The sequence below is a fragment of the Ischnura elegans genome, chromosome 10 (assembly GCF_921293095.1).
Source record: "Ischnura elegans chromosome 10, ioIscEleg1.1, whole genome shotgun sequence".
NCBI classification, from domain to species: domain Eukaryota; kingdom Metazoa; phylum Arthropoda; class Insecta; order Odonata; family Coenagrionidae; genus Ischnura; species Ischnura elegans.
The window spans coordinates 13,738,645-13,810,733 of record NC_060255.1 but is presented as its reverse complement, the minus strand read 5'-3'; positions in this window follow the sequence as shown (position 1 = coordinate 13,810,733).

The window sequence follows — 72,089 nt, the reverse complement described above, 5'->3', positions numbered from 1 at the left end:
CTTTTTTCCGTGATCTTATGTTTTCCATTAGCTGAGCAACACGTCCAAGTTTTGTAGTTTCCCATTTGTTATTTGTGGATATTATTACTTCACTTGGCAAAATGCAGTGAAACCCATCCTAGCAGACACCTCTCACTAACGGCCTTCTCGCACTATGCGAAATTTTGAATTCCCCCGCAGATAGATATTTTTTATACTGCGATGGAGCTTCTAATTAGGGGACACGGACACCCTTTTGGGCATATTTTTCTCCTCAAATACAGACACCATTAGCACGGGTTCTCTAACTGGATACACTTTGTATGACAGATACGCGAAGTGCGTGTACAATTTTAGAAACTTAAATTTGTGGAAGGAAGTACCCATTACTGTTTACCAATTTAAATTTTTCGGAGTTGGTATTAGGCTTACCTATGTGTAAATATTTATCGCACCTGCCTTTTATTCAAAATTAATGACTCTTGCGTGGATTGACCAGTGTGGAGAAATGAAGTTTTCTTCTGGTTATTTATAACTGAAGAACATATCTCGCTTGAGGACGTATTTCCCAACAACGTCGCTGTCCGTAAGTGACAGGTTTCACTGTACGTACGAAGTGAAGTTAGTCGACAAATCGGATGCTGGCTTTTTCAGAAATTTCCTGTGAGCCACATCCACGGTGCTTTGGTAGATACTTCGATACTTTTTTCATGCTTTAACTAAACTGGATGAGGCTTGAAGCAGCCCCCTTCTCATTAGTCCAATTCTCTCCCTGACGTTGAGAGTATGGTGGGTTAAATAGGTGCATTTCTGCATTTACATAAATAGGCGAATTGCATTACAGGGATTTGGAACTTAAATATTAATATAAGTTTTGATAATAAATCAGTCCAAGATGAAGCAGATTGATTACTACTCTACTGCCCGCAAGAATTTAAAAAAATAATACCACATATGTCATGTTGAGACTTGCTAAAGACTGGCTCATCTCGCAAGAAAAAGTTGAAAATTTATTTTGATGTTATTTACATAAAACTTAATGTATCATGTACTGCGTTATTATGTTTTGGCATACATTTTGTTAATTGATGGTGGCTCAATTCAGGTTCTACGACCTTCGAGAACACCTAAAGCTCCTTCTCTTTTTTCATTGTATTAAGATGTAAAAAAACAAAGGTAGGAGTAATAAATTATTATTATTATTATTAGGTTGAACTTAAATTTTTTTATAAAAGCAACTTAGCAGTCCAAGATACGGCAATATTCTGGAAAATAACATTAAAAATATTGGATATTAGAGTGCATATGAAGTGTATTATATGGGGGCACTGACATATGTGTGTAGGTGTAAGTAATACGGTAGAAAAGATCTCTAAAATAAAGTAAGAAATACTTCTCATCGGATATATGCCATACCCATACGTCCTTGAAATATCATTTATTGAGCCAGGCTGCAGCTAGTGACAGTGCATTTAGAATTTCAGCTGTTACCTGATCTTGACGGGCGTTGAGTGGATGAAAGATGGAGGATCGTAGAAGGCAATCATAGGAAGGGGTTTAATGCAAAGCCTTCCATTGTCTTAGTGTTGTTTGAACTTTGCAGTTGAGGAGATCGTAGGAGTGACATGTTAAAGGGTATGTGGGAGTGTGAATGACCATATGGTGAATTCTTCTATTTATATCCGTGGCCTTCTATTGGTTGGTGGTTCAAGAACAGGCGTACCGTTAACAGTGGATTTATCACGCGTTACGGTGTAGTAGAACGAAATTAAAACTTCCGTACTTAGATAGTAGTTGGATGATACGAAGGCTGATTACACGTGACTGTAAAATGAAAACATTTTTTGGAACAGTAAATCGTTAACGCCTGTCAAAATCGGGTAAAAGCTGAAATTCGCACTGTCACTTGCTGCTGCTTATCTATCTAAATTATATCTCAAGAACGTATCAGTATGGTATCTATCCGATGAGAAGAATTTTTTTCCTTTCCTCTGGAGATCCTTTCTACCGCATTGCCTACTCCTACTTAAATCTGTTTTTGCCTCCATATACAACACTTCATATGCACTCCAGCCAAATACCATGGAGGCGGCTTACAGGAATTATCTGTAAAAGACTCCAAACCTGAGTTTGTGGATCAGTTTGTTGTAGATAGATCTTATGTAAAATGGTAAAATGATAAAAATAATTAGAAGTTGGGGAATATCACTGACGGATTCGTTAAATGAAAAGGCAAAAAAAAGAAGAGAAAATGATATTTAGTTTGATGCTACCTTGTTTGGAAAATGTGGCCTCAGCGGAAAATCTATACTAAGATTCCTGTGATCGTGAAATTGAAGTTTCCGCGTTTGTCAATATCTCGCTTTAAGTTAACTTCCTTGTACGTACAGTCCATTCCACTCGCGTTAACGTGAGTACTCTAATGAGTTTGCATGCAGTATTTATGGACTCCGTGAGAACAATTTTCATGCTTTTAGAGTGTGAGTCGCAAGTGGCATACCATTAGGGATGAAAAGTTAGTCGAACTGTATGGTTTCCGTAACGACGCGAATAGATCATCGTATCATATTTGGTGTCTGAACCGACATTACTCATCCGCTAATATTAATTCATAGCACTTACTGTGACATATTAATATAAATAAATGATATTGAATCAAAATTGACTCTGCTGTTAAGCTTCTGCGTTGGAGCAAATAGACATTTTATGCATCCATCGATAATCATGCATAAATGGCTGCATGCATACGGATTGTGAGCATTATCTATACTATCATTCTTTCCAAAGATTTTAGGGGCTTTAAGGCGAGCCTTATATTTACGGAAGCGGATGCCTTTCGAAGGGGTCCAGGGGGGTGTTTCAGAGTCTCCCTTTCCGAGCGGATCGGGAGACTTGACGCGGATTCTACGTCACTTACTATCGGACAGGCAATCCGTGCGTTTCAGACTGGCTTCCTATCGACTCAAGGCCGGCTTTCCTATCGGATAGAAGTCGAGTGGGCTAGAGGTGCCGGAAACTCATTCCGGTGGCGAGTGGAGATATGTTATATTGCTGTTTTTTGTTAAGTATTTGGCTATAATAAAATCATACCACTTTATTTCATGAGTGCTAATATATGTGAATATTTTGATAGAGTAATATAAGTGCAAGTGACTTTAATTCTCGTGTAAATTAGGCGATAAATAGGCAGACTGTATCACTGACGGTACAAGTTCGTTTGCGTTGTTATTTGGACGAGTAATTTGGCAAAAAGAACGTGAAACAAGTTGGAATGCATGGCGTAATGACTTACAAATATGCAGGTAGCATAATGCATTGAATACGTGTCCGTGGGTTAAGAAGTATAACAATTTGTATAGTTTGAAATGATTGTGTGTATGACTTGGCATCGTAGTCACATCGAAATTAGACGTGGTTATGTACCTAATTCAGTTGATTCCATGGTACATGGTTTCAGTACATTCCATGTACATTCTAAATATTCATTTTAATACGAAATATTAGTTCAAGCATAACGGGAATAGCCACGATAACAACTATACCGAAGCTCCCTCATGCCATCCTTTTATTTATAGCTTACAAATTTCAGCCTTCCATCAACAATTGACGGTGGCGCAGCGGGTTAAGGCAGTATGCGGTGATGTAAAGATTATGGGTTCGATTCCCTTTTGCAGCGAATATTTTTTTCTTTGTGGATTTATCGCTCACTGAAATATAATTTAGAAGATGTATTTCAAGGTGCATCAATAGCAACAATTTGTCATTTTCGTACCAAATAAAATGGTGTTATAGAAATAACCGAGAACGTGCAAAACAGATAACAAACTAACAAAATTATTTTGCGTCATTTTAGCGTACATCACTCGAGCCATTACTATTAATGGACACTATTCAACCTAATGTAATCACTGTATTTTCTTCCAGCGTAGCTCCACTTTCACGGAAAATTTGTAAGACGTTTACGGCATATCATGAAGGCCATAACATCATTTATGATGATCAATATTCATATTTAATTGAGATACTGAATGAAAATATGACAATTTGGTTAAACGCGTAGTTTTCCGCGGCGTTGTCTAGATGATGTCTCCATGTTCCTGGGTTTCACCGCGTGGATTTTCTTTGTGACGACAGAAACTGTCGTCACAAAGAAAATCCACGCGGTGAAACCCAGGAACATGGAGACATCAATTTGGTTAAACAATTGAGTAAGTAAACCATATGTTGTTGGAAAAAATTATGGATTTCGTGACTGCCTGTAGTTTAGTTCTTAAAAACAATCAACTATGCTCTCACGAGAATGACAGAACAAACTCGTTCCAAATTTTCCTTCATTCCCGTAATTTGCTCAAAACGACAGGGTATTACGTTAAAAAAAAACTACATACGAACAATTCTAAAATTATTTTACCCGGCAACAGCGTCAATAGGGTAGTTTCCTTCATCAAAGAAAACGAAAGGCATTGATTGCGATTCGTTACCCACCATTAGTGTACTCATAATACACAAATTATTTGTTTTTGAAATACCGGTTTAGACGAATGGCAAGGGTCAAATTTTATCCTCATTTGAAAAAGGCCAGATTGGCGCCCATGCGATTCCACTCCACGTGACGTCACAGGGACCTAGTTTCTACACGAGAGGATAGGAGTTATACATCGTCTGAGGTTACCAATGCATGCATGAGGCACAGAGCTCAGGGAAACATGTCTTAATAATCACCTCCTAAAACTGGCTAAGGTCGGAAAGTTTTCTTCGTTTGATAAGGTATTAATAAACTTTTTTAAGCCAAGCGCTACCTTTCAGCAAGGTACTAAGCTACCCGCTGGCAGCCTGCGACGTATCAGCGCTAAGCCTCGCCTCAAGGTCACCTCACCGGGCGGGAGGGGGAACCAGAAATACGACGTACGGAGATATTTCCCGGCATTCATACTAGAGCGTCGCGTTTTCGCGCGCTTGAAAATTTTCACTTTTCATTTAATCGCGAAAAATAGATATTGTCATTTAAAAATCTAAAAGCGTGAAATACGTACTCCAGGAGTAATAATCTTTCGATTAAGGCAATAAAAAAATAATAGGAAACCACCCTATTATGTGACAATGTATCAATTAGCACTTATTTATGCCCGTATATACCTTTCGCCTCCCTTGTGAAGCATCAAATCTTGCGGGAGGTTATTTTCGCTGCTCACTTGTCACTTGAAAATTGTGACGCTTTCTCGTTTCCCGGAGGAGGATGACTGTTGACGTCATACCAAAAGCGGAACGCTTTCCGATAGTATGTGTGAAACGCACGGAAGACGAGCGTAGGATAGGTTCCCGATCGACTCGGAATGAATCCGTTTCCGACGCCGCCAATCCTACGAGACTCTGAAACACCCCCCTGAACAGTTCACAGAATTCGAAGATTGTAATTGGTTCTGAAAAAGTATGTATTTCCTAAAGTCCTTGTCAACCATTCAATTTCTCTCCTTTGACATTTGCTTCGGTCCCACGTGGTCGCTGCATCCTATGCTCTTACTCGCTTAGCTCGCTGGGGGGGCTCTGCCCCCCCTAGGCCCCCCCGAAAAAGGCCTACGGCCTGTTATGCTCGTTGTGGGAGGTCTTACACTTTTTGTTTGCTACTTGTTACTTAAGGATCGTTTACTTTAAAGCTGGCTAGCTTAGGTATAAGCGATATTTCCACTTTCACGTAAAACGAGCGCATGGTACGTAGGCTACAACATGAATGTAAATATTTATAAAGAGAAAAGTTTTTCTGAGGGGCTATAAAAGTAAAATAAATTTCTACGAGTTTCTTTAACTTATTCAATTCAAATACAAAAAACGTTGAGACCACGTTCCACTGCAACACCCAATGCATACGTAGTATCATAGCATAACGACTTTACGAATTACAATGAAAAACACGTTTATTAATTATTTTCCACAAAACTCAACCAAATTCTTATATCATATACGAATAAGATGTAACAGCTGTTCCCCGCTTCGTAAGCGAATTACGTAGGGACTGAATATCAATATCTAGAAACAAATGCGCCTTAGCATGAATTGGGGCTAGTATGACGAATTTTATCGAAATATTATTGATCCTGATCGCGAATGATTTCACTTCAGAAATACCTCTATTTAAAGTTTTAATGAATCGGGATACACAAATATCTCAGCTTTAATATCCAACGCAATGCGCAATAAATCTGGTGAGTAACGGATCACAGCCTTTGGTGTACAAGACATTGTGAATGTCAAGATTTCGATAATTTTCACAGTTGAATAACTTAGTCACTCAAGGAAACGTGATTTTCGCAAGACAAATAATTGAATAAGAAATACCTTTATTTGCATTTATCTTCCATATTGTATTATTCACTGCCTATTCACTCCTGCAGCTCACGGATAACATTGTACATTAAAAAGGAAATTAACGGAAAAAAGAACGTGAACAAAAATAAAAAGTTATCACCATCACAAAACACGATAATAAAATCATTTTTACCAACCTATATTATGTAAGACTTGTTTAAAAGTCTTTCTACTACAATCGTGTATCGCCAACAAGATACGAACTATAGTCAACAGCACTAATCATATTTCTAATATGGCATTTAGAGCACTTGTTAACTTTGAAATTAATAACCACCACACTCTCGATGTAATATACCAAAAACAACAACTAATTTCTTGCCTTACATTTCTCCGCTTTTGATTTGAATGCGCTTTGATTTAAACAGATGTTTGTTCTTGCGGAAAGAAGACGCAAAGAAATAGACACTTCAATTATTACTTTCTTAATTTCCTGCCTTATATTTATCAGTTTTTCGTTTCATTTCCTTTATCTTCTTTCCCAATTTAGCTCCTCTTGTTTGCATAAACAAATATGTTGCTATGATTGTGACTGCCGCGCCGCCATTGGAATTTGGTGGCCATTTTTTGAACTAATCCCTATACTCACTTTTAATTGAATAGACGGATAAATAATTGTAAATTTAGTGTTTTCATAATTTTTCCTGGGGTTTCAGACAATTTTAGAGGGGGTCTTCATTAGACTTTTTGCCGTATCTCGTCTCGTTCACCCCAAACATTTGTATACGTGAATGAATGAATGAATGAGTGGTCGTTAAGGGGCTTCATGTTATATAGATTAATCTCTTCCAAATACTTCTTCCTCGGTCGTCCTCTTTACTTTCTTTCAGAATGGTCGTCTTATTTAATTAGTTCAGGAATGTTTGTTATACTTTTCACATTCTGCGTAAATTTCATCTTACTCCTCTCCATCTCCGTCGTATCTTCTTGCGTTTTCTCCTATACCTCCAGGTCTTATTTTCTCTCCATGCAGCTTGCAACTGTCATCTTGCTTCATATCTTCATTTAAGGGTATCGGGTTGGTGTGGTGGCTCCCCACCCCTTGTGTTCGGGTTCAAATCCCGGCGGTGAAAGAGAATTTTCAGTGACTGACCGATCCATGCTTGAGTGTTGTGTGGCGCGAGCCACAGTTTCGAGCGCAATACTTCGTCCGTCGCATGGGACGTTAAGCTGTGGTCCCCTTGGCGCCTTTCGTTAAGAGCAAGCTATTGCCGACGCCGGGTTTCTCTCCACCCTTCCCTCATGGCACAAATGACCTCAGCTGTCGGTCCCCTACTCCTAATACCAAACCATTATTTCAGCAGCCTCTAGTTACTTATTTATAATTTCACTAAATTCAAACTTCATTTCCTACATCGCAGTATAGGTACTCCTTACAAAAGTTACTACAGCGGAAGGAAAGGATCATAGTGGCAAATTTCCCATGCATTCAAATGTTTCATCATCCTAAGGGTTTCTTTGCATATTTTTTGCAATTTTTTTGCTTCCCTCGCCGTTTATTTTATAGAGGTCGTTGTCTGTGAATATTATTATTAAAGTATTCTACCGATTAAGATAGGTTTCCATGGAGTGCTTAAGAAGAATTCCGGGAGCCTCCCCTTCCATCATGCACTTCTCTTTTCAATTCACCATACTTAATATCTACTCCCTTTCATTCTATCTAAAAATACTATTCTTTTCCTTACTCTCCCTCGTTTGCCTAACATTCTTCCCTCTAACACCTTTTTCAGCATCCCCTCCCCGTTAGGTATTCGCTCCATCCATATCTTCTGTCTCCTCCGTATCTCATCTAAAAGCTGCCTCTCCTCGCCAACCATATCCAGCACTTCGTCGTTCCTCCTCCTCTCCGTCCATTTCACCCTCTCCATTCTTCTCCGTACCCACATCTCGAATTCCTCCAATATCTCTCGTCGTCTTTCCTCAATGTCCACGTTTCCGCACCGTAGAGCGCTACACTCCAGATCAAACTCTTCACTAACCTTTTCTTTAAACTCTTACATAACGATCCTCTCGGAAGCTCCTTCCTGTTCATAAACGCCTCCTTTGCTAATGGAATTCTCTTCTTAATGTCCTTAATACTGTATCCGTTTTCATGTAACGTACTGCCTAAATAGTTGAACTGCTCAACCTGCTCCAGTTTAGCGGCGCCAAAATGATACTCTCCGTCCACCATCCTCTTGATCAACCGTCACTGTGATTTCTTGCTCCATGGTTCAACCATTTTGTGCGATGCGTTCTGTGCTAATCACCGCCATGCGCGCTTCATGCCTACTCTTCCGGCGCAAGTAGCGTGTCGCATTGAATTCAAACAGCTCCCTCCCTCTTTCTCTTTCTCGCCTTCCTTCGCGAGGGGAAGTGATAACGCAAGAGTTGAGCGGCCGAGAACGTCTCTCGTCTCACTCCTCGCTAATTGGGCGATGCCGTTAATTTCGCACGGAGAACTCCCCGCCAAGTGTCGACCATTTAGTTCTGAACTCATTTCGACCCTGCCACGGAGTTGCACATGGGCGTCGACAGCCAGTCATTGCGAAAAAAAATCGCCTCCTCGGATACGGTCGTCGCTAATAGACTTTGTTTGCCATCTTATCGCCGGTCGTGGGTGTCGCTCTTGCTCGCGTTTCCAGCAACCCCTCCCCCCCAGCAGATGGCGCTAACATCCTTGACAGCCGTCCCCGCTATGTTAGTTCCGCCCCCTCGCGGTTGTGTTAGTTCCCAGACAGCAGGGGGGGGGGGGGGGCGGAGGAGAGGCAAAAAGTCCCTTCCAACCGGCGCTGGTGCTCGAGGATCGCATGCCGAAGTGGAAGAAGTCCCCCCTGTGATCTCTCGAATGCCTTCAGCTAATCGTCATAAATGTAGTGTCATTAATGAGGAATGAGTTCATGGAATCTGAGTCTAGATATCACCATGTGAGCATGTTTGATTAGGGAGATAGGGTCTAGTTTTTAAGTCAAACAAAAATAATCTAAATAAACTTCATTGAGTATCTCACTCAGGAACTTCGCTTGATAATTACTAACCTTGCTTCCACTAGGTATTAGAGCCTCGTTGTAGGATTAAACGCCATGGAATACAGCAACAATATGTTTTGTTAAAAATATTGAAAGCTCATGTCATTCAATTTCAGTATTACTCAGTTTTTATGTCGCGTTTAGTATTTGCATACAAATTTTGTTCTTAGTAACGAGTTCATGAAATTCATCTTTTCTTGTTGGCAGTACAATTCTTGGATAATCATCTCCACGAAATCAATTCCCTCTTGGCGGGAAAACAATGGAGTGCTCTGCGTTCAAAGTTATTACTAATCCTCCTTCTCCTAAGTAGGGCATTCAGTTTGTCAATCCATTCAATATATTGAAAGCACTTCTTATAATGTCGGTGCCTTTATTTTCGTTCATAAATCCGTACTGAAACCAATCTTTTCAACTTACCATTTGTAAGTGTGATGCATTGAAGAATATTTCCTCAGAATCAATTCTTTCTTAAAGCGCCTTCATTCATTGCGCCGAAGGTGATGTCCAACCTTCCTTCAATCTTTTATCTTGTCAATCCATTAATTATTCAGAAAGTACCTTTTTACTGCTTACCAGACCTTCGTTTAGAAAACCTTACTTAAACCTGTGTTAGCAAAAGCCATTATTCAATGTAATTCGTGGAAAAAAACATTTCCTCAAAATAATATCCTTCTGTATGCTGATTTTTTAACGTACGTTAATTTCCTCCTGATTAACGTTGACATTCAATACATTCAAAGTGACGTTTAACCATCCTTTTTTGACTTGTAAATTCATTCATTTTATTATAAGGAGTGAAAATTTTCTAGCTTTCGCGGTCAATATATATTACTTGCTAATGCTTTTGAAGGTTGCTCGCTTCTTGATGTTAAAATATAACCGACGTGTCTTCTCCATTGGCGAAGTTATCTTCGGCAGTGATAATAACAACAAGAAACGGATAGCCCTTAAAAAGTAGCGAGCGAGTACTTCCCTACCTTTAGGGAAAATACTCTCATTCAGAATACTTTTCTGAAACCTATGTTATCCCAACGAGCCATTTTCGAATGTGTTACTTTGAAAAAAAATGTATCGAGTGATAGAAAAGGATATCGTGCTGCCCACTTATTTTATTTACCAGCTCGCAACTCGTATTTCGATTGCCTGAAAATCATCGTCAGGCACTGGCAAATTCCTATTTCAGACAGAAATATATATCTTCGTAAGTGGTTGGGGGAAGGACCATAAGGAAGAGGGTGGGGTGGGAGAAAGAGGTAGGGGAAATCGGTTGGAGGAGATACAGAAACGAAGTTCAGAAGAATACATCATACAGACCACCAAAATCCCTGACTTGCGTCATGTCACAAGGTAAAATAGGTTTTGGGGAAGAAAGTTGGGTTACATATCAGTTAGGGGATTACATCTAATATAGGGGAGTGATTGAAAAAACTCATTTTCGTTCAATAAGTCAAATTTCTTCCTTTTCTTGTTCACTATTTCCCACTCTTCGGCCTGAATCTAATCTTTGTCCTATTCTTGAAACCGAATTATTTTCCCCTCAAAATTTGATGCATGTTTTTTCTTCTATTAGGTGAATGGCATAGTAAGACTTAGGGTCACGCTTCTCTGCGTTTCCTCAAAATCATTGCCAAAAAAGTCGTCTCCTCAAAATCAATTTCTCCTTGATGTATCAACGTTGACATTCAATGCGTCCGAGGCGATGCTTAACCTTGGACACCCCCGCGAAATCTATACATCTGCTCGTTTAAATTTAGAAAGGCGCCCAACGTGAAAGAAAGCGGGAACACGAGCTGATCTTTCCCGCTCCACCCCCCTCGTCCCCCCCTCGAGCTCGCTGGCGGTGGGAGTTATTCAACGCGGAGAAGGTCGTTACTCGCTCTAAGGTGGCAGCGGCGAGAAAACCCTCAGCGCAGCGCGGAGGGGGACGAAAAAATATACGTGTGTGTGTGTGGAGGCTTTGATTATCTTTTCTCCCGTTTCAAGCGCAGCTGTTCGCCTTCCCACAGGCAATGGTGTCGGCACTCTGAAATCTCGGGAGGGCGAGCGGCCAATCCCCCGCGTCAAACTCCCGACTGATAATTTTTTCCTCTAATATTTTAAGGTCGGGTTCAGGGTGCTTGCCCCCGATCGATTGAGCAGCTCTTATTTCGTGTCGTAGGCGTAGCGATATTTTTCTTTATTCCCCCTGATATTTTTCTCCCTTCATCCATTCATCATAGCCAAGGATAGCCGAGTGAAAGTTACCGCGATGTGGTTACTTAATAGGAAATTTTCTCTCGTAAGAATTATTATTGAAGTATTCTACCGATTGAGGTAGATTTCCATAGAATATTTAATATGTAATTATTCTGGCAGCCTCCCCTCAATTAATACACTTCCCTCTTAATTCTCAAAAAACTAACCTGAAAATTTCCAAGCTGATATCAAAAGTATCACACGTGTTATACGTTACCAAAAAGTAACAAAATACCACAGGTGTATAATATGCGTAAGGAAAAACACTACTCGATCTAACTAGGCGTGAGTAATCTTTGAGTAATGAACACTGAATTTAATTATAATGACTATTTCCTTTCATTCTAACTTTGATTTCAATACTCTTCCCCTCCGAAGACCTACAGCTGTTCTTCAACTGTTTTCATCATTCCCTCCCCCAGTAGTAGGCGTTGCAACCAAACACTGTGCCTCCATCGTGCATCTAGAAATATTCCTCTCTCCGCCCAACATAACCACCGCTTCTTCGTTGAGTTCGTCGTTTGTTGAAGATGGAACTTCTATTACGTGAGGTGGATGTGCCCGGTTGATCCGCAAAAAAAGTGCACGGAAATCTGCCTTTATTGATGGAAAACTTGTAGTATTATTGTTATAAATATCACGAGCCAAATTAATGCAGAATTTTATATCAAGCGCGTACCAAGGATCAAAACTAGGGGTTGCCATGTTTGTTAAAGTTGTAGGTAAGATTTAAGCATGGAAAAGGTGAATAAGGGGATCGGGTTGGTGTGGTGGCTAGAGTGTTGGCTTCCCACCCGGCGGGCTCGGGTTCAAATCCCGGCAGTGGCAGAGAATTTTCAGAGACTGCCCGATCCCTGCTTGAATGCTGTGTGGAAGACATTTCAAGCGCAACACTCCGTCCGTCGGATGGGACGTTAAGCCGTGGTCTCCTTGGCGCCTTTCGTTAAGAGCAGGCTAACGCCGACGCCGGGTTTCTCTCCACCCTTTCTTCCACACCCTTCCCTCTTGGCGCAAATGACTTAAGCTGTCGGTCGCCTCCTTCAAATACCATACCATAGGTGAATAAAATCAACATTTTAAGGAAACTTTAACAGCTCTTTATTAGTTTTTAAAATTATTTGCGTGAAAAATATTATTTTCCTTAAAGACATTTGCGATTTTTGCTTCTAGGGGATGGGGGAGCAGCTGCCCCCTCCAGCCCCTCGCTAGATACGCCCATGATTTTTATATTATTTGATTTTTTTAATTCCTCACATCAACGCAGCCTTCACTATGTTACATAGCGTGCCTATTGTATATTTTTTTCCAGAAAGCTGAGCACTTTCCTCACCATTCTCATACGACGCCTCACTCCCATCAGTCGCGTAATCTCCCGTCATTTGTTCCATCTTAGCTCTTTTTCTCGCGGTCTGTCAAAGTTCTTATTTTTCTGCTTTTAAGCCTTTCGCGCGTTTTCGTAATTATTTTTCTCCCTCTCACCGTCTTCCCACAAACCCCTTCTCTCAGCGTGTCCTGAACTTCGCACCGACGACACTGCCTCCTTGTTCTTACCCCGCCCATCACCGCTGTTGTTTCCTTTTTATTCCCTTCTGTGAAGCGAGAGAGAATGGGACGCCACGCCTTATTACGGAGACTTTTTTTTTCACTACTGTCACGCCACACTATCCTCCCTGTTTTCTACCTTTTGGGTCTCGGGATGAGTACCTCGTTATCTTCTTTTTCTCCCGCCAGGTGGCTTCTCCTCCTTCTTCCCCGCGCGCGCGAAACGTGGGCGTTTGTTTCGAGCGCAAATCTGATAGGTTTTGTTTTTTTTGTTGTTGTTGTTGTACCCGACATCTCGGGCGTGTTGTTCGAAGGTCGTTTTTGTTCGTCATTCTTCCTCGTGTTGTCTTTTCCCCGACCCTCTTAAATTTCTTGCCGTCTCCGAATCAATACTCCTGCAGTTCCACCGTCGACTCAAGTTCGAAAGAATCGTACGGCACACAGATAAGCGCTACTTTAGTCAGTTTTCGAGACTTCAGTTTGACCTCTGTGTGGTATATTTATATTATAATACCTATAGGTGGGCATATATTGAAAATCCTATTAATACCGTCACCCTTTCAATTCCCTCTTTGGACTTACATTTTCATTTCACAATTTGACATATCCCCTTTCATTATACACGGTTATCGTAAAAAGAATGGTGCGGTTTTGAAGGTAGGTTAAGTTAAAACAGAGTTACTTGCAGCCTATGATTTTTATTTCTAATGCCAACGCCGGATTTCTCTCTTGTCGAGCGACTAATGGCTCATTATATGTATTAACCATGTAAAATATCGTTTAGGACGACAAAATCGAAAAAAGCATAATCTGTAAGTAACTCTGTTTTCGTTTAAACCATGTTCAATTCCCAACCATTCGTTTATGAAAACCCTGTATTGATAAATCCCATTCTTTTTCTTTCTGAATTACTTACATTTAAAATCACAAACAATTTTTTTTCAACATGATCAATTCCTACACTAGCCCTTCTTTCGGAATTTTTTAACTAACGTAATTAAAATATTATATTACGATGCCATAAATGTGATAAATAAACGAGCACTGTATTGCGGAGAATGGATACAGTTAAATAGAAGGAATATAGAATGAAAAATCAATTGCTGAGCATTGCGTACGAGAATGGGAAACTTTTATTAAATTTACAATTAAAATACATAGACTGCATAAATTGTGCTGACGCAGTTGGTTGCTGATAAATCCACTTGTTTTCGACTTGTTCGCAAGCATCAGCTGATCACAAGGCAGTTTTGTTTTTGCAGATATCATTATCTGTTGCATAGCAACGCAGTTGATTGTGAGGGGCAGTTTTTGTGGTTTGGCGGATTTAAGGATGAGTGACTTGATCGGGCAAAGAGTTCCTGTGATGTTTTGTGTTAAACAAGGAAATATATGCGAGCGAAACTTTTGATATGCTTAAGAAGGCTGACAGTGACAAAACTATGAAGCGTGCGACATGTTTTAAGTTACCTGTGCGTTTTAAGGATGGACGTCTGTCAATTGAACACGATAAGCGTTCCGCGTCAACTGACGACTCACATTTAAACCAAGTCAATACCCCTTTTCGAAAAAATCGACGTCTGACTGTGTGGGAACTTGCTGAAGAGAGTGGGATATCAATTAGGACATGACATTCAGGTCGTGTGTTTGAAATACCTAGTACAAATTGAAAATGTATTTCAAATACTTGTTTTAAAGTAATTGCATTTGAAATAATGCCAAGTCATGCTTATAATGCAAAGTGGTAAGTGGCCTAGTCGTCGGAGTGTTTCGCATCAACATCGAACAACAGTCGCGATCGCAAAGAGATGTTGGTTACTGTTCCCTTAGTGACTGAGTGATGGTTTTGGTGGACGAAATACTCAATCCACTCCGTCTGAAAATTTTTTATAAGAGCCTAACGAAGAGTTAAAAAACGAGATATCGTGCGATTCTTTGTTTATAGTGCAGCCCTAAGATTTGCATGCTGCAGCCCTCCAATTTTTCTTTGTCAGCCTATTAAAGTAATTTTTCAGCTGTATGATTTTATTATTTCATGTTTACTTCTTTACCTGCCCCATGTACTAATCTCGGGGTCTTCATAGCGGGGCTCACGCTTCAGGTCCTAAGAAAAGTAGTCGCGTGGTCCACGGTTTAACGTCCTATCCAACGAACTGAATGGTGTACTTGAAGTGCTCTACACTTATAGTACACAAGCAGGGATAATAATAATAATTTCGTCTTTATTTATCTAGCGAATTTAGGGAAGCATTGTCCTCACTTAGAATTAATTTGATTGACAATCACAAACATCCATGCCCCGGATGGTGATCAATCCACCCAAGCGGGATTCGAACCCGCGACCTCTAGGCTAGCAGTCGAGGAATTTACCCCGGCGCCACCGAGGCCGGCATCGGGCGATCGGGCTCTGTCTACGAAAAATCTTAGTCGTCTCCGGGATTTGAACCAAGACTCTCTGGGTGGGAAGTCAACACCTAGTTCCCCAACCCCTCAGATCCGTGTTATACTTCTTCCTTGTGTCTATATTCATCTGTTCCAAGTCCTAAGTTTTAAATTTTCCTCGGGGGACTAATTCTTCAATCTTTCCCTCCATATTTTTCCCCACGAAATAGTATAGTTTCCTTCATCAAAGAAAACGAAAAGCATCGATTGCGATTCGTTACCCTCAATTAGTGTATTCATGATGTACAAATTATTTGGTTATAGCAATCCCAGTTTAGACGAATGGCAATGGTCAATTTTAACTGCATTTGAAAAAGGCCAGATTGGTGCCCATGTGATGCCACTCCACGTGACGTCACAGGGACCTAGATGCTATACAAGTAGATAGGAGTTTTACATCTTCAGAGATTACCAATGCATGCATGAGGCACAGAGCTCAAGGAAACGTCTCTTAAAAATCACCTATTAAAATTGCCTACGGTCGGAAAGTTTCCTTCGTTTGATAGGGTATAAATAATCCTTATTTAAGCCAAGCGCTATCTGCTAGTATGGTACTCTGCTAGCAGCCTGCATCGTAGCGGAGCTCATATTCTCGCCCCAAGGTCACCTCTCACAGCGGCAGCGGGAACCAGAATGACGTCACAAGGGCTTTTCCCAGCATTCATACTTAGCCGTCGCGTTTTCGCGCGCTTGAAAATGTTCCCTTTTCATTTAATCGCAAAAATAAATATCGTCATATAAAAATCTAAAAGCGTGAAATGCGTAATCGAGGAGTAATAATCTTTTGATTTAGGCAATAAAAAATAATAGGAAACCACCCTATTGCTGCATTGCCTGCCTACCGTATCCTTCCCTGGCGCGGGATGTTCTCTCCCTTTCCTCTGCTATCACTCTTTTCGAAGTATATTCTTGTATCACCTTGGTAAATTCGTGTTGTTGCACGATGGAGATAGTTTAATAAGCCTTTACGATTTGCACTACTCAAATAGACGTTTTAACTATATCTGATACTATTTTAATAATTAGTACTAGTCTATTTCAACATTTAATTAAATTAGAGATATATTTATGTACAGGAAGCCTCATTCCGTTTTAATTTCATATTAATATTCGCTTACTTTTTTGTTTTATCTTTTTTACAGGTGATATGATTTTGTTTATGCCAAATAGATCATTTTGGTGGGATTTTCGTGCCAAAGATGGCATTTTTGTCAATTATGAGAAGCTATAACTCAGCAGTTCGTTTGGGGAAAAGGTCGCCTGCGTTGAATTAAATTTCTGGAGAAATTGGGTCACCCTTATTCATTTATCCGGCAGAGGCGGAAAAATATTTTAGAAAATTTCAGTATGCATACGTTCCTTTGCAGTAGGGAATGAATTTCCCCCAGGGCTATGCACCGCAATATTTCTTAACTTAAGCAGCTTAGCTATTTTAGAAACTTTAGGATATCTTCGTGGAGCTGCCAGAAAATAAAAAAATAAGATTTTTTTCTTCAAACGGAAGAACTCCTGGGCAATTTGGCATCCTCGAGAAATGGATTTCCTTCTTTGTTCCACTTAAAGTTTCCTTGAGGGTTTTATATTGAAGTTGCCGTTCTTGCTTTTAGTCTTGAATTTTATCGACGTTTATTTATTTTCATGTTTTTCCTATTTTTTTTTCAAACGATATTATTGCAGTGGAATCGCGCGTTGATTTTTCTTTCTTGTGGTGGTGCGAAGTAATCCACAGATTGAAGTAAATATTGATCGATATAGAAGCAACGTCATCTACTTATCCCCGCCCGTAAACTAGGCCGCTCCCTCTACATAGAGCGCGTTTCCGCATCTGGACGCGCCCCACTTCTCCGTCTCCTCAACCCATCTTTACACGAGAATCCCTTCGATTTGTATTCTCTCTCTCCAACTTGCTTCCCATAACAGTTTTACCCTTCAACCGCTTGTTACAGCCCGCATCCAATATGCTCTGCTTATTTATTTAAAACTATAATCCTGTAGCTATACATTCTTGCATGCAACTGAGTAATATGTTATGTTTGGCAGCATAATTAGACTAACATTTTATTAAGAAGACAAATTAAAAATTCGTCGATCCAAAAAAGTTCAAAACTAAAAGGAAACATAGTTACGTACTTAAAGCGGAAACACCAATAACATTTTAATTTAACTGGGTGAAAATTAAAGAACTTGCGAAAAAATGTTTTAGAGATCTGTCAGACTCCCGTTTAAAGAGTATTGGTAATACCGTATTTACTCGCACAAGCCATGCACTTTTATTTCTGGAAATGCCGGTGAAAAAAGGGGTGCGCGGCTTACACGAATCTGCATATTTTCATATCATAACTGCACTCATCTTGAAGATCGTTGAAAAAGCTTTCGCAGGAAGTACAATTCTGACTTAACTATTTAACTTTAATAATCATGGTGTCCTGAGGAAAGAAGACGAGAAAAGATTGGAGGCATTCGAGATGTGGGTATGAAGAAGAATGGAGAAGGTGAAGTGGACGGAGAGGAGGAGGAAAGACGGAGTGCTGGGCATGGTGGGTGAGGAGAGGCAGCTTTTAGATGAGGTACGGAGGAGACGGAATGGATAGAGCGTGTAGTTAGCGGGGAGGGGATGTTTAAAATGGTGTTAGAGGGTGGAATGTTAGGTAAACGAGGGAAGGGAAGGAAAAGAATAGGACTTTTTTGGATAGATTGAAAGGGAGTAGGCCTTACAGTGAATTGAAGAAGGCAGTGCTGGAAGGAAAGGGAGACTCTCAAATCACTTATTTAGTACTCCATGGAAACCTACCTTAATCGGTAGAATAATATAATCATAATAATGATAATAATCATGGTGTCATAACTTAAATTTATTTATTCACCAATAAACACGAGTTCCTATATTAGACAGTGCCCAAAAAGCGCTAAGATGTTTTTTCCTCGCGAGCCAACCCGAAAATTCTGAGGTAGTGCTTGGCGTACACGAGGGCGCGACTTACACGAGAAAATACGGTAACTCTTTTAAAATGGTTGCTAGGTGGAATATTTTGAGAAGACAATTGAGGCACATACCACGGTAGTAAGGAACATTACCAGTTATTATTAATTATTATTACCGGCATTTTATACATTTGACCTATACTTCAAGAGCTATAAAATCATTTCCAGTTAAGTAAATTTTTGAATTAAGAAATTGGAACATTTGAATTTTCCGAGTACGATTCATGGCACTCAGCAATTAATTAAAAAAGTTAATTAGATGTATTCAACGGTGTTCGGCGAGATGTTGTGGAACGTATTGAAATTAGAAATGAAAATGAGAAACTTTGTGTATGTCCACAGTATTTATTATCGTACGACGCATTACAGTGAATTACCTACGCCTGATAATGAGGTACCTGATGATGGCGAAGGTGATCCGTTGAAACGCGTCGTACGATAATAAATACTGTGCACATATACAGTTTTTCATTATCATTTAATGTTTTGAAGTGTAGATATGTATTTTGTTCCCCGCCCATTGATTATCAAGGTATGGAATCCATGTTGGTACAGAGGTTAAGAATTCCATGCGTACAAAGTTTATGACTGTCCGTAGCACGGAAATGTAAGTAGCTCGATGGCCTTACTACTTTTACTAGTGAATCAATGGTGCATGGCTGATGTGAGATAGCCTCAGCCGAATAAATGCATTTGTTGCAAAGTGTGCTAGTGCAAGAAAAATTTCCCCATCTCTTTTAAAATCAATGTGTAATTGTTTATATTGATGGAATGAATTGTTTTTATTTAGAAATTGATTGATCATTAAATTCGCTTTTTTGTTGTAACCTTGGCACTAAGATAAGCGATTGTTTATGAACGATTTGAAGGATTGTTGAAGGGTTTTGATGGAGTACAGCCAAAGAAATATGTTAGTCTGAAAGAAATTTCGAATAAAATATAGGCTACTGGAAAAATGGTATTTTAAAATGATAATATAATGACATCTCCTAAAAACTACAGTACGTATTGTGTTGTGATTATGACAACAATGTAGTGTTTATGATTTTGGAGTATAGGTCATGATTTAAATTAAATACACTTTTTGCCAACGTTTCTGAGATTTATTCTCCTTCCTCAGGGCTCTTAATTATGATGAATGTTTACAAAGAAAATAAAGAAAATAAATTAATTAAGTGGTTACAAAAATTTGAATACAATTGTGCAGTACAAATTCATTGGTAAATTAAAAATTGTGAACAGAATTAAACAACATACCTGTGATAGAAAATTTTCGTTACTAGGCTAATCATGGTTACTAATAAATATTGATTCATTTGTTAACAAATGGTATCTAAATTATACTAAACAATTCTAATTTCGATGAATTAAATAATAATAAATTTTACTTAGGTGTTCGATGTCCGATCTTTTATTGCAACTGTTATTTGATTTGGATATGTAAAACATTTCTTTAAATAATCTTTTCTTAAAATTGGTTTCTATGTCTAAAATTTTGGTGTTCTCGAAATCAAAATGATGGCTATAGTCTAGACTGTGATTTGCAAGAGCAGAAAGAGTGATTTTATTTTTTATTGATGATTTGTGCTGGGATATTCGGTTTTTTAAATATTGAGAAGTTTGACCAATATAACAACTATTACAATCGAGGCATGGTATGTGGTATATTATGTTACTTTTTAGTTTTTTTGGGGTTTCTGATTTAATTTTTGTGTACAGAAGTCTGCTTTGCGTGTTAGAAATTTTGTGTGCAATTTTATAATCTAATTTTTTGAAAACTCTAGTAAGTTGTTCAGATAATTTATTTATATAAATGATTCCACGGTATGGGGACGTTATTGTGTTTGTTAAAGCTAATTTATTTGGTGAATTCTGTGTTTGTGGACATAGAGCGTTGTTTTTTTGTAGTATACATTGAATGAGTCTTTTTGGAAAATTGTTTTTTATTAGAATGTCCTCGATTATTTTTAAGTTTTTTTTGTGAAAAATTTTATCACTCAGATTTAGCGCTCTAAATTTTAGTGCATTGGCTATATTTATTTTATGTCGTAGAGGATGATGAGACTGAAAATTTAGATATCTGTCTGATTTATGCGGTTTCTTCCACCAATCCACACTTATGGATCCATCTTGATTTCTTATTGTCAACATATCAAGGAATGGGAGTGTGTTATTATTTTCAAATTCTATTGTGAATTGTAATTTAGGATGGAAGCAATTGAAATAATTTAAAATTGTGTTCTCGTGTATATCACTGGGTAATGCTAGATATAAATCATCAACAAATTTGTAAATAAAGGGAATATTAAATGGTAATTTAGCGATAATATTGTCTAGGAGGTGATTCATAGTCAGGTCTGCTAATATGGTCGCCACCGGGGAACCCATAGGTACTCCATCATTCATTCGATATTGACGATCCTTATACTGCAAATAGCCTTGATTAACAGCAATATCAAATAATTCAGTAAATTCTTCTTTGTTTAGAAGTGTATGATTGGATATTACTTCCCAATTATCTATCACAATGTTGTTTAATAAATCTAGTGGTATGTTCGTAAATAATGATTTTACATCAAGTGAGCATATTATATAATTTAGGGGAATTCTTTGTTGTTTAATTTTATTGAAAAAATGGAAGGAGTCTTTAATGTTGTATTTGTCTGAGGATAGATGTGTAAGAATTTTTGCAATAAATTTGGCGCATTCATATGTAGGACTATTTACAAAACTTACCACTGGTCCATTATTTTTACCATTATTACCATTTTTGATGGAGTACCTATGGGTTCCCCGGTGGCGACCATATTAGCAGACCTGACTATGAATCACCTCCTAGACAATATTATCGCTAAATTACCATTTAATATTCCCTTTATTTACAAATTTGTTGATGATTTATATCTAGCATTACCCAGTGATATACACGAGAACACAATTTTAAATTATTTCAATTGCTTCCATCCTAAATTACAATTCACAATAGAATTTGAAAATAATAACACACTCCCATTCCTTGATATGTTGACAATAAGAAATCAAGATGGATCCATAAGTGTGGATTGGTGGAAGAAACCGCATAAATCAGACAGATATCTAAATTTTCAGTCTCATCATCCTCTACGACATAAAATAAATATAGCCAATGCACTAAAATTTAGAGCGCTAAATCTGAGTGATAAAATTTTTCACAAAAAAAACTTAAAAATAATCGAGGACATTCTAATAAAAAACAATTTTCCAAAAAGACTCATTCAATGTATACTACAAAAAAACAACGCTCTATGTCCACAAACACAGAATTCACCAAATAAATTAGCTTTAACAAACACAATAACGTCCCCATACCGTGGAATCATTTATATAAATAAATTATCTGAACAACTTACTAGAGTTTTCAAAAAATTAGATTATAAAATTGCACACAAAATTTCTAACACGCAAAGCAGACTTCTGTACACAAAAATTAAATCAGAAACCCCAAAAAAACTAAAAAGTAACATAATATACCACATACCATGCCTCGATTGTAATAGTTGTTATATTGGTCAAACTTCTCAATATTTAAAAAACCGAATATCCCAGCACAAATCATCAATAAAAAATAAAATCACTCTTTCTGCTCTTGCAAATCACAGTCTAGACTATAGCCATCATTTTGATTTCGAGAACACCAAAATTTTAGACATAGAAACCAATTTTAAGAAAAGATTATTTAAAGAAATGTTTTACATATCCAAATCAAATAACAGTTGCAATAAAAGATCGGACATCGAACACCTAAGTAAAATTTATTATTATTTAATTCATCGAAATTAGAATTGTTTAGTATAATTTAGATACCATTTGTTAACAAATGAATCAATATTTATTAGTAACCATGATTAGCCTAGTAACGAAAATTTTCTATCACAGGTATGTTGTTTAATTCTGTTCACAATTTTTAATTTACCAATGAATTTGTACTGCACAATTGTATTCAAATTTTTGTAACCACTTAATTAATTTATTTTCTTTATTTTCTTTGTAAACATTCATCATAATTAAGAGCCCTGAGGAAGGAGAATAAATCTCAGAAACGTTGGCAAAAAGTGTATTTAATTTAAATCATGACCTATACTCCAAAATCATAAACACTACATTGTTGTAATAATAAGGAAGGTCAGGAGAAGAAACTGTATTCGTTGTGATTATGGGTAAAAAGCACTCGAATTCCAAATGGAGTACTAAGCATCCATTGTGTTCGTTGTTTGATGTAAGATTTGGTAAGTAATCTCGTAGTTTAGTAGTAACAGTAGTATTTTTACTATTGCTCTAGCCGTAATGCTGTCTTTTAGGTATCCAGTTTGCGTAATATCTCTGTAATATCGCGTATAACTTTGACAATAACAAGAGCACGAGCCAAATTTTCTCCTTCAATGTTTCCGTTTTGCATTCGTTGGGCTGAGGGATTTTGCAGCGAGTGTAAAGTGGATCATACCGCATGAGAGTTAGGAGTGGCGCAGGATGAGAAGTCTTCTGGCGAGCGCTTATGTTACAGTTGTTTTTGTAGCGTCGTCGACAGTTTGCGCATTGCGGACTTATCCGTATCATTCGCCGATGAGGCGTGTCTATCGACTTAATGTTGTCCATTTATTGTGAGGATGTTTTAATCTTCGAGGAAGTGTGCGCATACTGATTCTTTTTTTTTATTCGTTGCAGGTATGGAATCTTCACATCTGCGTGGAATATTTGTGCTTATGCTGCTAATGCATCTAAAGCGTGAGTAATCTGCGGATTGGTTTTGGGATAAGGCTACGCTGTCGTTGAATATATGCGAGCGCCAAATAATTCGGAGAAGTGTAAACTTCGTGAAAATTTCATTTTGATTAAGGGACTCTTCAAGCACGGCATGATGAAGTCCAAACAGTGACGTGTTTTAAGTTGAAAGTGTTGCTGGAAATAGGTTTCTCAGAGAGATGTACGTCAGAAATATTTTTATTCATCTAAGTCACTGTCACCCAGTGATCGAGACATTCTTTAAAATATTGTAAGTTTGAAAGCGTGAACAGGAAATAATAATTGAACGCCACGGATGATCACATAATATTTGGAAGCATTTTGCGATTTTCCGTGAAAAGGAAATATTTTATAATGAAGTTTTACATCTTTCCCCAATATACTTCATCTTATCGGGAAACATTCATAGTTTATATTTACACACATTCAGAGCTTACTGTTTGAAGGACGAACAGTGATATGCGCGTTGCCTAAAAATTTGTTGACCATTCTCACCCATCGCAAAACCATAGAATTCCTGAGATTTACTTACTTTTAACTCCGTGTATACAGAGTACATAAAGTTATAATTACCATAAATGATTTAGGCAATGGACTTAAGCGCCGTAATTTATTCTCAATAGTTTTTTGTCTCCAAAATCAGCCTGAAGTTTTGCAAAATTTTAAACTTTCGGGCTCTGCATTGGTTAATAATATCCGATGTTGTAAAAGTTCTAATCTGAAACCCTGATACAAGTTCGCAACTTTCCCGCTAAGGGAAAATTTGAACCCGAAAAAGCCATTTTTCGGCCCAGCCAAATGAACATCCTATATATGTAGTATTGGTCAACATTAGCCTTCCTTCTTTTAATAATTAAGTATTGAAATTTAAGGGCGCGTGATTGTTACACGAGTATTTGTGCGTGAATTTACGCAAAATAGAAGAAAAGAAAATCTTTCGGGAATAAGTGCTGTCGCGTGGCATTGCGGTGCTTCTATGGAAACGCGTTCGGTCATTGTAGACTTGCGGCCAGCGGCCACTTCCTTATCCACGTGCCTCGTGCATTTTCGTGACACTCTTCCCCCTGACATTTTGCGTCGAAAAAGGCTCTCGCATAAAAGTGAAGCTCCCCCGTTTAAAAGGAGGAGAGAGAGAAAAAAAAACAACAAGGAAAAAAAAGTCGTCCGCATTGCAGGGCCGCCTCGAAGCCACGCTTAATGATCTCATTACGGTCTTCTGGGAGGGTGTGAAATTTTGCCGCTCCAAGCGAATCTTGTATATATTTTCCTTTTAGCGGTCTTGTTTACGCGTGTGAGCACTGTACAAACACTAGGACACAACAGTTTAAACTTCCGTCGCAATTAAACGCTCGGAGCGTTTCCGTAAATTGTGCGTGGGTACGCTCTGATAAATGGAAATTAGTACGCACCCGTGTGTGGGCGTCAGTTTAAAAAGCAAATGCTTGTAATGCTTTGCTTTGGAAACAAAATCCGCTCGTGCGCAGTTAATTGTTTTGGGCGTAGATTTTTGCTTGACAAATTGGATTCGCATTCATGGAGACATTGCTAGTTGGTAAATTGTCCAAGAGGAAAAAGTTACGGGAAGGAAAAGGTTATGCAGCGCCTTAGGCTAACGTAAAGAGAAATCCACGATTAAAGCACAAATGGTAATATCCACACTATTTTATTTATCACTTAACCGACTATGGTTTCGACACTTGGTGTCATTTTCAAGGTAATCCAACGAAAAACTCTCTCGGTATATATACCCAGGCCAAGGTAGGAGGTGGGGGGCATATGGAATTGGAGTGAGGGGAGTGGGAGGGGGTAACAGTTTAGGTGCACAAATGAGTGAAGGCCGAAACCAGAAGACATACAACAAGAGGAGCGTAAGTGAAGGTCAGGGTTTTGACGTCATGGGGAAGCTTAACTTTAGCAAAGGTGAGTCAATACAAAATAAAACATTATTACAAAGATAAAATTGATTGTTTGAGGCGTAACTTGGTGAAAGCGATTCATAATTAAATTAAAAAAGAACTTTGTGCTTTCACAGTACTATGAAAGCACAAAGTTCTTCTTTTTTAATTTAATCATTACGAAGATTTTATACGTAAAGAGAAATATTAATTTTGTACCAATTATTAGAATAGAAAACAAATTTATTGTTCAAGGCAAAGCCTATGGAACATGCATCCAACGCATAAAGGAAAAGAACAAGCTCTGTGGTATTACAAGAGATATATGCAAGTCACCTTGCTATAACAACAGGATGATTGAGACATAAACATAATATAAAATCAAATACAATGACAGAATTTACCTAGAAAATATCGAGCCTGTCAATCAAGGCAGTTGGCCGGCGCTTGTTTTTTTTCAAAATGATCCGATTAAAAAATTCGTGGTCTCAAAATGCGCGAAATGGCGAGAAATTAAAGATAATAAATTTCAAGGTTCGTGCGACTCTGGATAGCCGTGCCTGAGGTGCCTATAAAGCCTTAATCCAGTTATTTTGAATGTTGAGTTCTTCGACCCGGATAAAACGTTTTCATAGGTAAACATGGTACATATTGTAGTCCTTTGCTCCCCGTTTCTCTGCCGCCAGGCGCGCCGCGCGTTTCTTGATTCGAGGACACTCCTCAGACCCGCGGATCTTCCCTCCTTCCCCTTACATGCTCGCGGAGTGATTATAGAGTGAGTGATAATGACAATCCGGGGGCCATTTGATTCATTTCTCAATGCAATTTTATAAAAACTACACTTTAAGCGAAAAGAGGGAGGAAAACTAGGATTTTCACAAGGTAAACACGTTGAAATAACTGTATGAGATCTCGTTACTTTTCATAACTAACAATCAAAGTTGACATTTTGTTAATGGGAAAGCTTTTGCGGTGGTTTAGTGCAGTTAGTAATAAATGCTGGTCTTTCTTGGCCACAGTTGTATTATAATCAGTTAAGATTGTTGCTGCTCCCTCGGCATTACAGTTAATCACTCTCAAATTTTGCACACTGTCTTCGACTCTGATGAAGTCTTCCCTTTTCTTCCAAAACTATACAGGAACATTGGAAAAGGAAGTATTGATATCAAGGATGGAGAAGAAAAGTCCTGTGATTTAAATGCTCAAGCTCAGTGACTGAGATTCATATTGTTTATGCAGTTGATAATTTGGTCTATGGCGTCTGTTATATATATGTCAAATAATTTATCGGAACTACATATATCCAAATACTTTCATTGCAGAGGTTTTTGTCATTCCCTTTGGCGTGCTTGGAAGTAGTCGGAGGTGCTAACAATAAAGACTTTCTACCATTTCAATAGCTCTTATTCCCTGTATGAGAAGCACCTTAGTTTACTGCCAAACTTTAATCAACAATTGATGTTCTGGAGCCATACCTAACATCATACGACCTCCACATGTGGCAGAAAATCACCTTAAGGGCCCCTCTCGGATATGGTAGTTTCAAGGGATGTGGCAGAACTTATGGCGCACTTCCTATCAGGTGGATCTTACTGTCTTTCCGCAACTTTGACAATATTTTCACGAATTCATAAGCTATCTTCATATTCACCTAAGAGCTATTGCAACTACACGCCAGTCACCACAGTCCAAAATAGGGTGCGAACCAACATGTGGAGACTGGTAGAGTGAAAGGGGATGGAGAGGACCACCTTTCCCGATGACATAATGTCAACTTTGATTGATTGGTATGAAAAACTCATGATTCAAAATAACTCCATTAAGGCCCTATAGGCGCCTCAGGCACGGCTAATCAGCTATTAGACATTGCATCTTCTTGTAAAAGCGTATTAAATACATTTCCTGGTTGATTGTTGCACTTTCCGCCTCTTCTGATAATATTTGCTTAGCAGCAGTAGTGAAGTTAATTTATCTAAATGAGCTGAAATGCCAGTCATGTTTTGGGGAACTGTTTTCGTGGCGTTTCTCTTTAGATTGTATTCGTCACAAATACATGTAGTAAGATTTGGAAGGGGTTTTATGATCCACTCCATTATAACATCCCTTCCGAATCTTGCTGCATATTTATGGAGATGATAGCTACAGTAGCTGCCTCATGCCTTTTATCTAAACCGGTCGTATCAATAATTAATTGTGAAGCCTGATATATTGATTTAAAATTAAGAGTAGGTAATGTGTTGCAGAGTTGTGTTTCTATAGAATATAGGATTAGAAATAATTATAAGCATGAAAGTAATATTTATTTTGAAGCCTGCCGCGAGAATGGAGGTGATATATGCATGAATTGCCGTGAGAAAAAATTAACCAGGAATGGGAATCGAACTATTATCTAATACTATCAGCCTCGGTACAATTGCCATGGGAATTCAGGAACCTGAATAGCGTGGTGGTTTGCGCAGTGGCCCGGAAAGCCAAAGGTTTTATAATTCCATTCCCGGTTCAGGGAAGTTTTTTCTGATGGAAATTTATGTGAGTAAGCATATACCTTAAGTCGGTGAAAGAGGAAGATGATATGCTTGTAAAGACTTGGGTCCAAAAAAAGAAAACTGCGGTTGCATTCCAAATGGGAGATTGGAAAAGCGTGGTCGGACATGGGACGATGAGGCTAAAGGAAATCGTTATAATGGACGATTGAGCTTTCGTGATTTGAATTATACGGCTTACAATTTTCGTCACTTTGATTTACAGGTGTTGACATCGAGCGTGTCACTATCAGTGGCCAGTGACCCATTTAGTCACTGCGCCTTATTTTTAGAAAAGGAATCGTCACGCCAGGGTGCCTATCATGATTGGTTGATTGTGTGCAATTGTAATTTTGGAGAAAAACCGGGCAATATTTGTCTTGCCCCTGCATATTTCTGTACTTCAGTATAAAAGTAGAATGGGATAAGGAGGTCAGCAAGATTCGACAAACATCTAAAAAATATATTTATTTAATTATGGTCAAACTAGTGAAAACCATATATTAAAGTATTCTACCGATTAAGGTGCCTCAAGTAAGGCAGGGTAGGTTTCCATGTAGTACTCAAGAAGAATTCTGGGAGTCTCCCCTTCCATCATGAACTTCCCTCTTAAATTCACAATAAGGCCTACTCCCTTTCATTCTATCTAAAAATCCTATTATCTTCCTTACTCTCCTTCTAAGTACTCGCTTCATCCATACCATCTGTCTCCACTATATCACTTCATCCATACCTTCTGTCTCATCTGCCTCTCCTCACCCACCATGTCCAGCACTTCGTCGTTCCTTCTCCTCTCCATCCACTTCACCTTCTCCATTCTTCGCCACACCCACATCTCGAATGCCTCCAATCTTTCCTTCTTCTTAAGTGTTTTCGCACCGTAAAGCGCTACTATTCAGATCAGACTCTTCTTTAACATATTCTTTAAACTCTTACGTAATGATCCTCTCATCAGCTCCTTCCTGTTCATAAACGCCTCCTTTGCAAGCGCGATTCTCTTCCTGATGTCCGTAACGCTGTATCCGTTTTCCCCGAACGAGCTGCTTTAATAGTAGAATTGCTCTACCTGCTCAAGTTTTTCCCAACCCACCTTTATCTTTAGGCTGTTAATTTCCCAAATCTTTCAAATAGAATTATTCTAATCTTCATGCAAGAAGCATTTTGTATTCTTATGTAGGCAATAAAATTTTCAAGATTTTTTTCTTAGACGTCTACCTTTTTCCTCAAAAAGTTGTAGTTCCACTACTTTACAATGCAAGTTTTCCCACTTTATCCACTCTATTCCCGACGCCATTATCGTAATTTTTTGGGAATAGTTTTGAAGCCATCCATTTTTGTGAGCATATGGTTGATAGCTTCTCTCATTGTGTCCTCTCATTACTAGTAACCAAATCGATCTGTGGGGAACAAATGCTTTCTTAGTTATTACTTTTACTTGACGTGAGCAAACATTTCGCTTTCGGTGAATTAAAGCTGGTTTACTGAGTAGTTGTTATTTAATTTGGGTGTTTAGTATCAGTTAATTTGTGCCCTCTATCATTAGCTTGTTACTTTAATTTTTTGAATGGAGGCCGCTTGAATAATCTCAATGCACGCTATAATTTTTAATGCATTCAGTGCTTTAGGACTAAGAGTTTTTTGCTTGACGAAGAACCGAAGAGAGTCCGCATAAATATGTTTCCGCTGCTCTAAAAAAACTTTCTGACCAGACACGATCGGCTTATCATGCCGTATGATTTCTGGTTATTATCCTGTCATATTATCTTGGATAGTCTGTTATGGCGAGTATAGCACTGAATTGGAGCATAAATTCAGAGGTTAAACGCATGTCGCAAAAAATATTTGGCTATTAATGGAATGTTCTGGATTTCTTCCACTTTGGTTCAGGGTATGTCTGTTCTATCTTTTATGGTTGGCCTATCAATGAGACTCAAAAGAATCTTTTATTGGAAGTATTGTTTTGCAGTCGGATTCACGATAGAATCTACATTATCGCCTTATCTGGCTAAGTTTCTAATCTATTTTAATAGACATAGTGGTGCATTAATGTGAAAGAGTGACAGGTATTATGCTATGCGCATAAATATCTGTCGCTGTCTTCGTGATTTGTAGATTGAACAAGGTCGTCTGTTTTCGTCGTTTTCGCTATCACTCCATTTTCTCAATTGAAGTTTCATGGTTCGGGGAGACATTCAGCGAATATAGAACTATCGCCTGGCTCTTAATCGCGTGCCTTTATTCAGTGATAAAGGAAATGCTCGTGACATTTGAAGAGTTTTCGGTCTACATCTTTGATAAATCCTATTCACAGCTTCAACGGTCTTGGAAAGTGATTTTATTTTACTAACCGTGAAAAATCTACTGCAAGCTCAATTTGACTTCGATTCCAGAGCGAGATTGTTTTGTTTATATTCTTCCGTAACCACGCTGTGCTAAATCTTGATGGGTACGACCACAGTGATGCTTAACCATATAAAGAAAGGTAAACATAACACCATTCCATCAAAAATTTGCCTTTCACAATATTTGTGCATTAGCATTTTGCGATCAAACTTTGTTCCAAGTAAACGTCACGTTAGTTACTCCATAATCGTATGCATGGAAAATTGTCCATATTTTATCAAATCCCAGGCTACCTCTGTGGCAAAAGACATGTGCGCTAATGGGTTTGGTTTACTTTCGGCGCGTGAAATGGAAGGTCGAATTTTCTAGCCTTGCATAATAATCATGCCTTCCGTAATATTTTCTTGGCTGCCTGATTTGGTAGAGCTGACTGAAAGGAACATTTACATTTAAAAAATTAACATTCATCTTTAGCTTGATGAAATTTTGTGATCACGTGAAGCATTCCCACTTACGTGTACCTGCATATTCAGGTCTCTCTTAATAACTAAACCATTCAATTCTTAGCCGAGGTAATAGAACGACAGACATCATAAATATCGCGAGTATAGCCGAAAGATTCATGCATATCTTCTTCTTCGCACTATTAGGTGTGTTGCTAGGAAATCATGCTAACGAGGATCTATTGAACCCGATGAAAAGTTTTATTTGAGCCGCCGCGATATATCTAGTGATCATTTAGGTAACACCCTGGTTTTAACGCGAACGTGTTGGTGACAAAGTATTAGACCGTTTTCATGTGGGATTATATGGAGCGTTTTACGAGTCACCTACGCTCTCCATGCTTGTACCTCTCCCTTCAATTTACAATGAGACCTACTCCTTTTCACGCTATCAATAAAAATCAAATAAACCAATTATCTTCCTTCCTCAAGCTCTCTTGTCTAACTGTCTTTCTTAGAGCACGGATTAAAGGATCCCCTACCTACTCAGTTATCTCTGTATTCATAGGTACCTTCCTTATCTCATCTAGCAGTTTCCTTTTCTCACCCACCATGTCCAGCACTTCGTCGTTCCTCCTCCTTTCCGTCCACTTCACCTTCTCCATTCTTCGCCACACCCACATCTCGAATGCCTCCAATCTTCTCTCGTCTTCTTTCCTCAGTGTCCACGTTTCCGCACCACAAGGCGCTCTATCCGAGATGATACTTTAGATACTAATCTACTCTATACACTTTCGTAACGGTCCATTTATTAGCTCCTTCGTTTTTTTAAAGTCACCTATGCTACCGCCATTCTCTCCCTAATACTCTCGCAGCATTAACCGTTTTCCTCCATCTGGTTGCACTCCGCCTGGTGAAGCTTGTGATACCCTTCTTTTACTGTCTACAGCCACGTAAAAGGACACTGTTGGAATGGGAAATCCTACCCAGTATCTCATCCCTGAAAACATGGAGTATAATCGAACGTGTTGGAAGTACCTCTTAAAAAAATAACAAACTTTGTTCTTTTTTCGGGATGAAAATGCCTGAAAACGGACGAATATTGTGTTAACGCTCAGAAAAGTTCTCTAATTCCTCCGCGATGGAAAAAAGGGAAGAAAATCATACGCCATTCACGCGGGCGGGCGAAAAAATTTCTGCATGCGCCTCTCTGCCTTCATTTATTTTCGGAAACACGAAGCGCCCTCTTTGTAGCCAGGAGAGCGTCGTCCGTGGAGATTTTTTTTCGGGGAGTCATTGTCGCCAACACGTGGCCAGTCTTGAAGTCTCTCCCAGCCTCAAGGGGTGTGAGAAGAAGACAGAAGTCGATGACCCAACCCAACAGCCAACACTCCCTCATTACGCGGGTCATGACACTCGCTTGAATCACCTTCCCTCGCGTCTACTTTTCTCTCTTCCCTTTCTGCGGAGCCTCCACCTCGAATGAATGGGGTTCCCTCGTGGCTACAGATCCTTTATATTACGTAAAACTCCTCGAAGTCGCTGCTTCCTTTTGAAAACATGTGCGTCGGCCGGAGTTCGCCTGATGAAATAAAAATTATGCCTGCCAACCAACGCGGCACGGTCATAGATAGTGGAGTAGCCAGGGTTGGGGTCCGGACCCCCCCCCCCCAAAATATAAAAACTCAATAATTTTTCTTCGTGAAAGATAACAAAATATTGAAAAATCATGAATTTACAAAATATTTCTTTAACAAATGAAGTTTTTCCGATTATTAAAAGTGTTAAAATTAGTTTAAAACCCTCTAATTAGTACCCCGTTTGTCAAAAACTTTCCCCCCTGGTTTTGGACCCCTCACCCAGAACGAAATTCCTGGCTACGCCCCTGGTGATAGATTTCCCCTGGCCTAATGTTTATTTAGCTTTGTGATTTGAATAGTTCGGATAAGAAAAATGGCGCATTTCTGGTGAGGACTGTCTACTTCTACATCTAAATATCCTGCGAGGCACCTCTAGGATGTTTGGCAGGGGGTAATCAATCGCCTGCATGCATCATGCAATTGGATTCCCGCATGCACACCACACGATCTTGAACATGTTACGCATGCTAAAAAATCATACTTCCACATTCATGCAAAGGCAAAACTTGCCAACTACTCATGAATGCAAACTGCCTATGAAGCTAGAGCATGAAAAACATGCTGTTACAAAAAATACTAGGAAAATTTAGAAACATGCATTAAGCAATATTAAGTTAGTAGGCTACACTACAGGTCAACTAACTTATTAGTAAGTAACGTAACGCTGCCGTTATGGTCTCTTTATTGGTTGTGGAAAGAACGACATCCTGAGTCTATCCTTTCTACAGTATATATCTCTTGTTTTATTTGTGTGATTTGATCTACCGCGTAGTATGCTGCCGTTCGTAAGATGTGGCGAACTTCGCCGGAAAATAAGCTGTTAAAACTAAGACTACGTTCTGGTACATACAGACGTATTTCATCGTGATGCGACACGTAAGTGATCATTTTTCGTTCCTCCTCCTCTCCGTCCACTCTACCTTTTCCATTGTACCCCACACCCACATCTCGAACGTGTCTAGTCTTTTCTAGTCCTCCCGCCTGATCTTCCACGTTTCTGCACCGCAAAGCGCTACACTCCTGATCAGACAATCACATCACAGAACATCACATTCATACAATTGGGAAAGGATAGGTGATGTTCTCATGTACGACAATGTCTTGTACCAGATGATGGCGTCGTGACCCAAAACGCGTCGTACGCATTAAATAATTGCGGAAAAGTGCAACTACCTTCCATTGTTATATGTCGATCTTCAAATATATCATATGAACCATGTAAAGCCTGAATCATGTGAACTTGAATCCTTCCTAAGTATCCATGCCTCTGCACCGTAAAGCGCTACGCTTCTGATCAGACTCTTCACTAGCCTTTTCTTTAAACTTTTGTATGGCGATCCTCTCACAGAGTGGCGTAACTAGGAATATGCTCTGGGGGGAGGCGAGGGGGGATGGGCGAAGGACGACCTCCCACCCACCACCCTTTTAGAAAAATTTTGGAAAAATGACATGCCTGCAAATACATTTTATATCATTTTACCACTTAAAATTTGGGTTTCATGAAAAGGTTACGTTAAAATTTAGTATAAGTCAAAACTAGACAATAGTTTTGAATGTTACTTTTATTTCTCTGAGGCTTTGGGGGGATCTATCCCCCTCTCCCCCCATAGTTACCCCGCTGCTCTCATGAGCTCTTTCTTATTCATGAACGCTTCCTTTCCAAATGCAATATCGCGGCACTATCCTTTTGAAATTTATAAGCAGTTATGCACGCAGTCTAGGAGAGTAGTACTTGTCGCCTAGAAAGGAAATGCACTGGCAGTAGTCGGTGAGTTGTAGCGTAATTTTTAGTCGCTCCTTTCTTTGGGTGGATGTCTTCGCCTCGCGGTCACGCCCCACTCCCTCTTCTCGTGCTCGTATGAGGATGTTGTCCTCTTTTCTATTTGGAAGCGGAGCCCATTGTGTGCGGGCAGACTTGGTGCAAGCGGCGGAGTCCTCGCCCCAACGCTTTTCCTGGTTTCGACGGATAATGCAGCGTTGGAGGAAGGGGAAGGAGCCGTGGATATATGACGAAATGAGAGAGGGGGTTTGGGAGGTAGGGAACAACACTCGCCGATCGATATATCCGCTATCGACCCATCGGTTTCGATTGTCGAATCTGGGCCGCCCCGAAAAGATTCAGTCTTGTATCCAATATGGATGGATGATTGGGGAGTTCTGCTCGTTCGTTTTTTTTATTTCGAATACGGATGAGAGGGGTTGCAAAAGGATGGCTACGCTGGAGCAGATAGCGTGGCTGTATATCAGGGCCTGGAGAACGATATCCTTCCTTTTTGAGTCCAGCGAAGACGTTACGTCGACGGTAACCACTGGTCGGGAACATGAGGGTAAGAATTGTTTCTTGTGCGACGTGATTGCAGACCGTGGTCAGTATTTTATTTGTTACAAGTCGCTATCCCACGGCTTCATAAATCTCATCGGACACTGCCTTAAGACATTATTTATGTCGCTGAAAACATATTATTCAGGCTGATGAACAATTCTTCCCAATATATTTTAGTTACTTAGGTATTCATTTTCAAGATGTGATCATTATCTGTCCATTTTTTTCATTAACTAGACTTATGGCCAGCAAAACCAAATCCAGCGGCGGCACTTGAGTATCACGCATTTTAGCGGCGACGGTTTCTGTTTGTTCTGATATGCAGACTATTCCCTCACAGAAGGGCAGTTTTATCTCACGTATGTCTGATTTATTTATTTATTTTAAACTTCCCCTTAAACAGCACATGACGGCCTTTTACAACTAGGTTTTCCAATATTAACAAAGTACAACACAAACAGCCATGCCCTGGATAGGGATCACCTACCCAGGCGGGATTCGAACCCACGGCCTACGCTTTGGCTGGCGAGGGCTTTACCCCACCGCCGCCGAGGCCGGCAACTGCGAATTTTTACTGCGAAAGGATTCGAAATTAAAAGATAAGTACCAAAATGTTGTCTCGTAGTCTTCCGTGGCGTTCAGAATTATTGGATCTCTCCATTTCCCGGGTTTTCGTCGCATTTTGTTGTGGAGTGTGAAGGAAACTTCGACCTGATGACGCCTGGTGGAATCTTGGCGAAACTGTCGTCACCTCTGACAACACAACTCGGCGAAAACCCGGAAAATAGAGACATCCACGAATTCATACCAAAAATTTAATGGCAAAAATATAAGTATAACGTTTTGAAATCGATTTAAAAATGATGTAATGGATTTGCGTGTGGCAGTGAGTAACTAAATAATCGAAGTAAGGTGTCTTGAAGGAAATGAACAAACATTATTATAGTATTCTACCGATTAAGGTAGGTTTCCATGGAGTAGGTACTAAAGAAGCGACCTGGGAGCCTCCCTTTCCTTCCAGCACTGCCTTCTTCAATTCACTGTAAGGCCTACTCCCTTGGAAAAAATTTTTTTCTTCACATTTCATCATTTGCTAAGATCGACAGTTGGCACCACAGATTCTGTAGTATTTAAGAACAGAAATTATAGAAACCATGATTGGAAATTGTAGAGTGCGTACTTCACATACAAAGTGAATTTTTCTTTCGTGTTGCTGAATTCCGTGAAAGACCGAAGCCCCAAACTCTTAGGAATGACGGAGACAAAATTAGGATATAATTTATGAGTTTTGTTCTAGGAAAAGGTTCGATTTATATGAGAAGCATAGTAATGGCTTTTAAATCGCGAAATCACTGAGATAAGATACGCTTATCCATTCATTGAGAGAGTAATTTGCATGGTGTAGTGTACTAAATATCACTCTTATGTCTAATTAACCGTTACGCATCTAGGTGCCTTGCAGACTTCTGAGTAACGTATTTAGTTAATTTTCACCAATTTGTAGCTATTTTACTTTCTAACGATTCTTTTGCAATTACGGTTCAAGTTACACCAAAAATGTTTACCCTGGAATGAACGTTACCATCAAAAATGTTGTCTCAGCCGGGGCTGCCAATTTTTTTTAATTTTCGGGACGAAGATATAATTTGATATAACGGTGTTTCTGTTCTTAGACTTGATCCTTAAATCTAATTTGGAATTTGAAAGACAAGGAGCGATAGTTTCATGACGATTACTACCTACGGGAATAGACCTCAATTGTTTTAGCTTTAGCTGAATTTCGCTCGTACAACACGGCTCTTGTTCTTCAGTTTGTATCACTACATTTTAAATGTCTGCCATTTTCCTCTCCTTGGGTATTATATTTTTCTCTGTTGCGTCATCGTCTCGGCTTTAATTACCGCGTCTGCACTCCATCGTATTGCAAGTACTTCTCATTTCTTTCTCTTCATACATGCGTTTCTTTTTCTCGTGCACGTTACCATCTTATTTTCTTCCTTCTCTTTCCCCTACTTATGGTTCATTTTTCTTGCTTCCTTTTCCTTACGAGCTCACCACTTCACCCGGAACTGCTAAATTTTAGGACCTCATTTTATCGACTTTGGGCTCACTCCAGGGCGCATTTTGAGAATGTTTTGTTCATGCTAATAAATTTGTAGGTGCATCAAGGCTTTACGGGTCTCCAACCGCGTTTTTTTTCTTCCTGGTGACAACGGTTTCGGAAGTTGTCCTGCCTCCGTCCTCAGGTCGAATGGAGAAGACTGGATTTCGTCAGGTATTGATAGTGCTGGTCTTAAAACCACTGCGTGCTGATTGGGTAACACTCTTTTCCACCTACTGCTCTGAATAGCACTATAAATGGGTGACAAAATCTAGAGCAAAAGGGGGTAGGGAGATGCCGAAAAGCCTCTGTGTCCTTTCACATCTCTGTCGAAACCTACGAAATACTTAATTTGTTATTTTTCTCCTCACATCTGCAAGTATTTGTAGTGAACACCGATCTGTACATATCGAAGGAAATTTGTCAAATGATTGTCTTGTTTGCGTTTCAATATTGATTATCAGGTGAAGAGAACACACTCTTCTTCACAAAATCTTGCATGTTGAGGTAAAAATATATTCGATTTGTTGGTGTGAAACCCATCAAGGTTAAATCGAATCCGCGATGCTTAGGTTGAGAAGTTGTAAATAACCCTGACCCATCCATACCAGCCCCTCTATATTTAATCATTGTTATGTAAGCATTATGTCAGATCAGGTAGGTTTACTGGAGCATTTTGCGAATCACTCCGTCGCGACTCCTCTTCCAAGTTGGAATTCTCTTTTCAATTCACAGACCTCTTTCATTGTGTGTAATACTATTCTTTTCCTTCCCCGTTCACATATCATTCTTCCCGCCAATTATGCCTTAAATATCACCTCCCTGCCTAGCATTCTCTCAATTCAAACTCTCTAACCCCTCCGTATCTCATCTATAAGTTCTCCTCACCCACCACGTCCAACACTTCTTCGTTCCTCTTTCTCTCCGTCTACATATCCTCTTCTCAATGTGCATATAACTCCGACGTGCCTATGTGAGATTATTTTAGTGCAATGCGGCTGGTAAATTACAAATAATTAACTATTTTCTCCATTCATGGAATTGACTCTTCAATTCACAAAAAGGCCTACTCCGTTTCATTCTATCTATAAAAATCATCTTCTTCTCCTTCCTCTCCCTCGTTTATCCAAAACACTATCCTCTAACAAAAGTTTCAACATCCCCTCCCCGCTGAGTTCCATCCATACCTTCTGTCTCCTCCTTATCTCATCTAGAAGATGCCTCTCCTCACCCACCATGTGCAGCACTCTTTCATTGCTCTTCCTTTCCGTCCACTTCCCCTTCTCCATTCTTCTCCACACCCACATCTCGAACTTCTCCAGTCTTCTCTCCTCCTCCGTCTTAAGTGTCCACTTTTCCGCGCCGTAAAGCGCTACACTCCAGATCAAACTCTTCTCTAACCTTTTCATTTAATTCTTACATATTGAGCTCCTTCCTGTTCATGAACGCCTCTTTTGCTAGTGTAATTCCCTTCATGAATACGTTTCTTTACAAATTAAATGTTAATATTTGTAAATGTGTACCATTTTTTTTCAAATTCTAAAACGGGTATTACTTACTTTCCGGATACCACTCTCATGTATATTGTCGCCGAGTATTCTTGTGGGGCATTGTACCCGGTGCGGCATTGGACGATATTGGCTCCAGAGGTTCGTCGCACGGACTGGGGAGGGGTTGGTTCTATAGTTCCAACCCCCCCCCTTCCCTCTGCTTGTCCGCTCGTCTCCTTCCCCTTCACGCCAGGGCTCTTGAATACCAAGGAGAGCATCTTGTCCGGGACGAGAGTGCTGCCATCTCGAGAGGCCCTCTTTTCTTCTCTTTTCTTCTTTGTCTTCCCCGCAAGAAATCCTCCCCTAACTCCTCGGCGTCATGGCCCTCGCCAATCCTCTTCTTCCTCCCTCACATTCTCCCTATTGGGCCTACGATCTGCTATCCTAGACTAACTCTCACTCTTTTTCCTACTATTCCCTTTCTATTGGGGATCGGGTTGGCGTGGTGGCTAGAGTGTTGGATTCCCACCCGGCGGGCTCGGGTTCGAATCCCGGCAGTGGCAGAGAATGCCCGATCCCTGCTTGAATGTTGTGTGGAGGAAATATCAAGCGCAGCACTCCGTCCGTCGGATGGGACGTTAAGCCGTGGCCCCCTTGGCGCCTTTCGTTAATAGCAGGCTAATGCCGACGCTGGGTTTCTCTCCACCCTTCCTTCCATACTTTTCCCTCATGGCGCAAAGGACCTCAGCTGTCGGTCGCCTCCTCCAAAAAACATAACCATTTTTTCTGATTTTATTGAGACATTGAGTGGGAAGCATAGCTTCCACCTTAGCCATTTGCATTGATGCAGCCAAAGAATAAAGAATGAAATTATCCTTGAAACAATACTTGACTTGACGGGGATTGGAGCCTGGATCTCAGAATCGAAGGATCTTATCCGAGAAGCAGTCATAATGACTTTACTATAGCTAACTACATTATTTGAAGTGTGTTTATTTAACTATAGCGTTGTTGAACTTGCAAATTAATTTTTCCCTTAAAAATGTGAAAATCACTTATGCCTGTTGTTATGCACTGGATTTATTTATTAAGGTACTAGTGGAGGGGAAGAAAGCCAGCGAGGGGTAGCATTAGTATTAAACGGGAAGATGGGTAAGCGTGTGGTAGGTATAGACCAGGTAAGCGATAGGATTCTGGTGGTAGAAATTGAGGCGCGGCCCGCCAACCTTGTGGTGGTCCAAGTTTACATGCCCACTAGCAATCATAGGGAGGAAGAAGTAGATGAGGTGTATGAACAGCTCGAGGAAATAATTAGAGACACACCGGGTAAGAAAAATCTGGTAGTGATGGGGGACTGGAACGCGTCAGTCGGGGAAGGTAGGGATGGAAACGAAATAGGAGAATATGGATTAGGAATTCGAAACGACAGGGGCGAGAAAGTAGCAGAATTTTGCAAGAGAAACAAGTTATTCATCACAAACACGTGGTTCAAACATCATAAAGGGCGAAGGTACACATGGAAAAGTCCAGGGGATGTGGGGAGATATCAAATTGACTACATTATGGTAAGACAGAGGTTTAGGAATAGTGTGAAAAACTCGCGCAGCTTCCCAGCAGCAGATGCGGATTCAGACCACAATTTAGTACTTATGAAATGCAATGTAAGATTCAAAAGGCTCATGAAAGGCAGGAGGGTGAGGAAATGGAATGTAGAAGCACTGAAGGGAAGTATGAGGAGAGAATATCAGGAACTAGTGGACACTAGTATACGGGAGATTGAAAGTACCAAGACGGTAGAGGAAAGATGGGATAATATAAAAACGGGAATAGTCAAAGCGGCGGAGAAGTCAATTGGTTACGTTGACAGTAGAAGGATAAAGAAGCCGTGGGTAACGGAGAACATGATAAGGGAAATGAAGGAGAGGAGGAAGTGGAAGAACGTGGACACAGAACAGGGCAAAAGAATGTATAGGGAATTGAATAATCGATTACGACGTGAAACTAAGAGGGCAAGGGAGGCATGGTGGAAAAGACAGTGTGAGGAAATGGAAAAGTTCCAGAAGGATGGAGAAGTAGGCGCGTTGTACGCCAAAGTTAAGTCGCTATCGGGCGGCAAAAGAGGACAAGCCATGTCTAAAATTAAGGCTAAAGATGGAAGGATGCTAACCGAGCGAGAAGAGGTACAGAGTAGATGGAAGGAATACGTGGAGGACCTGTATGACGGAATGAACAGACCAGAGAGACTGACTCTAGAGGAGGAAAGTGCAGTGGAGGAGGATAATCTTGGGCCGGAGATATTAGATTCGGAAATAGAGAGAGCACTTCGTGATATGAAGGCTAGGAAAGCAGTCGGCGTGGACAATATCCCGTGTGAGCTTCTGAAGAATCTAGGGAGGGAAGGCAAGAAAAGGTTTTTCGAACTAGTGCGCAGGATCTATGAGGAGGGATATTGGCCGGAAGATTTCGTGAAGACGGTTTTAATTCCGCTTCCGAAAAAGAAGAAAGCTGTGGAATGCGGAGATTATAGGACTATCAGCTTAATATCGCATGCGGCGAAAGTGGTGCTGAGGATATTGAACAGACGAATGGAGGCGAGGGCAAACGAATATTTGGGCGAAGATCAATTTGGTTTCAGAAAGGGGATATCAACTCGTGATGCAATAGCAATAATGAGGTCCCTCGTGGAGAGGAACCTAGAATACGACCAGGACGTATATGCGTGTTTCGTGGATTTTGAAAAAGCGTTTGATAGGGTGAACTGGGTAAAGTTAATGGATATTCTGAAGAGAATAGGTGTAGATTGGAGGGATAGACGACTGATTCGTAATCTGTATATGGCCCAGACTGCACAAGTGAGGGTAGCGGACGGAGAATCTGGGTGGGCAAGCATTGGCCGAGGTGTGCGGCAAGGCTGTCCTCTATCGCCGCTGCTCTTTAACGTGTACGCTGAGGAGATGGTAAGGGAAGCGTGGGATGAGTTAGAAGCTGGAATAAAAGTGGGAGGAATGATGTTCAAATCAGTGAGATTCGCGGATGATCAGGCGCTGATTAGCCAGTCAGCGAGGGGGCTTCAGGCTCTAGTGGATGCGTTATACGAGCGCTGCGAGGAGTATGGGATGAGGATTAATCACAAGAAAACTAAGGTTATGCGGTTTTGTAAAGCATCACGAGCGAGGAATGTGAGACTCAAGATAAAGGTGGGTGATGAAAAACTTGAGCAGGTTGAGCAATTCAACTATTTAGGCAGTACGTTAGAGGAAAACGGATACAGTAGTAAGGACATCAGGAAGAGAATGGCATTAGCGAAGGAGGCGTTCATGAACAGGAAGGAGCTTCTAAGAGGATCGTTAGGTAAGAGTTTAAAGAAAAGGTTAGTGAAGAGTTTGATCTGGAGTGTAGCTCTCTACGGTGCGGAAACGTGGACACTGAGGAAGGAAGACGAGAGAAAATTGGAGGCATTCGAGATGTGGGTGTGGAGAAGAATGGAGAGGGTGAAATGGACGGAGAGGAAAAGGAATGACGAAGTGCTGGATATGGTTGGCGAGGAGAGACAGCTTTTAGATGAGATCCGGAGGAGACAGAAGGTATGGATGGAGTTAGTGCTTAGCGGTGAGGGGATGTTGAAAATGGTGTTAGAGGGTAGAATGTTAGGGAAACGAGGGAGGGGAAGGAAAAGAATAGGATTTTTAGATAGATTGAAAGAGAGTAGGCCTTACTGTGAGTTAAAGAAGGCAGTGCTGGAAGGAAAGGGAGGCTCCCAGATCACTTCTTGCGTACTCCATGGAAACCTACCTTAATCGGTAGAATACTATGATGATGATACCGGTTAAGGTAGATTTACGTGGAGATTTTTTCGAACTGCCCCAGGCATTATGCCCTCTCAATATTTGGAATTTTCTTTTAATTTTACAATAATTCAAAAATTTCCTCTCATTTTATCCATTAATCCATGTTCTCTTCCTTCCTCTCGCCTGCTTACGCAACATTCTTCCCTCTGAAACAATTTTCAGCACCCTCGCCAGTTACTCTGTCTGTCCAATCCCTCTGTTTTTTCGTATCTCGTCTAGAATTTTCCTCTCCTCGCCTTCCGTATCTTGCATTTCCTTTTTCCTCTTCGTCCATTTCCCCCTCTCCATTCTCCTCCTCAGCCAAGTCTCGAACGCATCCAGTCTTTCCTCGTCCTCCCTCCTCAACGCCCACGTTTCTGCACCCTTAAACTATACACTCCAGATCTGACTCATCATTAGCACTATAGCTAATATCTTACTTGAGGATCCTCTCATTTATTCGATAAAACGGGGTCCATCCCATAGATCCCGTGGTAAAGTACGGTAGACTAACTGTCGGAGCGTAAAGTAAAGAAGTGGACTCTGTTGTCACTGACAAACCTCTCCCCTATACCACGGTCAAAGGAACAATGGACAAAATTACCATTTTTAGGTCGTCTATCATATAAAATTGGAACATTGTTTCCTAAGGATAATTTTAAGTTATGTTTTTATGACCCTTTCACCTCCAGTAAACTGTTTTTTTTTTAATTCTAAAGACCCTATTGATGATAAAGAAAAGAGTGGTGTGTACTTTCTGAAATTTAAAACAAATGATTGTAATTGTTGTTATGTTGGCCAGACTGGGAGAAAATGTTACGTCAGAATTGATGAACTTAAAAAGTTTTTTTTAATTGTGACGGCAAAACTATGTTTGCAAAACATTGGTATACCTGTGACCATTCGACCGATTTTAACTTAAAAAATTTAAATGAATTTGACAAAGGTAAAAAACTGGATTTTGCAGAAAATTTTGAAATAGGTGTATATTCGAAGTTGTTAAGTGAATGTCTTGTCAATGAGGTGGTGCCAACGATGACCTCACCTTTCCGTAACGTGAGAGTGCCTACTCCTCCCTTGAAAAGCTTTTCCGATGACCCTGAACAGACATCCCGCAAATGAGTACCCCACCCTTCCCCATTCCTACTTCTATATTTTACCCCACCTGCACCTACCCTCAATATAAATACCAGGCTTGCTGCTCCTTAGGTCAGTCAGCTCTCGATAATGATGCGTAAGCATTGAAACCGGTCGAGAAAGGATTAAAAAAGTGTGGAAAAATAAATAAAATAAGTGTGGATAAATACTGCCGTTTCAATTATCACCAGCCATGGACTTCCACAAAGTCAACTCGTCAACAATCTCGTTGGGGGTTCATCCCATTCGTCAGTGGCCTACGTGAAGTCTTTCGTTTTCTATTGCTAACTAATAGTTTTATTTGCATGGTTGCATGTTCGTGTCCTAGGTGCGTTTACACTATGTAACTTAATATGTTTTACGGAAAAGTTACAAATCCGTGTTGTAAAGCAAAATATCGTGTTATACATCATTGTGTTATAAAACAAAATATCGTGTTATACAACAAGTTTTTGGTTTCTTGCTTCGCGTGTTACTTGATTTTTATAACATGTTACACTGAGTAAACGCACCTTTAGAACCGAAATCCCAATATATCAGTTTCATAAATCGGTCAATGAAAGGGATGACAAATTGCGACTAAAATATGTCTCAGTTCAACAGATTCAGGCTTCAATTGGTGGAAGTTAGACGTCTTTTATTTATTTAAAATACGTCTCCATCATTCAGCCTCTACCCCATTAGCATGGAATCAAAGAGCGCGAAATTTGCCGTCATTTAATCATGTTTCAATCATTTTGTAGAATTTATCCATGACTCTCAGAGGACCGTGGTAGCAGAGTGGGTAAAAGACTAGGCTGCTGATCGAGGAGTGCCGGGTTCAAAGACCAGGTGGAGACATCGGACACCTTCAAACAAAATCCTTGGTTGCCCAGGGAAAGGAACCAGCCTTCCTTCCCTGAATGTGTGAATTCGTAAATTCCCATATTCACACGCCTTACGGCTTACCCTGGGATGAGCTCTACCCTTACCTATCCAAACCAACATTCGAATTGTATCACTTGTTGAGCCAAGTACCTAGCGGCTTTGGAATGATGGCAGTGGTAAGGAAAAGGTTATGGAATACAGGGGGTAAAAGAGGTCTTATTTTTGTGGTAATGATGGTTTCCTTAAAAAAAGCAGACTTTTTTTAAGGATATCATCGGTATGCATTCTGAGCTGTTTTCATTCGAGTAGAACTAAATGATGTTATCGAATAAAATTACTCATTTTTTTGAAAGGCGTGATATCTATTACGCCCAACACACAGTGCCTTAAGATTGGATGAATAGTGTATGCACGATTGGGTTATCACATGGTTGCGCAAGCTGACATGAATGATGGAAAATTTCTAGGGTTCGTCTTAATAAAATATTAATTGAAAAGTAACTTCAGTAAATGATTAAATGCCATTCTAAAATTCTTAAACTTCACCTTCAGAATACACGGACAGCGGGTCATTACCCTATTGCTCTCATAGGTAGGTACCTACTTTTTATTCCTGTTTATTATCATTTTTGAAAGTCCCTGTTTTAATATTTGAAAGAAACGTAAGCGACTGGGTTCTATAAATGGCATGGGATATAACGATGGAAGACGGTCTAGTGAGCCTACTCGAAGGAGGTAGTGGTTGAAAAGAAAAATTAGAAGACCCAAAAAAAGCGAAAAAATTGTAAGCAGAATTTTTTAAAGGATACCATCGGGATGCATCCGAGCTGTTTCCATTCCAGCGAGGCATTGGATGAAAATATTAAAAAGAAAAAGAAAAAAAATACAGTACCAGTGGAAGAAGACATGAGAGCTCCTTTTTAACGTGGAGTTTTATTATTCGTTTGTCTTTTGTTTTGTTTCGTACCCTCACATACATACTTTTCTTCCTCTCTCTCTCTCTCACATGTGGCAGTGTCGTTGGAGTTTTTTAAATTTTTTTGTTAAAGAGAAGGGGACAAAACAAGCGGGAACGAACCGCAAACTCATCCCAGACTCCGGGTTTGTTCTTTTGTCCGCATGCACTCCCAGAATCTCGTCCGCGCGCATGATTAAGCGATGAAAGCGATGGGTTGGCGGCAGGGGGTGAGGGGTTTTGTGGATGGAGGGAGGGGGAACGAGAAAGGTAACAGGGGGTTGGAGGGAGGGATGAGGGGAAATTAGACACCGCACCTGCCCCACTTGATAAACCGCCGGGCGCTTGGTGTCGGCGCAAATGTAGTCATGATGCGGAATTGACTTGCCCCCGCGTAGAAATGCTTGGGTTGAATACCCAAAACGATTGGTTGTTGAAGCCACTGCAGCAGAGAAGCGGCTTTGACAAGGGCAGGAAAATCAATGGTAGAAGCATTCGAAATGTAGTACTTCCGAAGAGTGATGAAGATAAAATGTATTAAAGAGGAATTGTTAAGAGGAGGAAAGTCTTCTGAATGCCTTAAGAAGAAGACGTGACAAATTTATTGGCCACATAATGGGGCATGATGGCCTGATGAAAGCAATCGGTGGAAGGAAAGAAGGGTAATGGACGACCCTGAATGAGCTACATAGGACAGATGATAAATGATGTAAAGAGAAGAAGAACGTCGCTATGAAAAGGTTAGCGGATAGGAGAGAGAAATGGAGAGCTGAGTCAAATCAATTTTAGGATTAAACGATTTTAATTTCTCCTGGTGAATACTATTGATGAATTCTTCTCGGGTTCTCAGCCAGGTTAATTGTGTGAAATTGGACTTCCAAAGAATAACACGGCCTTGAAGATGGGAGACAAGTCGTCTCTCGAAACGTCGGCTTATACGACATAATTAACCTGGCTGAGTACCCGAGAAGAATTCGTCAATGTTAGGATAGCTGACTTATGATGATTCAAGTCACCCGTTACTGTGATTTTTGTATGTGTTTCGTAACTATTTAAATGTTCTGAATTGCATTGTGGATGTTTTTTGTATTTAAGTTAAGGCGATTAGTTTAAAGTGTTGCTGGAAAATGTAGGTTTTCATTAAAGACGACACTATCATCTCTCAACCCCGCTTTCTCATTTTGCAGCTTTTAACTACAATGCTTCATGTCGTCATAAGTTCAAATTGAAACTTACTGGCAATTTTTCACGAAAACTGGTACTGCTCTTTCCTCCACCAGTTTCAATAAGTTATGCATTATCGTTAGGTGGCATAAAATGTATTGAAACCGGTCGCGATTTAAAATTAAATTACTCGTGGAAAATCATCCGTAACTTTTCGTCTGCCGATGATTTATAATTCCACTAGATTATGCCTGAAGCAACTTTTATTTTCGTCATAAAGGCTGTTTTTAGCGCCCTCTTGACGATAGTGCACGTTCCATTTACCTGCACCCTCTGGCTACTGTTTATTAACCATAGCCTGTTTTCATCCTCGCACATCATGCTCCGTGGTTCGCTTCTATTTTACTTCCGTCCTTACCATCCCCATTCTCTTCCGTGCCGTCATCTCAAACTTTCGCTTATTCTCATGCATTGGCGTCCACGTTTCCGCCCTGTAAATTTATGGGGAATTAGGCTCTTCGGCTTCTTGTGTTGATGGGCTATGAAGCGAATTTTGGTTACGCAAATGTAGTCATATGTAGAGGCCTTTGAAATATGGTACTTAAGAAGAATGATGGGGATCAAATGAATCGACCGAGAAAGAAATGAGGAATTCCTACGAATATTAGGAGAGAAGAGAAGCCTCATGAAAAACTTGTGTAGAAGACGAAACAGCCTTATAGGCCACCTCTTAAGACATGATATCCTGATGAAGACAATCGTCGTGGGACAAGTAGATGGAAAAAAAACGGAAAAGGAAGGCCTTGAAGAGAAGAAGTTCCTGGTTAAAGAAGTGAAGGAAGGGAAAGAAGTACCTGATGATGATTGTAAGGCAATCGAAATATGTGTTGTAAGCTTTAAAATATAATTAGTGGGCAGTACGATATCTATGTATATCATTCAATTTGTTGTTCCTCGATAGCTCTCCGGAAAAAGTTGACTTTCCTCGAATGAAATTTATGTGTAATAGGATAAGAAGAATGTGAAAGAGAAGAAATACGTGGGTTGAAAAGATTAGCCGATAGGAAAAATTGAGTTGAGAGCTGCCTCAAACCTATTCTTGGATTTCTGACCAGTGATGATCGCAAATGTGTAGCAAACGGAAATAAGAATCTGACTAGAGGGTATTCTGGTTAATTGCGCGTGTTTCGTTTCATTTCGTGAATAGAATGGTTGATATCGCATCTCCTCAGCTGCTCTTCCTTGTGTTTAGCTATTGTCCAGGGTTTCTCCTTTGACGTCCACCCCTATTGCCTCTCATTTATTTATTCATCCTGCCCCCCCTCTCTTCGCACACCCAGGGCCGGCACTTGAGGGTAAGAGAGAACCCTTTCGGAATGGAATCTCGACGCGCTAACGAGGATCCCCCTCCTCCCCCCGCCGCCTCCCCCTCCCACTCCGAAACTTGCGTCCTTCTACGTATAGGCCTGCCCTCTGCCGATATCGATCCGGAAGCTCTGGAAGCTTTCACTTCGCCTTTTCCCCCCACCTCCTCCATCTTCCTCTCATCTGCACCCTCTATCCCGCACGCCGCCATTCTCTTCCTTTTCTTCTTTTTTCGTCTCATTCCGCTGATAAACCAACCGTGTTACCCACCCAACCCAACCCCACCTTCGCTCACCTTGCGGGCCTTTTTTTTCGGTCCTCGCGGCAACTTCTCAAGTGGAAGTGAATGCGTTTCTTCCCTCCCGGATTATGACCTTTGCCTTTCCTCCTGCCGAATGCTTTGGCTGTCATGCTATCCTGGTTTTATCATGCGTATTCGACTTTTACTACACACAATACCTGCACCATATTATTAAATAAACATTATGTTGAACTTTCGCGGCATGTTTTCCTCTTTGAAATAGAGTAGTTTCCTACATCAAAGAAAACGAAAGACATTGATTGCGATTCGTTACCCACCATTAGTGTATTCATATTACACAAATGATTTGGTTTTAGAAATCCCAGTTTGGACGAATGCCAATGGTCAATTTTAACCTCGTTTGAAAAAGGCCAGATTGGCGCCCATGCGATGCCACCCCACGTGACGTCACAGGGATCTAGATGCTAAACGAGTAGTAGAGTTTTAGATCGTCTTTCTAATTCTTTACTTCATTCTCTGATGTCATTCCAAGCCTCTAGAATGAATAATTTCTGTAGATCGAAGTACGTTGAGTATTTTGCGAAGATACGGACATTTTGATTCCTATCCTCTCATAAGGAAAAGGAACGACGAAGTGCTGGATATGGTTGGCTAAGAGAGGCAGCATTTAGATGAGATACGGAGGAGATATAAGATATGGATGGAGCGAGTACTTAGCGGGGAGGGGATGTTGAAAACAGTGTTAGAGGGAAGAATGTTGGGTAAACGAAGGGGAGGAAGGTAAAGAATTAAAGTTTTGGATAAAATGAAAGGGAGTAGGTCTTATTGTGCATTTAAGAGGGAAGTGCATGATATAAGGGGAGGCTCCCGGAGTTCTTCCTAAGCACTCCATGTAAACTTACCTTAATCGGTATAATACTTATATAATAATCATGTTGCAATTCCGCGGCATGTTTTTCCTGTTTATAATTACTCATTAAAATTTTACTGGTAACATTTGAAGCAATATCATTGATATAGTTAGTTCATGAACGAAGAAATTAATTAAATGCTCATGGATGGTTTTTCTGTAGCGTAGTACTGCCGTAGATCTTAAAAGAGAGCCCTGCTTCTTATTTGTATCAGTGGTATCAAAGTAAAGTGACTCCCGGATTTACGATGATATAGATCCGTTCCGCAGGGCACTTTCGAAAATTGAGTATTATTATTGAAGTATTATATTTCCTTGTGAATCAACTGCAGCAGTATTTTAATGCTATTCCAAGCGTTATATTAATGTACATACCATATTCTTTTCATCATCGCTGGTCAACAACCCTATAATATTTTTAATGCAACTCTCCGCTCAATTCTCCTATCGGCTCATATTTTAATATCTGCGTATTTCTTCTCTTTCGCATCCTTTACCTATTAGTCGTATTTCATTCGAGGCGTTCCATTACCGTTCACTTATCCCGCAATGATCGCCTTCATCAGGCCATCATGTCTCAAGATATGGCCTATAAGGTTATTTCCTCTTCTTATTAATGCTTTCGTGAGGCCTATCTTGTCTCATACTCTTCTCTGGACTTTATCATTACATGCTCATATTGTTATTGTTATCTTTATTTAACGTATAAAATCATTTCAGGCTTAATTTTGTGGAATAATGCTATATCCATGATTAAAACACAAATGGTAATATCCACACTATTTTATTTAACACGGTTTCCACACTTTGTGTCATTTTCAAGCTTTCAAGTTTTATTTTTCATTACTTACCATTTGTGTTTTAATCATCTTTATTTAAGTTTTTATATCGGTTATGGCGATGGCATGAAGCATACTTTACGAACTTCCCCGACACATTGCTCACTGGACTTCCACCTTCAATTCACAATTAGACCTCTCGCTTTCATTCAACTATCCTCCTACTGCCCCTCTCCTGGTTGCCCAATACTCTTCCCTCTAACGCTGCTTCCATAATCCCCACCCCGCCTGCCACTGCATCTATTCAAACCCTTTACCTTCTCCATAGGTTCTTCCTCTCATCATCCGCTATCTCTAAGCTCATCGTCGTTCCTTTTTCCGTCCACTTCACCCTCTCTTTTATCCTCCATACTCATATCTCGAACGCCTCCATTCCATTCTCGGCCCCGTTCCCTAACGTCGTTCATTAATCATCGTTAGTATAGATCTATTTTTCCAATAACATTACCATATTATAATTAAAGTATTCTACCGATTAGGGTAGGTTTCCATGGAGTACTTAAGAAGAATTATGGGAGCCTACCTTTCCATCATGCACTTCCCTCTTCAATTCACAATAAGACCTACTACCTTTCATTCTATCTAAAAATCCTATTCTTTTCCTTCCCCTCCCTCGTTTACCTAACATTCTTCCTTCTAACACTGTTTTCAACATCCCATCCCCGCTAAGTACTCGCTCCATCCGTACCTTCTGTGTCCTCCGTATCTCATCTAAAAGCTGCCTATCCTCACCAACCATGTCTATCTCTTCTTTGTTCATCCTCCTCTCCGTCCACTTCATCTTCTCCAATCTTCTCCACACTCAAATCTCGAATGCCTCCAGTCTTCTTTGTCCTCTTTCCTAAATTTTCCGCACCGTAAAGCGCTACACTCCTAATCAGACTTTTTCCTTGCAGTTACTTTTAACCCTTACATAACTATCCTCTCATAAGGTCCTTCCTGTTCGTGAACGCCTCTTTTGATAGCGCAATTTTATTCCTGATATCCCTAATGCTTTATTCCTTTTCCTCTAATGTGCCACCCAAAAAGTTTTGTTGAAAGAATTGTTCTACCTGCTGACGTTTTTGCCCACCTGCTTTCTTCGTGCGTCTCACATTCCTAGCTTGCGATGCTGTGTAATACCGCTTAGCTTTGGTCTTCTTACGAGGCCGTACTCCTCGCAACGCTTACCTAAAGCATCCACTAGAGCCTTCACCCCCCTCTTTGATTGGCTAATCAACGCCTGATCAATTAGGAACCTTACTGATTTAAACATCATTCCCCCAATTTTTACTCTAACTTGAACCTTATTTCACGCCAATCTTACCATCTCCTCAGCCGATACGTAAAAAAGCCAAGGAAATAATAATAAAAAATTTAAACTGAAGTCTATTTTATTTTCCTACAAAATCGGCATTTACCGATGGTATCAGCGCTTTTAATGAAAATTACGAGCACAGTATTCTACTTCTTCCAGCCTTCGTCCTTCGACCTTCTTCCTTTTCTCGTCCGAACTCGAATTCTCAAAAGGTCGTCAGCGCAATATCAACTCTTCGGCATCATACGGTATCCAAGTTGAATATGAAGCTGAGTATGTACGCACGCATATAATCACTTAACTTCTGGCGTCTCAAAATCCCTGACCCGAACTCCCGTTGACTTGCTCTCTCGAAATAATGTGCAGAGGCAGATAAATACGCCGTCCGAAACACTTTCTTGCTTCTAGGCTAACACGGTCGACACTTATCCGGCGCTCTCGGCGTAGCGAGATTGTTATTCAAGAGCGGAGTAATTGTTGAACCAGTTTACGTTTTTCTCCTCGAGATTAAAGGCATAAATTTCAGTTGGGGGTATCGCGGAGACTTCCATTTTTAGCGCACGGCCGTTTATGTCGCCAGTGTTTTGTTTCCGTGGAGTGGGGGGGGGTTAGAGTCCTCCTTCACTGCAGCAGGCTGCGTGATTCCAAGGGCTCGTTTTCGTCCGTCTTTTGTTTTTTTATTTTCATTATTTTTTTTCTCCGCGATGTCCTTCTCTATCTTCTTCCTTCGCTCTATATACTTTCCTCTCTTCTGGGACGTCTGCGCGGCTGTTTTTTTTTCTTCCCTCCACACTCGCGTTTTGCAAAAGGGTCGTCCTTAATGGCTGCGTGTTCATTAATGCTTAAATCGGTAAAGGGTCAGGTCGCAGAAACCCCGCAGAGCAACTTAAAATTTATTCCCAGGCGAAGGAGTGGGATGGAAAAAACTAACCCAGTTAATTTAGGGCGTGGTCGTCTCTTTCTTTCTTTTTTCTTTCCGTTGCTTCCCGACTTTTTCTAATCAGAATTTTGATTGCACCCGTTTCTACGCTTACGGCGGCGAATTTCTATGAATGTTTTCATTCATCTCACCGTAGTAAGTTAATGAAAAAATTCGTCCTCCCTCTCAATGGTAAAAAATATTTATTTAAAATAATTTTTCGGGAGGCTTTGACTAACTGGAGGATCTATGAGTCCGTATCATTCGTTGTGAATCTGGTAAATTTCACGGGTGAAACTAGGATTTCTCATTGTAAGGAAGTTCAACCTATACAGGCCTGATATAGTGGAAGTTCGACGCATTCAAATGTAACATTATTATGGAAACGTGCAATTACCTTTCATTTCAAGTTTTCATTGTACTTTTAATTCCTTCTCAATGCTAATAAATAATTATTTTTTTTCTCTAGGGCGCAGTCATATGGACCTTTTTTATATATTTAAGTTTTTTACCGTTTAAGGTAGGTTTGGATGGCGCATTTGAGGACCTCCCTGACCGTCTCCACTCCCATCTAGGAGACTTTCCCCTTCAAATCACGATACGTTTTACTCCCTTTTATGCTGTCTATGGGTCCTATTCGCTTCCTCCCACTTTCCCGCTTCCATAACATTCTTCTTCCTAGCACGTTTTTCAACACATACTCCATGTTAAGTACTCGCCCTATCCAAACCCTCTGCCTCCACCGTATCTTATATGGAAGAATCTTCTGCACATCTATGCCACGTCTAGCATTTCGTCATTCCTCTACCTATTCGTCGGCGTCTCGAAATAAAACGGTGTTGGAATGGACTTGGGATATGCTGTTAACAATCCTTTCGCGGAAAAAATGGATTACATAACACGAGAGTCTCTATTCTTTTAAAATAGTTTGTGTTTGTCATTTAACCTACTTGATGTTTATGACGTGCATATGGTTAAATATTATAGTCTCTATGGTTCCTTTTTCCATCGCGGTTCCAGTGGTAATAGAACTGGCCATCTGCTCAACTGTAAAAAAATATGTGGCGCAACATTGTTTTTTATGGCTGTATGTTTGTTCACGAGTATTCTTTCAAACATAAGCTACTTCTGCGGCTAGACTTAGATGTGATTCCTGATGCACTAACCTATTTTTCTGAGTCTAGCTGAGATTTTTCTGTGATCGTGATCCCTTCTGATAACAGCAATAAAATCAAAGAGTTTCGAGGATTTTTTTTATTTCACCGCCGCGGTCGGGAATTCAAGTGGTCAGCCTTTCATCTGCGAATAGTTTATTAATTCGGAAACGTTTTCAACGATGCGGTTTTTGTGGCCGTTCTATTTCTGGATGTTACTCCGGATGCAGCCAATAGGTTTGTTTCGATCAGTCTCTTCCTGATTGAGGTTTTGTGGTGTGATATTTGTATGCATGGGATCTAAAAAGTCATTTAAATGTTTGGTAAACGCGTGAACCTGAAACTACTTGACGTTACTCGTTAGCGATTTATCAGAACTTTGATAGCAGCTTTGCAACGGTTATACCCGCAATCCCTTTATGTACACATGTTTCTTTGAGGGTTTTTTCTGTATAGTGTCATCAAACGAGGTGACTGGTGGACGAGACAATGGACTCCTTAAAATATTTTATTTTATTGTCTATTGTGATGCAGTTTAAAAAATAAATAGACCCAAATATTTTACATTTTTTGATCCGCCTCCTGCATCCCGAGCAATTTTTGACGTGAAATTATTATTGTATTCAATGGCCTGAACCCTTTCATTGTAAGTTGATGACGTCATGAACTCATATGGTGCGTGTTACCGTTTATCCGCAGCTGGGCCAATGTTTGGGCAATTTACATGGTTCTCGTATGGTTGGTCGTTGTATACACTCCTCTGAGCGATTCCTTCCCCTACGGAAAGGCATTCCTTCATCGTTTAAATGAATCATAACTCAAATGACGTCAACAACTCATAATAAGTGGGTGGTATTATTTCCCTCTAAGTTGTTAGAGATCGGGTGACTGGGGAAAAATTCTTTGTAATGAGTCATCTTTCCCTTGCATATTTCCATCGAATTCTTGTCAGGAATAGCGATTTCTGGCCTTATTAAGTGCATCTCAGTCCATTTTCACTGCTGAGGTAAGGACAAAATTTGTGAGGAATGAGAGGAGACTGGTATCAGTGTTCAGTTCTACGCTCGATGTTTTTCGTATATTCCTTTTTGATATTACGAATCATGGTTCAAATCTCACCCAAATATCTTGAAATTTCGAGGATTGAGTTGAACCTTTTCAATATTAGCCTATATTTCATATTAAAAATTATTATTGATGGCTGTGAATCTTAGATATAAGTTTTTTTGATATCAAAGAAATTCTTGCAGTATTTGTTCCGGCCGTGCGACAATTCCCGTCTAATGTGGCTTTTCCTAATCTATGTTACCCCATAACTACCCGTTTTTTTTAGTCCATAGATTTTTCTATCCAATTCACTCATACCTCGATCTTCTTCCGCAATATTTTTTCCGGTCTGTAAAGACCTTGAATAAAGCCTCTTGGATCGTTTTCATCTCTGCCGTATTAACTTCTAATGCTTTCATTCTTCCAATGCCTTCCCACAATTTTTACCCAGCTGTTCCCATTGTTCTCAAAGTATATATGAATTCTCCTTTTCTCTGTATCGTCCTTCAAGCAGCTTATAATCTCCTCTCTTGTGAAAGAGCTGCTCCGAAGACTCTCATCTTTTCTCATCGTCTCTTATCGGAGAATAAGTTTTGGAAGTAATGCGGCTAGTAATGGAAAATCGTCTGAAAATTTCATGGCTATCTATCTATACTATTTATTTTAAGAAATGTATGTTTCTAAAATATTTTAGTCTACAATTTTACTAATTTTCATCATTTGAATGCCTTGAATTTGTGTTGTGCAAGATGATATGTATTACAATGGAGTTACCGCCGAGGATTATCCCAGTTTAAGTCGTAGTTATCATACGGTAAACTGATAGAATTCACTAGGATTGAGTCTTATAAAATTTTCGATCTCAATGAGTCTCAGATGACCTCAGCTGAGTATACAAATATTGATAACTCACAGTTGTTAATAGTCGAAGACCGTCTGATAAGAATAATGAAGAAGTTGCCATCGGACATTATATATCCATTGTTTACTTCCAAAGCATGGAAGTTGGCTCAAATTTACTTTAAGTTATAAAGTGCGGCTTGTGGAACTGGAGAAAGATATTGTTAGTAAAGTCTGGATCTCATCGAAGGGCGTTGTGAAACTGTACGGATTTCGATGAAGCTGGAAGAATGCTTTGAGTTGAATGTTGGGCCGCGTACTGCATTATATGTAAAGCATTGCTTTCCATTCCCCCCCCCCCCCCCTTGATCTTCGGGTTGTTCGTTTTTGACCGAGGTGAGTCAGGTGTTTTTGAATTCCCAGGTTTTCAACTTCTTTTTTGAATCGTTTCGGTAGGACTCCCTGCGCAGAGATTATCAGTGGGAATGCTGGCTTCCTTCAACTTTTAAAAATTTATAATTTCACCGGCCAAATTTTGATATATTTGTATTTTTTTCTTTCCGTTGACTCAACATTATGATTCAGTGGTACCGCTACATCCAATATATTTACTCTTTTTGCTGTGATTTGTGGATCAATAAAATATCTGGTCTATTGTAATCTATGGTTTTATCTGTAAGAATTTATCCCAGGTTATTTATTTTATTAGGTCCCAGTATACAATGTGTGTATCTGTCCTTAGTATGTCGGGTGGATGGTATTTGCAATGAGTTATTACTTTCTACTTGTAGAGATCAGGACGTATCTGCTATCACATCTTGGGCTAAGCTAAATTCCCTCGTGTTAAACTCCATAAAAACTAAATCCATTATCTTTGGCAACAGCAACATAGTATCGAACATAAATTTCACAGAACTGCCAATGATAATGGTCGAGGAAGTGAGCATACCGTTCAGTAATAGTGTGGAAAGTTTGGGGCTGACATTAACCGTGAATCTTCCCCAGAAAGAAAACTCGGTGAGGATTTTGAACAAAATTGAATGCAATTCTACATCAATTAAAAATCCATAGAAATCTGCTGCCACTTCAGCTAAAAAAGAAACTAGTTACCGCACTCATCTTCCCTCACCTAGACTACTGTAGTCTTGTGTACAATGACTTAACTGTGGAGTTGAATATCAAGCAACAACGTCTGTTGAACTACTGTGTGAGATTCATCTTTAATTTACGACGAGATGAACACATTACCACTTATTTTAAAAAGCTATCCTGGCTTGAATTTAAATCATAGAGAAAATATAACATGGCTTGTTTTATGTTCAATCTCTTCAACTATGGTAGCCCTCTGTATTTAAAGGATCTTTTTCCCCCCATTTGTAAATACGCTAATGTTGTTACAAGACAAGACCCCTGTTTTTTGTATGCCCCACAGTTCCGCACAGCTACAGTTCAAAAATCATTTGCTGTTGTTGCCTCAAAGCTGCGGAACGATTGGCCGAAACAGGTAAAAGACAGTGCATCACAGGAAATATTTAAGGAAAGGATTGTCACCCACTTACTTTCTGGCGACCCATGAATGCTCACCATGTAATTCATTCATCTGCTCATTGATGTGATTAATGTCCATTGTTGTGTGAGAAGTAGCATTTTCGTTCTTTTCCATTTGTTAAGCTAAATTTCCTTTTTAAAAGTTGTGTTATTTGTTTATTGGTATGTTTAATGTTAGTTTTTCTGTTAGAAAAAGAAATTCAGTTCTTTCCAGTTAATTGTTAAGTGACAAAATTGTATATGTCCATTGTTAGCAATGCATATGACCACTTCCCTTATTTGTTTTCTGATTGGTTTATTACCATAATTAATTGTCTTCCGCACCACTGTATAATAATTTCTATGTTCCAAAGAAGTTCACTCCTTGAACAATAAATGAGTTAAATATTATTATTACTATTATTATTATTATCATAGACTTTGATGATTTGCCTTAATTTCCGATGGTTTTAAACTAGGTTAGCCATTGTAGTCTCCGAATTGCGTTGACTGTGAGTGCATGACATTCAGGGGGTAATATCTCATAGTCATGCCATTGCCTTTTGCGATCGTGTCACGCTTTTCGCGTCCCCGCTGCTGCCGTCGGCTGCATTTCGGAGAGCTCGAATTAAAGGAAGTCGCGGGGCCGGAGGGAAGATCAATATCTCACCCTTCAGTGTATTCCGCTGCGTCCCTTGCGCTCGCCGGCAGGCACTTGTCTCGATCCAAATGCCACGTTCTGCATTGGATCGCACGCAGTTTAATGTTAGCCTTGGGAAATTATTTGAATAATTATCTAGATGGCTTTGAACTTGCGGCGGGAGATCTATAATGAGACCTATGAGAGTCATTGTTTTCGCATGCTATTACTGGTTTTTCTCAGATCAAGGCCGTGCCATGCAGTGGATAATGTTTTCGACCGAGTTAAGTATGTGGTAAAAAAAGCTTGTGAACAGAGCTTATACTGAGGATCGAGTCGATGCAGTAGAATTTGATGTCGGGAGGATAAGTTTATGAATGAGGAGTTTTATTTGGATTTTGGCTTCTCCAAAAGGACTGTTATATTTTTAAAATATTTTCCCTTCGACATTAAATTCTGGTAGAAAACTCTGATATGGTCTATCGGTGTCTTATAGCAAAAAATTGAGGCTGTAATTGGAAATTTAAATTCAAATTTTTAGGAAAAATGTAGTTACTTTTTACGATAAAAGTATCTATTATAAATATCAAATATATATTTCCTGAAAATTCTTTGCTTGACATTAGCTGAGGAAAATATGAGCTTACAGTGCTATTTTCGTAAATACATTGGGATGCACTCCTGAATTAATTATTATGGTTAAATTATTATGATATATATATTATTAATTATAATGATATATTAATAATAAAGCCCTGGAAGAAATTTTGGGCTTGAGTTGGTGTTGGTACGATTGTTACATGGGTTATATTATAATATTGAAACAAATACTTTTAATTTTCCACAATTTTAAAAGTTATCACGACCTAGGTTTCAATGTTACCTCATCACCTTGAATTTATTGTAATGAAATACTGTAAAATTGAAATCTAGGTTGTAATAAATTTTATAGTCGTGGAAAATTAAAAGTATTTATTTCAATGTGGAATAATTCCTCTCAATCACGCTTGAATCTTCGGATTTTATTTATATTAAAATACTTAATGCTGGTATAAACAAACGTCAGTTATCATTCTGATCGAATACTGATTGATCTAATTATGGAAATGAACTGATGAGCAGTTGCTTTTAGTTCTTCGCTGTTCAACAGCTTTGAGGTACATATTGTTAGGCCATAGTGAATTGCCAGCCATCACCGTGGTGTTGGGTTTTTTGATATCTTGGGTAGACCTCACAAACCCTGGGGGATATATCGCCTCTTCAGTCTTTATCGCCGAACTTTGCTATCTAGTGAGGGCTATGTTCCAATAAAACAGCTGCTCTCACCTTTCGCAGAAATTTTTACGGCTATTTACCAGGCGTAGGTAAAGGCGCGATCCTTTATCACGTGATTTCTGGGGCGATTTTTTATTCTTCTTTCGATTTCGTCATTTTCGTTTGTACTTTGCTTACGACATTAAAACTTAATTCTTCTTTTACCGATTCACAGTATTTTCTTTCTTCATAAGCATCATAAAATAAAAATACTTTGTAAATAAATAGAAATCACCTGATGATAGCATGATATACAGAAACCGGGGTCGTGCTTTTTAAAATAAATTGTGGAATAGAAAAAATTATTTTTATTTTATGATGAAGCTGTTCAACAAAGTAACGCCGGAGTCCGTATCTTATATTCATAAGCATCTTCCGAAAATGATCTCTTTAGGTAGGTAGGTCGTGTGGTCACATTTAGTTGAAGTTTAGAAGAAACTTTAACTTTATGCGACCATAGCTTCCTGTGAAGTGAGAAAAATATGCAGGCTATGTTTATGAGCAGTCAAATGTCCTTTTTTTTAATAAGTGGCATTATGAATTACTCAGCCTGTGATTTAGCCCGAAGGTTTGGGTTAGATCAATGAGAATAGAGCTCACCCTTGAGTAAGGCTGATGGTTTGAATTCCATATTTTCACGGAGAGGGTTAGTTCTATTCCCTGAGCCACGTCGTACATCTGTAATTTTTATTGGGGATATCCGAAGGTTTCACCTCCGGATTTTGAGCTGAGGCTATTTGAAAAAAAATATTTTAATAGGTAACAACGCTGTTGGTGGAAACTAAAGGAATTGAGAAAGTTTGAAAAAAAGTGAATAGAGAATATTGAAATCAGAGAGATGTCTCTTAGAAATGATTGCTATGAAAATTCATCTTCAAAATCAAAACTAACACAATTTTTTCAATCACTTTCACATCTAATGTATTGCTAAAAAGGTGCCAGGAGCTTAAAGGGAGTTTATGTCTTCGATAGTCTTTAATCGTAGTTTTTCGTGAGCACCCTAAGATGGCAATGAAAAATGATCTTTATACACAGGGTGAAATAACAGAATAAATTTTATTTGCATTAGCAGCTTCCTTTTATTATTATTAGATAATGGTAACCCAACCAATGATGTCCTTTGGGTGCACTTATTTTTCCCTTATGTACGATAATTCGACGAAAGTGTAGAACCTGAAATTGTGTATTTTGTTTAGGTGGGATAAAAATTATTACTATTATTATTTTCCTAGAATTGATTTGGGTAATTTTTTCAACAGAGGACTTTAGAAATGACGGCTGAAATGATTTTCTATGTTGATATCCTTTAGGGAACTAGGAATCATATGAGCGCGTGATGCATCATTTGATTTAAGTCGAAAATTTGGTCGACTCGTGTTGATGTTTGCGACGATTTTGTCCTTTTACCTGCAACAACTCATAGGTATTTATAATGTTTGACCAAATTATGGAAATTCAAAAAATTGAAATATAAAATGAAGAGAATATTTATATCCGAAGGGTAATCTCATAAAAGTGAAAATAATGAAAATGAAGCAAATGTTTTAGGTTGAAATTCCTTCACATCTAATGTTCAGGTTTATTTTAAATGATGAACCCATTCTTAAAAAATATTAATTTTCAATCATTACAAATTATTAAATTAAATTCATGTAGCACACAATGAAAAAACTTTGAAACTTCCTCTTTTCATTAGTACTAAGGTTGTTTATTTTGGATTTGTACTTGAATGAAGACGAAGTTCTGAAAATGAATCCATCATTTAGAATAACCGTGTATTTCTTAAAGGGCGCGAGACACTTGGAGGAGATTTACTACCATCGATTTCTCTACTTTCAGTTTGGTCAATTAATCAACAGAGAACTATGAAGTAAAGGCTGAAATTGCTTTCTATAAGGTAATCCTTTAGGGAAATTTAGACTCGGTATGAGCTTGTGTAGCATCATTTGGTGCACTCGGAAGATATTATCGACCTTTGTTGATTTTAGCGTCAGTTTCGCCGCGTCCTTAGCGATAGCGTTCCTTGTGGAGATACGAGTGTGGATATTACGACGGTCGTCGAGAAATCTCCAGCGAGAGCCCGATAAATATGATTTCATTCACGCGGAGAGCAGAGCGGTGTCGCTATTGATTTTGGCGGCGGCACGCCGGTGTGCGAAAGGGGCGACCGTTTTGTCAGAACCTGTGTCGCCGCTTCGTCCCACTCATTTGTTTTCGCGTGAGAGTCCCCGGTTTTGTTTACGTGCGTGTCGTTCTTCAACGTTTCTCCCTCAGCGCGAAATTATTTTGATGGGAGTCTTCATTAAATATTCCATTTTGTTCAAATGCATGTTAATCCGTCGTAATAATACTCCCCCCTCCTTGTTCTTCGCTTTCTTAAGAAAGATAAGTCCCTACTCTTTCGGAAAGGAAAGGGTGTTTTCACGAAGATAGCATTATGTGTTCGAATGAGATTAATACATCGGAATTAAGGCAGTATTACTTCAGGTATATCTACAGACGTGTTGGTTTTTACATGCATGATAAGGAATGCGTGACAAAACTTAATCCGAGGAGTACATAATATTCCTCTCTATGTTATGTCTTCGTTTACTGACAATTAATTTACATGGATAATATGGGTACTTTTTAAAACCAGACTGTGTTTTAAGTGATAAATTTTAAAATATACCACGCTTTTCTGCACCTACCCACTACTTGAAGTATTTTATCATTAGATTGGTACTCGACGATTCATTTCATGTAGGGGATATGTTTTCCTGTATTGTCGTATTTAATTTCGAAACAAAAGGTTGTGCCCAGTGGCGGATACAGATGGGGGGCGCCCCCCCATTTGCGGGGCCACCCGTATTACCAAACATAGTAGAACAACAATTGTAACTTTTTTTATATCATAAGATGGCATTGTCTTGAATATTTGTAAGATCACTTTCATTAAAAATTTCTGAAGCTCTGCATGTGACTTGATTATTTTTATTACGATAAAAGTAAAGGTAACTCAAGATGTCTTCTGCGTCCCACCCCCTTGTGTTTTCTCTGAATCCGCTACTGATTGTGCCCCTACTCTCATATCGATCAATACTCTTTAATATAAATTATTCAAGTCACTCTCACCAGATGATTCACCGCGATGGTTGGCATCGATAGGTAAAACTAGAGCTCACCCCAGATTAAGTCGAAGCCAGACTGTCACACATTCACGCATCCATTCCTTTCACTTGACTACCTCGCATTTCGTTGATTTTGCTGTTGACTTGTTAGAAGGCTTCACCCAAGATTCGAACCCGAGACCCTACGATCAGTAAGCCAACGCTCAACCACACTACAATATGTTTCAGTCATTAATTGTTGATTTTTGTATATATATGGAGTTAAGACTGCCCTCGTAACATTAGCCTAAATCGGCGCTGTGAGGGCAATGGACGCGGATAGACTTGCCAGCGAAGTGGAGGTTCCGCTTTAAAATTGGACTCATTTCGGGGGAAAATCTTTACGTCTCTGGGCAATGCAGTGGGCGAGTACGTGCACCGAATGCGGGCGCGTTGCAGCGAACTAGATAGAGAACCCTACTTTTAGGTAAAGCCGATCGAATGCACGAGGCACATTTTTCTTTCCGATATCTCTCGCCGTCCACCGTGGTCGTGGCACGTCCCAGAATTTCTTCAAGTATTTTTTAAAGCTTCAAAAACCTCTCGTTTATTGATCAGAACATCCTTATCCCGGCTGCCTTTGATTTTTAAAGGTCATAGCTGCATACTGACGTCACCAATTTGCCTTGATGTATCCTGCATTTACTAGATTTTTATCGTTAGACATTTCCTCAAACTCTTGGGTGCGAAACTCTTTTCTGCCAAATTCCCGAAGGCCTCCTCAGTTCGTATTCTATTTGTATTGATCGCACGTTTATCTATTTCTCGGTGGGGCATTGTTAGGAAAGTTTAAATTTTGTACATGTCATTGCTTGAGTGCGTGTCTTTCATTACTGCGTGGTGCTATTTTAACTGTGGTGTGGGAAATAGTCGAACAGACCTCGATCGGCAACCATTTCCTGTTACATTGCGCCTTGTTCCGACCGAGTTATTGATCGGTCGGAATGTGTTTCTGCCAACCACTCCCTCCCAAATATGGCGACCTTTAAACCCTATCCCAAGCACTCCCAGTCACGCCGTGCCCCATAGTTCCCGCCGCGGAGTTTTTTTTTACCCTCTCTTCCGTTTCCAACAGGAATAGAGTGACAAAAAGCAGGTAAACAAATTCATGGGGGCGGGAGGGGAACAAGAGAGGCGTTCGAAGGATGTGTGGTAAGGTAGACGACCCCGACCTGGTAGGTTCCCGCCTTTTTCGACGCCCTCCTGCACAGTGCTGCCGCCCGGCGAATGGCGTCAAACTGCCGAAGCTCGTGCTCCCAAGGTGGTCCTGCAAGTGGCGTCGCGACGCGGCCGTCCGGCTCACTAGGACGAGCGAACGAGCTGATGTTTTGCGGCGTCGCCATGAGATGGCAGTGGTGTTGCTCTCATTGTAAAGGGTGACGCGCGGAATATGGGTTCAAGTTGTGTCTCTTGACATATCAATGGAACCTAAACTTTCTTGATATTTACTGCGCCTTTGCATCCTTATGAAGTCGATAACCGATGTAAACTCAATATACTCTATTCATCTACCTATTGGAGATTTGGATGCTGATACGAAAAATGATATCAGCGTCTTTTTCTTCGATTTTAATGGTAATTTATTGCCTGAGTTCACTTACCTATATAAGGATGCGTTTTTGTGGCTAAAATAGTTAATAAGGGAAACAGTATGTGCGATATCGTGATCTAGAACAGAAACACAGCTGACAAAGTTACAGGGAAGCAAAAGGTGACACTTTCACGAGTATTAGTAATAGTGCACGACATTATACAATGATAATTATTTAGCTTATTGCTGTGGTGAACATAAAAAACTAATTTCCTCTTTTGCCTTTTAGAAAGGGCTATAAAAGATAAAGAATATTGGAACTAAGCAGAAAATAACAATAACAAAAACTATCCCATAAGTTTTAGCGATGACTAATGTAGATAAAAAAATTATTGGTGCTCCGAAAGACACGTGCAGGAAATATTAAATTTTATGTCTTACCTTCTTAAAAACAATGTCAAAACCATGAACACGTGGATATTTCCCTCGTTTTTATCGTAATTGCGGTTTGGTGAGGTTAAATATTGTATCTGCTGAGTAATATGCTTCCTATAACTAGAAATCATAAATCATAACTGTTAGTTTATGGATGTGAGTAAGCTATGTGCGTGGCAGTTGTTAAAGTCATGACTTGAAGTATGTAATTCATTTATCTGTTATGATTCCAACTTTGAAATTTACATTCAGGTAATTCCGGAGCAATGAGTACATAATGAAAATATTTGTGAATGGCGTTTTTATTTGATTCCTTTGAATTTTAAAATGGGCTATCATATGATATCTGGTGATTTTTCCGGGTATTCTTCCGCGTATTCATCACCAGAAAAATCACCAGATATCATCATAATCTCCGCAGAAGCCTACTTGGAAACTTTGGGCTATCTTATGGTTTTATTCGATTTTTTTTGTAATGTTCAGCATTCATGAGGAAGGGTCAAGCTATTTGTCAGCTAATGCATGCTGCTTTTAAATGTATTAAAATCGCTGTAAATTACGGGCACGGGCACAAAATAAAAAAGCTGTTTGCTTTTTCATTTTGTGCCCGTGTTGTTTTTAACAATTTCTCTTATTTGTGTTCGTGTGGCATTTTCACTGTGAATACAATATCTATATGCTGAATCTTCTTTCTTTATGTATTTCAGGTGAGACGAGCTCAGGATTCCTTATTAACCTGCCTGTGTGTCCTGAAAAGTGAGTGATGCTGCTGTTTTTACCAGTTTTTAATCCCTGAGTGTAAATCAAAGTGCTATTGAATAAAATATGATCAGGAAAGCGTTGGTCAGAGGTGATAACTAACAAGTAACAACTGTAAGATTTTTCTGTGGATGTAATCGGTGGACTCTCTCTGTAAAAGAAGTTAGTAATTTTGCGATACCGTACCCCATCAATCATTAATCACCAAAATATTTAATATCGTGTGAGTGTAAATTCATTTGCCATCAAAATTGCCGGTCTTAATGTTTATTAAAATGTTATTAGAAATTTAATAATGCATGTGCTTATTTCGGCACACAAGGCGGATTTAAGTTTTGATTACCAGTCATTACAAGAGAGGTGAAAATTTTGTTACGACCGCTTCGAACGTAAGGCAGCCTACCCGGAAATAGTAATATTTATTGGTATAAAGTTTTACCGATGTAATTACATGTATTTTATGCATGTTTTTTGAAAAATAATTCTATAAAATTTAACTGGTGACTTTCGTGAACTACCTAGAGGTAAAATACATCTACCTGGTTTCATGGTAATTATATATCATCTGTCCCTGTTATCCCATCACGAGAGAGTTTTTCTCATGCTTGATAAAGCTGATAGCCGCAATTAGCAGGAGTCTCGAAACTGTAGCTTAGGCCGTGTCCTTCGGGATTTGCTGGCCTGCTTTGTTCAGCTAAAAATCGGCCGTTACTCTCTATAAGGACGAAAGTGTAATGAATTTTGTTTTAATGAATAAAGGCAATTATTTGGCCAGCTAAGACTTAAATAATAGCTGTATCGGTTGTGAAATAATTTTAATCACGTGTGGGTGAAATTCGTTATACCAACATTAGCGGGATAAAAATAATAACCTTCACATCAGATGGATAATTTAAGTAAATTTAAGCCTCAATGAATGAAATTTAGACTTTTGATACATTATAATATAACCAATGAAGATAATGTGTTACCATGCTGTAAGTGACGACGACGACGATCCTCAATCTTGACCGAGTTATATACCCGTGGATGGTCCAGCTACAGGTGAGTATATGTACCACCTCTTCAGCGGCGATGATTGTACGCAAAGTGCGTGCGCGGGACAATTATGACAATACAAGTGTAAAGGGACCAGCTTAACCTTTCCAGTGTTTCGAATACCTCAAGGCACTCATATTATATTAGACATGGGAATTTCTTACAAAGCAAGAATGAGCCACGGAGGGCTCACGCACAGTACCAAGGAGTAATTATGCAGCCGTAGATACCTCCGCATCGCCTCGTCACGTCATCAACTTATCTGCGAAATGGTCAAGGTGGTGGAATTGTCGTTGGCGAGCGATTGAAAAACGCAAAAATAGGGGTTCATTAAGGTTGCCAAGTATCACAATGATCAATAATGAAGAAGTGTTGAACGAGAGCATTGCGTAAGAGAAGGAGTTCGTGAATGGGGAAGGATAGTTATAGATTAGCTTAAAGTAGAGGCCGATGAGGAGTCTGATCTGGATTGTAGCGATTCATGGAATGAAAACATGGTCACTTAGGAAGGAGGCCAAGTGAAGACTATCAGCGTTTGTGCCAGATGTAAATGTGCAGTAGGAGGGCAAAGGTGAAGGGGAAGGACAAAGTGTTACTCATGGTGGACGAGGAGAGGATATTTATGGAGAAGGTACTGCGTTTAAGTGGAGCGAGTTCTGAGTGGTTCGGGGGTATTTAAATCGGTTTTGGAGGGAAGGAGGTGTGACGTGTGCAGGGGAGGAGGAGAATAAGAATCAGGGATGCAATGGAAGGGAATGTAGTAGATTTTGTTTTGTGAATTGAAAAGATAAGTCAAATTTGGGATGGGAGAACTGAGTAATTCGCAATATATTCCATATAAACTTACCAGTAGAATACCATAATGATGATAATTATCTTCACTTATTTTCTCGTTACCGGCCCAGGGAATGTAACTGGCCCTTTAACCTGAATTCGTGAAGCAGAAAACTTGAAGCTTAGTCTCGGGCGAGCTCTACCCTCTTCAAACCAAACCACCCCTCGGATCAAATCGCTGATTTTGAGTGTAGCTGTGGATATAAGTTGAGCAGATTTTTCATGAGAATTCGTAAGAGAAGTCCAATTCCAGTGGGGTGAACAAACGGAATGATTCGCTATGTACTCCATATAAATTTACGAGTAAAATACCTTAATAATGATAATAATCTTCACTTATTAGCTCGTAACTAACCCAGGGAATGCATCTGGCCCCTTCACCTGAATTTGTGATAACAGCACGACTCTATCTTAGTCTGGGCGAGCTCTACCCCCACAAATCCAAACCAACCCTCGGGTCAAATCGATGATTTTGATTGTAGTAGTAGATATAAGTAAAGTAGATATTTATGTGAATTGGAAAGAGAAGTCCTATTCGATATGGGTGATTTACGGAATAATTCGCTATGAACTCCATATAAACTTGCCAGTAAAATACCTTAATAATGATAGTAATCGTCACTTATTAGCTCGTAACTAACCCAGGGAATGCATCTAACCCAATAACCTGATTTTTCGATTTAGCACACCCCTAGCTTAGTCTGGGAGCTGTACCCTCACTAATTCATACCAACCCTCTGTTCAAATCACTGATAGTAAGTGGAGGTAGTAGATGATGCGGAATGACGTAATGTGGTGTGGGTGAAGTAGCGGTGGCGTAGTTGACTCGCGTGTCGTTGGCGGCGCTGGGTCTAAATCAATAAGCGCAAGAAACGAAGTTTGTATTCGAATGAGGGTGCCGGAAGTAGAGGTTGGAGTGGGGGACAGTGGCGTGCTTGGCAGACTTGGAACAGTGAGAGGAAGGTAGTGGAAGGTTGATGGGGAGCAGAGAATTGTGGGATAGCAGGTTGAGGGGTGATAGTGGTCGTCAGATGCTTGGAATGTTTTCCGAAGAATCTGAAACTGGATGGTTTGTCCTCCACTAGGCCAGGTGATGGTCAATGGTGTCACGAAGTGCGGACGTAATGGATTGCTTGTCAACTGTTTATTTTTCCTAACATACCTTTCTGGTAATCTCTATCGTAACAGGCTCAACTTTGTGGAGGTTCATTCTAATAAATAAAAGCGAACAAACTATGTATAAATCCACCAATTTATTTCTTTATATTTTAATTATTTATTTATTATTATATTATTATATTTAATAATTTATTAATTTATATCTTTCCGGCTTATATCTAAACATAAAATTTAAGCTATTTTATAACGTTTTAATGTACTCGCTTTGTTGTTTGTCGTCTTGTCCGAGTAAAATCTTGCAATTCATTTTTAGCCCACTTTCCAATTGGCTATCAAGCGGAAATTTTCAGGATATCTCAGAGCTAAATGACAATGCAATATTCTAACACTTTTACTATGATTTTATCAGTATCTTGATTGTGTTTCAGAATTTGAAATTAAGTATGGAGATTCGTTCAAAAAATGGCCACCAAATACCGATGGTGGTGCTGCGATCATTTAAAGGAACAACAAAGATGGGAAATTATAGCAATAGATTTGTTTAGATCGAAGTTCATTGAAAATAAAAGCGCTGTTTGCATTAAAATGTATTTTTATTTGTATTATTTCGTATCTCTCCAGCGGTATTCGTAGCGGAATAGTTTTCTGAAATTCCATTCTTTGGCATGAAATTAATTAATTATACTCTGTACTCGTATTGAACCTGGAATTTCTCATGGGTGATGAGCTGTTAGTTGTATTTTCAGCTACTTAAGGAAACTGTTGTAGTTCATTAAGCGCTCCATTAATATAATCGTGGATTTTTGTGCTTGCTTTTTTATTTAAATCAGAAGATAAATTAAGCTCTTGTCGGACTACCTTCGTGAAACGGGAGAACTGCAGGGCTTTCGAAACCCATTGCTTCTTGTATCGCGTTCATTTCTTGTACAAAAAATATTATGAACGTGAAGTTAGTCCGCATATATGCTAATACATACTTTATTACTACGAAATTTATATTTGCATCTGAAGAGATCACGGCGGCCCGATATTCACAGCATTTAATGCAGTGGATTATAATTTTGTCTCAGAAACACCAGTGAGTAGACTTCCTGCAGTGTTAGTTAAAGCGCTTAGTGTTCCATATTGTTTTCATATGCACAATATTAATACATGTAGCCGTATGAACTTATCAGTTTGGGCGAATATGGGTAATTATTTGGAGTGCCTTACAATTGACAATTTAGTCTACTCCTGTCGTAAAAATGCGTTTTATACATCCGCAGTTAACACCAGGCTCAGAATAAAAATTCGTTGAGTTGCGGATACCTTATAGCAAATTTTATTAGTGATAAAATGGCTTCAATGTGCCGCAGAAAACAGGAATACGCTATATAAGAATTCCTTAAGGTATAAACTTCAGTAACTTGGATTTCATTGGAGAAAGAAATGGCGAAAACCATGGAACTAGTTATCATGACGTCAGACTTCAGTTAAATCCACAAAATAAACAGACTGGTTCATGCTGGCCTGTTTATTTTGTGGATTCCCTCTGATTGGGTTCTGATTTTAAGAAATTTCTATTCTTGTTCTGTAAAGAAATGTAATCATACTAATGTTAAAGAAATTACGCACAAAACTATGTTATATTTTCCTTTTTTAATGAAATAACTTCTCGCCGTCAGTCATTCACCGGAAGTTTATACGTCTTGCTGGGTAGTATATTTTCCCATGCTTATTTTTCCTTTGCTTTAGTGGACGTTTATGATTAGATCTTTCTCCTATGACCCCTTTTATGACGATAGTTTTCATAGCAGTGGTGGCTATGTGCAACAAGTGATAGAATTTTGAAAGTGATGTGAAGGACTTTACACAGAACGATACCTGCATTGTATCTCAAGTATGACTTTAAGAATAAAATACTTATTTACTTATTTCCTTAACGCACGCTAAATGAAATGATGTATTACTATTTTTTGCTACACCTTCCAAGGCTGCATTAAAATTCATCTATACTTCTCCTTCTCAAAATTCATGCCTAAGGTTCTTCTTTCGTTGGTCCACCATATGTGTGATCAAATTTCTGTACCTATATGTTTTTTATGCATACTTAGGTGTCACGGATTCTGATGTGGAGAAAATGAGCTTGTGCCTACCTAATCAGCGAAGAGTCATTTCTTTGTACCCTATTATTTCTTCATCATCATAGGCTCGTGAATTCTTAATTTTCTGGGCTGAAATGTGATAGCTTGTATTCCTAAACTATAAATTAACTCATTTGCTACACCGTAAAACTTATATTTATTGTAAATTCATTAGAAATCCTGTCCTGATCCTGTGCTAGAACATTCGACAATTTTTTTTGTTATTCTTGCAATATCCTGTCTGTATTCCAATATTTTACCTGAGTAATTTCCATCCGGAAAATACTAGTTATACAAGGAGTACAAATATAAGTTATGCGCGAAATCAATTCCATCCAAAATTTTCCTCTGAAGGTTTTAATTCTGGAATAGGAAGACATATTTTATTTAAATGCATTGCCATTGGTTTTTACTCTGCCGTTATTCATGTGTCTTTGCATACCTAACTGTGCTGTGAAAGAGTGAGTCAAAGATAATTTTTTAAATGTGAAATTCTGTAATTAGAAGAAATCATTTTAAATTTATGTGAATTATTTAAATAGCATTGGAAGGTAATTATTTTTTTCGGATCGCGGCACAATATAAAAGGTACCAATATGCTTTTTCCCATGCACCCCCTTTGTTTACAATCAAAAGTTTATGTTTATCTGGCGAGAGACGCAAATTAATCCATAAATGCACATGAATGACGTTTGGATACATGGATAAACATATATTTAATACGAATGTGAATTGAAAGGCATTTTGTAAATTCATATCAGCGTATGATATGTTGTTTTGAATTACAAAATTCGAGTCGCATCACAGCGGAGCGACTGAGCATCAAGTAACTGCTCAATTTATTTTTTGTGTGTTCAAAAATTATATTTTCATTCTTTTTTATGGAATTTGAGTGCGGGGGAATTTAATTCTGTCGCGACGAAAATTACGCTCTCAAAATCCTACGTTACGCTTCCTCCCGGATCAATATGAGACATTGTTGGAGCAGATTTCATCTTAGTATTCCTAGCCGGTATAGCACATGGATATCTGTCCGTACCAATATCCTTTGGCGATCGAGTTCCTCAAAGCCCTTGGATCATCAAGCTTTTTATCTCGTAGATAGTGGCGCCATCTATTAGCCTGCGAGCGAATTCAGATGGTTCTGGCAAGGGCTGGAAGGGTTGTTTTAAGATTGGCATCTACAATAGATAGCTACGCCGCCTTGTATATTTTGGCGTGATGAGGCCATTTGCCTATAGGGATAATAATTGGGATCTCTTTATTCCGGTCGTATAGGCAAATGCGTCCGTGTGTTTTTTTGTCGATAATAGGGTAGTTTCCTTCATCAAAGAAAAGGAAAGGCATTGATTGCGATTCGTTGGCCACCAATAGTGTATTCATAATATACAAATTATTTGGTTTCAGAAATCCCAGTTTAGACGAATGATAATGGTCAATTTTAACCTCGTTCGAGAAAGGCCAGATTAGCGCCCATGCGATGACACTACACGTGACGTCACAGGGACCTAGATTCTATACTTACGAGTAGGTAGGAGTTTTACATCGTCAGATATTACCAATGCATGCAAGAGGCACAGAGCACAGGTAAAAATTTCATAAAAATCACCTATTAAAATTGCCTATGGTCGGAAAGTTTCCTTCGTATGATAGGGTATTAATAATCTTTATTTAAGCCAAGCGATACCTGCTAGCAGGGTACTCTACACTACCGCCGTACTCGGCAGCAAGCAGCCTGCATCGTAGCGGGGTTCATAGCCTCGCACCCAGGTGGCCTCACACGGGATTTTCCCAGCATTCATACTCAGCCGTCGCGTATTCGCGCGCTTAAAAATTTTCGCTTTTCATGTAATCGCGAAAAATAGATATCGTCATTTAAAAATCTAAAAGCGTGAAATATGTACTCCAGGAGTAATAATCTTTTGATTGAGGCAATAAAAAATAATAATAGACCAACCTATTCACCGTGTGGTGAAAAACTCGGGTTAATTTAATTTTTTTATCATTCTGAATTCGTAATTGGGATTAATCTGGCTAAAATTGTGTGAATAATGTAAATAGTATTGGAAAGTAATTACGTATTTCGGCTCGCGGCATTTAATGATGGATGCCAAAAGGAAAACACCCTCTTATTTATTGGACAATTAATTTTTCTCTCTGTTTATGCATTTTAGGTATGTATTTACACTTTTTTAACGACAAATGAGAAAGAAAAATTATTTATGAGGTATTAGTAAGTGATTAACATTGATTAAACTTGAAGTACCTCCTACAGTCCTACTTCTTATGACCCATTGTTGTTGCTACCAAAGGGAAGTAAAGGGAGTCATATTTATAGTTAGCTGGCAAAGTGATGAATATTTAGAAATCAATATCAAAATAAACCATATCACTGACAGCATGTATTCAATAAAGAGCATATTTAAGTAAAAAATAATATCTCACGTCATTGAGATGGGGATTTACGATACAATTACTCCCTATCCATTTCATGGTGCGAAAACGGTATTTTCGACAAAAGGACATGGAAAATCTGATTGCATTTGAGAAGAAAATCGTGCTCAATATATTTTCCTTTAACTTGCGGAGTTATCTGTAGATGTAGAATAGGAGGCTTAGAAAGTGTTCGTAGCTATGGAAAAAAGGAGTGTTATTCAAGATCGAAATACAAGTGAGGTTTTCGGGTTGATAAAGTAGGACTTTATGATACCAACCATGCGATGGCTTTTGGATCTTCTAAGACCAGGTTTTAAAATGTCTGGTTATCTCTAACCGTAAGATGATTCAGCCTTAAAATCTAACTGGTGGTAGATGAAAGTTCTTGTTAGCTTGAAGCATGACTTTATACAGAAGCTAACCATAGCTTTCAACCACCTCTAGGTATAGTTGAAGACTGCTTGTTCTTATGGTTAAGTGTTAAAAGACTTAATAAAAGCGGCTCTAAGGG